This window comes from Neofelis nebulosa, chromosome 18 (assembly GCF_028018385.1).
Source record: "Neofelis nebulosa isolate mNeoNeb1 chromosome 18, mNeoNeb1.pri, whole genome shotgun sequence".
NCBI lineage: Eukaryota > Metazoa > Chordata > Mammalia > Carnivora > Felidae > Neofelis > Neofelis nebulosa.
Genome location: NC_080799.1, coordinates 1,946,225 through 2,013,405, shown reverse-complemented (window position 1 = coordinate 2,013,405; position 67,181 = coordinate 1,946,225). Strand labels below are relative to the sequence as shown.

General features: G+C 62.8%; 2 protein-coding genes and 1 long non-coding RNA gene across 12 annotated transcripts in view; 2 read left to right on the top strand and 1 right to left on the bottom strand.

The window, feature by feature from the left end:
* Positions 1 to 17,627, top strand: part of IQCE (IQ motif containing E) — a 40,755-nt gene extending 23,128 nt beyond the window's left edge. For all 8 annotated transcript variants that reach the window (XM_058711826.1, XM_058711828.1, XM_058711825.1 and 5 more), the window contains 11 exons: positions 909 to 964; positions 2,093 to 2,292; positions 4,381 to 4,485; positions 5,882 to 5,972; positions 7,306 to 7,476; positions 11,003 to 11,026; positions 13,600 to 13,701; positions 14,122 to 14,243; positions 15,155 to 15,258; positions 16,173 to 16,271; positions 17,363 to 17,627. In XM_058711826.1, the coding sequence (XP_058567809.1) occupies positions 909 to 964; positions 2,093 to 2,292; positions 4,381 to 4,485; positions 5,882 to 5,972; positions 7,306 to 7,476; positions 11,003 to 11,026; positions 13,600 to 13,701; positions 14,122 to 14,243; positions 15,155 to 15,258; positions 16,173 to 16,271; positions 17,363 to 17,475 (1,187 nt within the window). In that variant the 3' untranslated portion in view covers positions 17,476 to 17,627. The remainder of the gene's footprint in view (positions 1 to 908; positions 965 to 2,092; positions 2,293 to 4,380; positions 4,486 to 5,881; positions 5,973 to 7,305; positions 7,477 to 11,002; positions 11,027 to 13,599; positions 13,702 to 14,121; positions 14,244 to 15,154; positions 15,259 to 16,172; positions 16,272 to 17,362) is intronic.
* Positions 17,628 to 30,829: 13,202 nt separating this feature from the next.
* On the bottom strand, positions 30,830 to 36,608 carry LOC131501529 (uncharacterized). Of its 2 annotated transcripts, none has more exons than XR_009256818.1 (2): positions 33,135 to 36,608; positions 30,830 to 32,794 (listed from the first exon to the last, which is right to left on the bottom strand). It is a non-coding gene; the product is annotated as an uncharacterized LOC131501529 (long non-coding RNA). The 2 variants fall into 2 exon arrangements; XR_009256819.1 differs by having other exon boundaries at positions 30,830 to 32,789.
* A 182-nt stretch (positions 36,609 to 36,790) lies between these two features.
* Positions 36,791 to 66,961, top strand: TTYH3 (tweety family member 3). 2 transcript variants are annotated; one of them, XM_058709855.1, is made up of 15 exons: positions 36,791 to 37,137; positions 50,687 to 50,856; positions 51,018 to 51,129; positions 51,268 to 51,488; positions 51,767 to 51,862; positions 53,010 to 53,082; positions 53,364 to 53,439; positions 55,544 to 55,599; positions 56,254 to 56,346; positions 58,407 to 58,499; positions 58,962 to 59,098; positions 60,810 to 60,983; positions 61,500 to 61,575; positions 62,253 to 62,329; positions 63,762 to 66,961. In XM_058709855.1, the coding sequence occupies exons 1-15, from the start codon at positions 37,015 to 37,017 to the stop codon at positions 63,775 to 63,777; spliced, it is 1,593 nt and encodes a 530-aa protein (XP_058565838.1). In that variant the 5' UTR covers positions 36,791 to 37,014; the 3' UTR covers positions 63,778 to 66,961. The 2 variants fall into 2 exon arrangements, with proteins under 2 accessions (XP_058565838.1, XP_058565837.1); XM_058709854.1 differs by lacking the exon at positions 62,253 to 62,329 and having other exon boundaries at positions 36,797 to 37,137.
* Positions 66,962 to 67,181: the final 220 nt, after the last annotated feature.

Sequence of the window (67,181 nt, the reverse complement as noted above, 5' to 3'; positions counted from 1 at the left end):
TACGTAGGCAGTGGGAGGGTGGTGGCGATGATGGCGGAAGGAAGTCGTGGGGCCAGGCTGTGAAGGCCACATCCGGGCCCTGGGGGCTGGGGCAGAGGTGAGAAGTGCTGAATGGACCGTGTGCAGAAGAGAGGGTGGGAAGACCAGGGCTTCTGTGGCGTCCCCATGGGGGCTGCTGGCGGCCCCGGGCACGGTGGCACCACAGGGATGACAGGTGGCCAGGTTCCGGATGCCTCAGAGAAGGGAGGAGCCGGCTTCCAAAGCTCTTATCTGAGCTGCTGGAAGGACAGGGTGTCCTTGTGAGGTGGAGGTGACGGAGAGAGGAGCAGGTCTGGGAATGGGGACGTGTCAAGTCTGCGGTGTGCAAAAGGTGTCCCGAGTGGAGGTGGGTGCATCCGGAATTTCAGGGCAGAGGCCTCAGCAGGAGGTGCCCACATGGGGGGCAACAGCAGAGGGCCGGGCTGGGACTGAGCGCACCAGTGAGTGAGGAGAGCAGAGTAGGGCCTGGGGTCCAGCCCCTGGTGCGACGCAGCAGGGTGCAGAGGGTGAGCGGTGGCGGTGACGGTGACGGAGCTCAGAGCGCCGGGGAAGGAAGTGCCGGGAGGAGGGAGGAAGGCAGAGGATCCAGCGCGGACTCGTGTGTGGCCTTGAGAAGTTCTGTCTCGGACCGGCACGCACGATCAGGTGTGGATGTCACACTGAGGTCTTAGGAGGCCATCGGCATGGCCAGCTCCACAGTGTGGGCACGGACTCCCTCGTTGGGAGGCACCCTTCCTGCACGAATCTGCCAGGCACCGCGCGGCGGAAGGGGACACTCACAGGCTGTGCTAGAGGTGGGCGGTCGGGGCTGACGGGGCCATCGGGATGGCTGTGCCAAGTTCACCTCTCAAAGCCATTGCTTCCATCAGGTTACACGGAGTGGAGTAAGCCCCGGCTGCTGAGACGGATCGCCGAGCTGGAAAAAGTGAGTGGTGCGCCTCTCAGCTGCCCGTCCTTGAGGACCCGCCCGAGCGCCAGAAGCCGGCGCCCTGTAAAGTGGGGACGCAGATGAGCCCTTTGCTCACAGAATGCTCTCAGCACATGCATGGTGGCTGTCCCCCGCATGGCACGCGATGCAGACGGGAATGAGCAGACTCCGTGCAGGTCTGGACGAGACCCACGGGTCGTGTCGTTCCTGTCCCTGGTGTCACAGGTGGCAAAGCCACGGTCACACGGCCCACGGTTTTGGACTCCTTGTGTCACCCGGGATGGAGGCCGATGGTCCTAGGGCCTTCCAGAAACCCAGGCGGCCTGAATATCTGAGTCGTCCTAGGGCCTTCCAGAAACCAGGCGGCCTGAATAGTTGAGTCGGAACACTCTGTTTATCATCGGAAAGTTGGGGAGATTAATACTTCCTCATACCTGTCGTGGGTTTGCAGATTTGATTTCACTCCTGTGGTCAGTACTCAGTCCGCTTGTTTGGAGTGGGTCAGAAGGGCCCGCGTCTGCTGCCTGGTCTGCTAAAACGGTGAGAGCTGTCCCCTGGTTTGGCTGAGCGGAGTAAACCTGGAAGGAAGCATCAAGTAACTACAGATCTACACAGCAGAAAACCTGAGTTTTATGCACTGTGGGTATTTTGAGAAGAAAGCTCGTTAGGAGAGAAGGTCGCCCGGGGGTGGGGCTTTCTCGGCTGAGACACCCACCATCACCGGGGAGCTGGGGCCGCTCAGTCAGTCCCTCTCAGCTGGCAAAACCGGGCTGTCATGTGAGATGAAAAGCACAGAGGCTGGAAATGTCGGAAATCCTGAAGAAATGGTAGGGTCAATGAGCCCAAAGAAAAGCGTATGAGCTCGCCTCCCACGCGCCCTCCGTTCCGTCTTGTTAACGGTGCCTTGCCCCCACCGTGCCAGGCCGGGCTCTGCGGGCAGGGTGCTCTTCACCTCCCCACCGGGCTCCGGCGACGTGGTGCCATCCCGGCGCGTGAGGTCACACGCAGAGCTTGGCCCACACCCGCGCCTGGGACCAGTTTCCATTGGTCACGCTCTTCCTTGGGTTTCACAACCGCAAAGGGAAATGAGAAAGAAAGTCTAACAAATGCCTTTGTTGCCCCCAGAAAATAAGTGCGATGGAAAGCCCCACATCACAGGCTTCAGAAGAGGTCAAGTCAAGCGCCCCGGTGCAGTCTGCGTCCAGCTCCACCGTGCCCCGGCAGCCGAGATGTGGCCGGCACCAGGAGAGCGAGCGTCTCCGGGGGACGGTGCGGAGCCTGAGAGGCGAGCGGGACGCGCTGCAGACGCAGCTTCAGGAGAAAGAGTAGGTTGCAAGGCTCAGCCAGCACCTTCCGCCCTGGAAGGGGGTCGCGGCGGGAGTCCAGCCGTGCTGGCGCACTCGGGAGACATGCTCAGCTCCTCGTAGTAACTGCTGGCCTCGTTTCGTGTGCTTGAAAAATCCTGTATCTTGTTTGTGAGATAAGAGCCACTTCGGTGGTAAAAACAAGATAGCAATTGACCACATTACATTACTGAAAGAAGGGGAGGCGTCATTCAAATCTCTTGACTCCATTCCAGAGCCATTCCCAAATTCTTCACTAGAGAATAATCTACTTTCATTGATTTGTGAGGTAGATAGGCCATCAGTTAGATTTTCTTTAAGGTTTAGAATCAGCGGTATGTTTAAGGGATCTCGTCTAAGTACCAAATAAGACAGACATGCTGTGAAGCGTTCAGTGTGACCCTGAGAGTTTGAAAGGAAAAGCCTGCAGAGTTTGCTTATTCGCTGTTGGTTCTCTAGTGTCTTGAGTTGTAGCCTCCTAAAAATGTTCCTGTCTCCTCCGCTGTCCGCTAGTGGCTTCTCTGGTCAAAGTTGTGTTATGAGTAAGCCAAACCCGTGCATCTTCTGAGATGAGGGTTTTCTCTCAGAGTGTGGCCTGGGCAACCAGCAGCCTCAGCATCACCTGGGAGCTGGTTAGAGATGCAGAACCTTGGCCCCGCCCACCTGGGAAGCTGGTTAGAGATGCAGCACTTGGCCCCGCCTACCTGGGAGCTGGTTAGAGATGTAGAACCTTGGCCCCGCCCACCTGGGAGCTGGTTAGAGATGCAGCACTCGGCCCCACCCACCTGGGAGCTGGTTAGAGATGCAGAACCTCGGCCCCGCCCACCCGGGGGCTGGTTAGAGATGTAGAACCTTGACCCCGCCCACCTAGGAGCTGGTTAGAGATGTAGAACCTCGGCCCCGCCCACCTGGGAGCTGGTTAGAGGTGCAGAACCTCGGCCCCGCCCACCTGGGGGCTGGTTAGAGATGTAGAACCTCGACCCCGCCCACCTGGGAGCTAGTTAGAGATGCAGCACTCAGCCCCGCCCACCTGGGGGCTGGTTAGGGATGCAGAACCTCAGCCCCGCCCACCTGGGAGCTGGTTAGGGATGCGGCACTCGCCCCACCCACCTGGGGGCTGGTTGGAGACGCAGAACCTTGTCAGACCCAGATCTCCTGAATCTGACTCTGTGTCTAGCGACGCCCCCTGGTGATCGTGAGCACGTTTAGGTCTGAGAAGGCCTCCCTAAGCTGACTAAGTTCTCTGGTGCCTGTTTATGGCAGAGGAAAACCCCTTCACACTCCCCTTGTTCTCCAATCCAAGCGCATCTATGCCAATTGGCAGGTCCTTTGTAAAAATTAGTGTTTCATGAGAGGTTTCAAAAATGGGGCTAGTCATCTTGAAAGAAAAATAACATCTGCGATTTTCTCTTCAGCCGTCACACGGCACGATAATAGCTTCCGCTTGCTGAGCCCTTACTATGTGACAGAGGCTCTGCTAAACAGTCAGGGTGTCTCGGATTCCCGTGGAGATTAAACGAACCTTGGAACCAGTGGAGCTGAGGTCAGGCAAAGGTCTTGTCTTGGAGCCACGTGCCACCTGTGGGGCCCAGGAAAGCCCATCGGGCAGCGGTTTCGTTGGAGGTGACGGGGTAACCCCCCTCGTCCTCAGGGCCCCAGTTCAGGCGGCAGCCCCGTGTGGCGCGGGCAGGACCCTCAGCAGTCCTCTCAGATAGGGGTGACATACCCGATTGGGTGACTGTTGGGATAACGCCCGTCTCCATGGGACAGCGAGGCCCGCGCGAGCAGGGCCCGCGGCTCGTGTGATGGTGCTCACCTCGGTATCCCGGGCACGTAACAGCCGCTGGCACATAGCAGGCGCCCAGTAAATACCTGGATGAACCACCACCGGGCCGGCGGGCCTCCCGGGTCTGTTCCTGGCTCTGTGTAGCTATGAGCGAGTGCCCCTGCCGTCCATCCACCGTCACGGGGACGGAGGTCAGGCTGCGCGATGTTTTCTGAAAGCCCTTCCCGCTGGGTGAGAATCGGTGTTCCTGTGACGCTGAAACGTCTCTGCTTCTGTGTGTTCAGTTTGGAAGTGAGACAGCTGCTACAGACAAACGCCACCTTGCAGAAGGAGCTGGAGGGCGCGAGGGAAGGGGAGGAGGAGAGAAGAGGAAGAGAGGAGGCTCTGAGGTGAGTGCACCAGAGGCGGAGGCTGTGGAGGTCACACGACTCCCAGCGTTTCCTGCCTTTCCTCAGCGCGGCTCTCTGAGTGGCTCTTCTACAACCCCAGCCCGATCCCCACACCCCGCGCCCTGACATCTTGCAGTGGCTCTTCCTTTCCTTCGGAGTAAAAATCCTGACTCCGGGGAAGGGCTCTTCGCGATCAGGCCGGCGTTTGCCTCCCTGGCGTGACGCCCGGTCCTCGGCACGCACCTTTCACTGCGGTGCGGCCACCGTGGGGGGTCACCCCATCAGGACTCCCAGGACAGAGCCTCCTGCTCCTTCAGGGTCACTACTCACAGTCTCCAGAAAGCGGAAACAGCCCCAAAGCCCGTCTCTGAGGAATAGATAGGAAACAAGTACGTTTGTAGGAAAGAATACAAAGGAGTAGGTTCTGACACGTGTGACAGCAGGGACGAACCTCGTGGCACGTGGAGGAAGCAGACAGGAAGGCCCCCTGGTGTAGGATTCCAAAATACAGGGAGACGGGCTGGGGGACGGGGGTGCGGGAAGGGGCTGCCGACGGGCGCGGGTGGTGGGAGCATTCTTAGCCGCGGCGGCACCATGCTGCGGATGTGCTCAAACCCGCTTCATCGCAGACTTGGCCACAGTGAATTTTATGTTGTACGAAATTCACCTAAAAAAAAAATGCCCCCCCAAACGTAGGTGAGAACCCTGAGCAGAAATACCTAGCACTCAGAATAATAAGTAAGACACAGACTACTGGAATGAATGAAAATATTTTGCAGGAGAACTGACTAGGCGGGATCAAAGGAGACCGGAAAGGGCAGGTACACGGGGAAGAGTTGTTCTTGCTTGGCCTCAGACACCTGTAGTGAAGGCACACATCGTATTTTCCTCCAGTCACATTGTTAAAAGCCCCCAATAGGAGGCGCCTGGGTGGCTCAGTCGGCTGAGCATCTGACCAGCTCAGGTCACGATCTCGCGGTTTGTGAGTTTGAGCCCCGCGTCGGGCTCCGTGCTGACAGCTCAGAGCCTGCCTGGGATCCCCCACCCTAAACCCATTTAAAATAAAGAAATTAAAACAAACAAACAAACACATAATTCCTGTCCATTTGTCCCTCGTGGCCTCAGAACTCTTACCATGTTCCAGAAGTGCTGTTGGCCCCAGACGTCCTCTGTCCCCGCCCTCTCTGGGCCCCAGATCTAGGTGACCCACAGACCACAGAGCGCAGTCCTGTGCACCGGACCGGCCCAAGGTGTAGGAGGGGTGGTACCCAGAGACCCCATGTCGCCCTGGGACAGGTGGCCTTGCCAGCTCCACAGGCGGCCATCACTGCTGTCACACAGACACGTGTCACAGCACGAGGACCAGTAAGATGGCGTCTTTTCCCTCCCACGTTAGAGAGGAAATTCAAACACTTACCAAGAAGTTTCAAGAACTGGGAGAAATTAAGAGAGAAGAAAAAGACGACCCCGTGGAAATGACCCCGGAGGTATGGCTCAGCTGGGCCCAGCTTCCTGTCCGGGCATGGTGGGGCTCTGGGCGGACGCGTGACGGTTCTGCTGTCTCTGTCCCCAGGATTTTCCTGGCTCCGACGTTGGCAATCCAGTTCCCTTTTATCGTCACCACTGACTTCCATAAATTGTGTGTGTTGAGTCCAGAGTTCTGAACTAATTAACCGTCAGTTAAGTGACTTTTTGAACTAGTATCCGAGTCTTAGCTAAGCTGACGAGTGAAGTCCTTCCCAGATTTCACATACACCGAAGGGTTGTCTGTTAGCAGGTGAGGAGTATGAGGAGGCCCTACAGGGGAAGGAGGGATATCTGGTGAGGACTTCCTGTCCCCAACCTTGCGTGTTTAGTGTGAGCTTCAGGCTAAGACAGAGAGCAGGCCTGACCCAGGGCTGGCGGGGGGGGGGGGGGGGGGGGGTGCCAGGTGCCTGCCACCAAATGTCACACATGTCCAGGTGTCGAAGGTGTGTGAGGCAAACGGCAGGTTGGAGGTCAGAGGTACGTGTAAGCAGCACAGGCAGGGACAGGTCACACGACAGATGTTATCTGGCCCCAGGAGAGCAGAGATGTGGGGTGCGTTAGGACTGGGCAAGGAGACAAGCCCCCCCTGAGGTGAGGTAGCAGGAGGACCCGGGCTAGCCGGGAGGCGCTGGTGACAGTGGCCGACGGGCTCGGGGGCACTGGTGCTTGCACGGCGGGCCGGGCACCTTGGACCCAGGGCAGTTTCAGTTTTTAAGTTCCAGCCTCTGCGAGAGCATTCTCCAGCAATGGGTGTCTCCATCGGTGAGAACAGGCCAGTATGTTGATTTTTATTGCAGACCATGAATCCGGACCCTCCAGTGTGGTAGGTACCAGGTTTATTTCAATGATCAAAGCAGTAATTCTTTTCATCTCCAAAACCAAGCGAGAAATCGAGAAATCGGTTTCCTTGAATCAGAGTCCCGTTGCTGTCAGTGTCTTAGGCCAGAAAACCGAGGAAAGGAAAAGCCGGTGAACCTGGCGGTAACGACACGTGTTACTGAGCTCAGGAAGTGCGGCCTAGGTTGAAGGGGCCGCCTCCCAGGGGAGCTCCCCAGGGGAGCACTGCCCCCGCCCCAGGTTTAGGGAGGTGGATGAAGACCTACCTGAAATCTGTTTATTAGCAACACGTTTCTGCCGACATGAAAGATGTCACAAGGCTGGACGTGTGGCTACGGACTTTTCCTCTAAACTGAAAGCCCGTTCTGACGAGCTTTGCCTGTATCGTGCCGCCTTCCCTGATCCCCGTCCTCCCTGCCCGGCTTAATCATCCTTTGCACCTTGAATTTCCTGCAGACCCCGGAAGAACCCCGACCTTCCCTTCCCACCAGCAGACCCTCTCAGCAGGACTCTGAGCCAGATACAAGCGAGGAGGGCTTCTCCCGGCCCCCCTCCACCTGCTCCGAGGGGCGAAGAGACACGGCAGCCAGGATCCTGCAGAGCCGGTGGAGGGTATACAGACACCAGGTGAGAGCCCACGAAGGCCCTGCCGTGGTCTGTGCCCCTGGGGCCCCTTCGACGCGCGGGCTCTGTGCTGTGTGCAGCTGGCATGTGGCAACGTGTGGGAGGGACAGCGTGGATACAGATGAGGACGATGTCTCCGGGGGTGAGGGAGGCACCAGCACCTGGCCCCACGGTGGAGGGAGCGGGTCCTGCGGGGAAGGAAGTGACCCGGTGCACACGGCGGCCGCATTCTGGAATCACCGCCCCGTCCCTCTGAGCACGGGCCGGAGCATGGGATCCACAGTGAAGCGGATCCATCTCGGAAACAACTGGAATTGAAACCCCCGGAGGAGCCCCTTTTCTGTGGCCGCCTGGGAGGAAGCAGCTTGGGCTGTGGGCCATTTTATTGTGACTGAAAAACCCGCCTCCGAGTGCGTGCGTCTCAGCCGGAGGGAGGAGGGAGGCAGGGGCTGTGTATCTGCCGAGCGCCTTTGTGCTTGGGGAGAGTGGGGCGAGGGGCCCAGGGAGCCCCCGTCTCATGGCGCTGTCTCATGGCCGTGGGGGGGGGGGGGGACTGGGGCCCTCTCCTAAGCTCCTGGGACGAGGGGGCCGTCTCCTTGCGCCAGCCGCATGGCACGCCCCGAGAGAGCTCCCCGGTTTTTGGTTTTGTAGAACACGGCAGGGTGCTTTCTCCCGAGGGAACCAACAAACCCCAGTGAGGCCCCTCCTTGCCTGAATATCAGAAGGCTGCCAGGAGGGCTCTTTAAGTTGCTGTTTCTTCCAAACTTGCATCACGAAAACTCACAGGACATTTAGAAGGGCTGGAAGACTTTTGGGCATTCCAGGAATTCTTGTCACCAACCCGACCCGCCCGTAGTCGACACGCAGGCACGTTTCCTTTCTATTCCGACCACTCCTCCCCAGCGCCACGTGGACGTGAGGTTCAGACGTTACGAGGGTCTGGCTTGCATCGTGTAAGCATGAGGACATGTCCTAGCGGACCGCAGCACGTGCCGTCAGATGCCCCAGGGACGCAGCAGTGACTCTGACGTCACCTGGTGTGGCCTCCATATTCAGACCTCTCCAGGTGTCCCAGGATGCCCCTTCACTTGTTGTCGGTCCCCTCTATTTCCTGGAAGGGGCAGGTTAGGTCCACAGGCTTGACTCGCTTCAGGTTGAACATTTTTGGCCAGAGCACCCCCCAGGTGGTTCCGGGCGCACGGTCTCCCTTCCCACAGGTGACACCGGGCGGTCCCACCACATCTAGCCGCAGGCACTGGGCGGTGCGGCTGCCGGCGTTTGCCGCTGTAAAGTAACGCCTTTCCCCGCTGATGAACCCATGACGTGCCTTTCACCGGTGGCCCCAGCAGCCTTACGCGCCTTAGCTCAGCCCTTCGTTTCGCATGGTTGCGGGATGACTTCAGATCCCCCCCTGCTTAGTGGCCGGCACTCTTCTGTAAAGCAGTTTTCCTGATCAGCTGGTCCGCAGAGCACAGCCCCGGGGCCTTCTGGAAAGGCAGGGTCAAGGCTCTGCTGTCCTCCCTCGAGTACTAGGTAAGCACTGATGGCAGGACAGGGAACTGTGTGGTGGCGGCTCCGGCGGCCAGAATTCCTCCCCCCACGCTCTGCGGGGCGGCGGCATCACTGCGTCTAAGAGGGATTACTGTTACTCTTGGTAGCGTTCAGCCCGTCCCACATTCGGTCAGTGGGAGCGCTCCGTCTGGCTCCGTCTGGCTCCGTCCGTCCGTGCCTCTGGTCTTGCTGGTGCACCCTTGCTTTCTGGCACAAGGAGGCGTCGCAGGCTCCCGGTCCTCCTCACCCCAGACCGGATGGAGCTCACCGTTTCCGAGGCACCTGCCGTGTCCACCTCGCTCCCTGCTCCCACCCACCAGGCACTGGCTTCCTCCCCGCTGCTCGCCCCTCCAGGAGCTGGGGCACGGCAGGCTTCGAGACTCATGAGTTAAATCCTTCCTTCCTTGAGGATTCTGCTTTAAAAGAACTCAGAATAAATGGAAATGCGCGTACCGACATGTAGGAACAAAGCATTTGAAAGGCCACTCGGTCGGAAACCAGAGTCCTGGGACCTCCCTCTGGGGTCCACTTGGTCTGCACGTCTCCGGCTCACGCTGGGGTTCGAGGGTGTCTGAGGCCGTGAGCAGGAAGGCCCTGGACTCGCCTGGAGCCCTCCCAGCCAGTGTGGTTGTGCCCCACACCCAGCTAAGCTTTTTTCTCAAGTTTATCATTTTGAGAGAGAGAGTGGGGAAGGGGCAGAGACAGAGGGAGAGAGAATCCCCAGCAGGCTGCACACTGTCAGTGCAGAGCCCGACGTGGGGCTCGATCCCACGAACAGTGAGATCACGACCCGAGATCAAGAGTCGGACACTTAACCCATCGAGCCACCCAGGTGCCCCGCGAGCTTTGGGGTGAGCCGCAGGCTGCCCCGGCCAGGGCCTGCGGCCGGCCACGGACCAGCACATCTCCTGAGTCAGAGGCTGTTTCCGCGGGCAACACGATTCCATCTTCTCTGTGTGTCACGGCACATTCCCACGCCTCCACTTTGCTCTCTCCAGGCTTCACGTGAGACGTCCTCACTCCCCACCCCGTGTCCCTGCCAGTGCTTTCCCGTGCTCGTCTGCTGCTTCAGATTTTCTTTGCTGGTCTCAACCACTACTGTTATCAAACATGTTTTTTTCCTTCCTCCCTCCCCCCTTTCTTTCTCTCTCTCTCCCCACTCTGCTGGTCCTCATACTCCATTTCCCTTCATCTGTCAAGGGATAAATCCTTTTCTGTAACAGCTGTGGGCTGTGCACTCTGATTAATACTGAAAACGAGCTGGTTAATGCACGTTTTATCGACGGTGGCCACGGTCCACCACAGGCACATGTATCATCCTGGGGTTCCCACCCTGGAAGGACCTGGGCTATAAAAATACGTATTCGTGGGTCTCATCTGTGCTGACTCTGGATCAGCCTGTCTTGGGTGTAGCTGATTTTTCTCAAGTCCCTGGATGCTTCTCACGACGGATCAGATTTGGGGGCCAGTGACCCAGACCCATGGACGGGGTCCCCTTTGTAATTTCTCCAGCAGGCAGTGCCCAGCCCCTGTGTGACCACCCAGAGAGGGCACCCGTGTCAAGACAGCTCCAGCCGTGGGGAGGGGCTTCCCCACCTGGAGCCGAAGACACGCACACGTGTTGATGCTCGTGAGACACTGTCTCACGGAGCTCGCTGCCACGGGCTGGCCAAGAGTCGCAGGCGACACCAAGGTGTCTCGTCTTTAACCGTGACCCGTCCTGAGAAAGCCGGCCGTCTAGTTATGGCTGCTGGCCCCTCGGCACTGTCAACCAGGCCGAGGAGGAACAGAGATGCACGGAGCCTCCTGGGGTGTGGGTGGCAAGGAGGGGGCTCTCTGTGAGGGGCGTGCCCTGGTACCCCGACTCTGCTCTTCCACCCATGGCGACTGTGGCTGGGGCAGGGGCGGGATCAGGAAATGAATACTCCTGTAAAAAATTCATCCTTGTGTTAATTCATGATTTATCTCTTTATTTCAGAAAAAAAAGGCCGTCCTGGACGAGGTAAGCAAATTTATTTCATCCGTTTCAAAATATGTATTTCTGCACCAGAGCAAAGTCCCAGTGGGATGTCCCAGGAAGCATCACGGGCACTTGGTTTCGTGAAATCAGACCAGCCCCAAGTGATATCAACATCAAATGAATATTTGGGTAGCTTCACACCTTCAAATTCATTCATTCATTCGTTCATTCAATCATTCCTTCTTTCAACACACTTTTCTCGGTCATCAGTTCGGAGTCAGGCAACCTGGCGGGCCCTCGGGACTCAAAAAAGATGTTGACTCAAACAGCAGATGGGTCGTCGCAGGTCAAGGTGGCAGGTGTGGTTTAGGGCTCGTGTCCAGGTGTGCTGCGGGGTCTGGGGAATGGGAGGGCTCCCAGGCTGAGAGGAAGGGCTCCAGGCAGAAGACGGGTGTGCAAAGGAGCACAGCCTGCCCGGGAGGAGACCAGGTGTGTGTGAGCGGCTGGACGCGGGCTGGGAGGTGCCGGGACTGACGGAGTCTGGGACCCGCACGGCCCCTTGCTGCTGCTGTTGCCTTCCCCACGAGCCTGTTCCCCACGCAGCCTCTGGGGTGACATGTCTTACTTGTTAAATAACACCCACCACCGCATAAGACCTGCTCTAAACTTGGAGCAAACTCCAAAGCTGTTGCCTGAACACCCTCCGTGCCACATGCCCTGGCGACCCCTCCAGCCCTGCTGATTCTTCTTTAGCCAGTCTGGAGGCTTCTTTAACACTCCTCGAAAACACCAGCATATTCCTGCCACAGGGCCTTTGCACTTGCTGCCCCTCTGCCTAGAAGGCTCTTCTTCCAGATACTTGCACATTTTGCCCCCTTGCTTTACACAGGTCCGTATCGAAACATTACCTCCTCAATGACACCCTCTCTGAATACCCCGTGCCAGCCATCACTCCGGCCTCGTGTCCTGCTTTATTTCTCCTTGTGGCTTTTATCCCTGTTTGATATTTTGGTAGCTTACTTCTTTGTAAACTGCTTGTCTCACACTGCAGTGGAGGTTCCGCGGAGGCAAAGACTGACTCTGCCTTTGGGCCACTATGTCCATAGTTCCCAGGACGCAGCCTGCCATATGGTAGGCATTTGGCAAATCTGTGCAATGAGTGGGTGAATGGGTGAGCTTGGGACTCCTCCAGGGACCCTGGAGCGCGTCTACCAGCCGGCCAGCCCGTGCTGTCGTGCTCCACTGAGGTCTTCGGTGCCGCCCCAGGCCCGAGCGTCCTCGCCTCTCCAGGCAGGTGCAGTGCGGCCGAGCTGTGGTTGGTGTAAGTCAGCAGCCAGCACCCTCAGCCCGTGTCGCCCGTAAGGAGCCCTAGGTCCCTGTTGTCCGCGTGTAGCGAGCCCCCTGGGTCGGTCTACATGTGCGTTTGCCTGTTTGATTTTGCCTTGATGAAGGTCCCCTTACCGCACTTTGTTGGACCTGTTTTTTTTTTTTTAATGCTTGTTTACTTTTGAGAGAGTGTCATTGCAAGTGGGGGAGGGGCAGAGAGAGAGGGAAACACAATCCGAAGCAGGCTCCAGGCTCCCAGCTGGCAGCACAGAGCCCATTGCGGGGCTCGAACTCACGAACCTCGAGATCATGACCTGAGTCGAAGTCGGACGCTTAACCCACTGAGGCCCCCCAGGTGCCCTTTGTGGGGCCTGTTTCTTAACCCTAGTTCAGGACGTCTGCTTTACCTTGCCCTCCATAGGGACAGAGCAAAGGTGTTAGGGTTTTTTTTGTGTGTGACTGATTCTGGAAGCCTCTAGGTATCTAAACACACGATGTGTCAGGACTCAACGTACTAAGCGTGTTGTTCCCCTAAAATGCCGTGATAGCCGAAATCCTTTGTCACACTGTGACGTTTTCACCCAGGGCTGGTGGCTGCTGCCCCCGAGACCCACGACCCTGACTGCAGAACTCAGCAGAGCGTCCACATGTGCGTCTGAAGAAATTATTTAAGTTCAAAGGATAAATAATTCCTTTGCAGCAGTATGAGATCGTGCTCTACCCTGCTTGATTTTGTGTTTTCTTCATGCTTGCTTGTTTTTGAGAGAGAACGAAAACACGGGTGGGGGAGGGGTAGAGAGAAGGAGACAGAGGATCCCAAGCAGGCTCTGTGCTGACAGCAATGAGCCCGACGTGGGGCTCAAACTCACACACCGTGTCATGAGCTGAGCTGAAGTCGGACGCTCAACCGACAGAGCCACCCAGGCGCCCCTGCCCTGCCCGCTTTTGGAAGATGTGTACGGAAAGCATGTGGTGTGGCACAGACTACCCAACGTGGAAACCTAACTACTGTAAAATATGGACACACACTGGCAGCTAAGTTTATTAGCATCTGACAGATGATGTGATTTCCCGCGAGATCGGGCGACTGTGCCTCTCTCTGCCCAGACGATGGGTCTGTTTCTCCCTGGGGGAGACGCTAGGTGAGTGACGGAGAGGCCGTGGTTACGCAATAGCGAGAGAAGTCACTTCTCTGCTGCTAGGGCTTCTCCCTCTGGATCCCCCTTCCTCCGCAGCTGCCACCTCGCAGGGGAATTAACGTCTACTTCCCTCTCCCCGTTCCCTGCCAGGCGGCTATGGTGCTTCAGGCAGCGTTCAGGGGACATCTAGCGCGGGTGAAGCTGTTGTCAAGCCAGGCGTGTGCTTCAGAACCCCCCAGCCCGCCCAGACAGGTAAGCCCCGGGGCCGGACACAGCGGCCCGCTAGCCGCCCTCTCCCCGTCTCCGCGTCTGGTGCCTCACCCACCGAGGCAGCACGGCATCTTCTGGTCGCGGTGTCCTACCTTGCACCTTACTGTCCGTCGCGGGGCGCATCGGGCCAGGCAGGCTCCAGGTGGATGGAACGTCTGGTGCCTACGTACTAGGTACACGTCCGTCTCACGATTAAGGTATAATCTTAACGCAGTAAAGATAAGCGTCTTCCTACTCTATGAAAACAAAGACACCCGTTTTAAGAATCTCCAGAGTCTGAGAGTCAGGAAGTGCTAAGCACACAGCACCCAGACGAGCCACCCCGAACGGGGCCATGCTCGCACCTGGCTCTCTGAGGGCCAGGCGGGGGCCCCTGCCACGCTCGCTGTCATTTTGCCGCAGGACCCTCCGTCACCACGTGTTCCAAGCCCCACCGCCCAGGCCCAGGGCAGCCCGGGACAGGAGGAGGCCATCACCGCCATCCAGTCCGTCCTCCGGGCGCACCTGGCACGGGTCAGGCGCAGGTAAGTCCGACCGGCGGGCCCAACTCTGTTCTGTATCCCTGGGAAACGCCGGCCACAGACACGGTGCGGGGAGCTGCCCGTCCAGGTGGCCGGCCCGTGGTGCCCGGGCACGGGGTGTACGAGCTGGGACCTTGGTTTGTCACCCGAACAGAAACGCCCCGTGAGGAGTTCCTCCTGCCTGTGCAGTGGGGGTAACCCGTGAGTTCTGGCCTTCCCGGAACGGCCCCCCCGGGTGGGGGAAACCGGAAGAAGGGGCCGGACACCGTGGGGTTCTGGTACCGGCCACTGTGTAGGCTGGTCGGCTCGTCCTAACACATCGTCCTTGTTAGAAGAAAATGTGACATAACCCCAGCATTCAGGAAGGCGCGGGCGTCGTCAGAACCCTCCCAGGGCAGCGCTCCCTCTCTCCTTCTCAGTGGCACTGTGGCGCCAGACCCACGGGGGCACCGGCTGCAGAAAGTCACAGCCCCTCCTAGCTGTTGTGGGGCGAGGGGGGGGTTCTGCACCGAGGCGGGGGAGTGTCCCTCAGGAGGGGGCTGGGGCTGTCCTGCTGCAGGGCTCAGGCTCCCTGCCCCTCCTCACTCTGCCCTTCCTCTCCGGTGTCGGTTTGGGTTCCTCTCTGCCACAGGAGAGCCAGGTGGAGCCCGAATCTCATGGTTCTGGTTCCCCGTGAACGGGGACGGCCAGGGGCTCCACGCGGGTCGGGGTCCATCCCGGCACGGCCACCACGGCCGGTGACCGTGTCCGCTGGGACGGAAAGGCACGGGAGACGGTGGGAAAGGAAGGCGTCTGGCCCTGACCCTGGCCGTGCACCAGCCCTGCCGGCCTCCCGCACATCCGTGAGCCCCGCCGTGGGCCTCAGCCCACGGGGGTGTTCTGTGAAGTCCAAGCGGCTGGCCTCTCTCTTGCAGCGCCGCCAGTCAGAGAGCCGTCACCGCAGCCCCCAGAAGGAGGCAGCCCGCTCCGGCCACACACAGCCAGCTCTCCTCGCCACCCTGCCCGGCCCCTTCTCCTGGTAACGTCACTTCAGTTTCAATTTCCCCGGCCCTCTGAGCTTCCAGCAAAGAGATGCCACTGCCCGCAAGCGTGGGGTGTGTGGGCCCGTGTGGGGGCTTGTCCACTGTGACCGCCTACCAGCAGGGAGGCTGCATCGGGGAGGTCCTGGATCTGGAGGCGGCCCCGGGGTCAGTGACCGTGGCTTCCGGGCACCTGCGGGCTACAGAGTTGGAGCTTCGTGCCTCGTGTGTCTTTGGTTTTTATCCTTGGCTCTAACCGGAGCTGGTGGCTTCCCTCCTTTGGACCCATGCTTTTCCTGTTTGTTGGTTTTAAGTTAAGCTTTGCGTGTATCTGCTTTTCGGCCTCATCAAGGCCCCCAGACAGTGCAGAGATCCCTGGGACTGACAGGGGCGCCGCACCCCAGCAGTGAGGCCCGGTCAGCTCTGCCCAGCTGTGGACGTGGGGTCCCGGGCAGGGCCCGTCTCCTCGCATGTGAGGCGGACGCCCGGCGAGAGCCTGGACGTTGCTTTCAGGCCCCGCGATTCCGGCCTCCCCTCCCCCTTCCTCTGCTGTGACTTGCTCGCACTCGTACCGTGATGCTGCCGATGAGCAAGAAGGCGGTGCTGGGAGGTTTGGGACGGTCACCGGAGCAAGAAACGCAGTCTTGAGGTCCTGTTAGTGAGGGCCGAATGCAGTCACCACGTGACACTCACGTGGGAACGTTTCCAGCGACTTTTCTGTCCTGAGCTCGTAGGTCACAAAGATGGAGTCTGAGGACAGGCAGGAAGCGGGGCTTCGTGTCAGGAAACCTCAGCAAAGGAGGCCAAAACTCGGGTGTTGGGGTGCAAAGACGGGGGGGAGGGGACGAGTCCTGCCCGTGTCCCACGCCGGCCGCGTGCAGGGCCGGCACTTCTGGTCTGCGTGTCGTTTCAGGTCAAGAGGACAGTGAGGCGAGTGGCGGGGAGACCGCGGAGGGGCCGGCGGCCAAGGACGAGGCTCCGGGGAATCCAGCAGCCCTGCAGCCCCGCTGCGGTGAGTGGGGGCGACGCGGCCTTTGGGGAGCTGGGTCTCGGAGAATGTCCTGAGGAGCCAAGGGCTTGCCACCGTGTCCGCCCGGGAAGTCACCACATGGGAGAGCGGGCTGCGTCCCTTGCAGTCGCTCAGCCCGGGCTGTCGGGGCTCGCGGACGTCGAACTCTGGTGCCCCACAGGCTCCGCGTGTCAAGAGCCAAGGGCAGCAGCACCGGGATGCCCTGTAAGACGCGGAGCCGGGCGGGCCGTTGAGAACCCCCGGCCCCCTGAAGCCCCTCCTCCTGCGGACGGTGTCGTCTCCCGCCGAGGGGCGTTACCGCACACGCGGCCCTCGGTTCCCGGCAGGGCCGTGCGGCCCTGTTTGGTCCAATCGTGACCGTGTTTTTGAAGATAACCTTGGAAACGGATGTTTGAGCGTCCTGAGGCTCTCCTCTCAGATGTTCTCTGGAAAGCGCCAGAGGCCAGCTGTGCAGTCACACGCCTCGGTGCGGCCGAGCCTGGCTTCCTTCCCGCTTTCCCCCCGACCGGCCACCGGCGACCAGCGACCGGCCGTCCCCTTGCCCCTCACCCGGCAGAGTGCGGGCCTCCCTCCCATCCCTCGCCCGCATCAGGCCCCTCCTCAGGCCCCTCGGGCGCAGGCTGTCTGCACCTGGCGCCCCCTTCCAGCACAGACGGGATTCTGGAAGGCTGCTGTGAGTGAAGAGTGTGGGGGAGGGGCCACCGGGCGCCGCGTGCCCGTCTCCCCAGGTGGACGTGCCACCAGGAAGCGGGCTCTTACACACGCAGCTGCCGCCCAGGCCGCGGGCTCGGGGCGCCACGGTGGGGGCGGCCCTCAGAGACCCCCCAGTCGTGCTCCGGCTTGCTCGCTGTCGGCCAGCCTCACCTTTTGCGGGTGTTTGCCTTTTGGCAACGGCCCAGGTGTCCAGAGCTGAGCTCGGAGGCTGAGGTGGTTTGTGGCCGTGTGACGCTGACGCCGAAGGTCGTTCCCGCCCTGCAGGGAGCAGGCGCTGTGCCAAGTGTCCCAGACTGGCGGCTGGGGCGCGCCCCGGCCCTGAGCAGCTGCGGTGACAACCCCGCTCCGGTTCCTTGCAGGGCCGTCCTCTCCCTCGGGACCGGGACCCGCAGACGACGGCAGCTCTGACGACTCCGACGAGATCGTGGTGGCCCCGGCTGTGGCCCCGAGGAAGGCCGCCTCCCCGCCCTAGGCTCCGGGCCTGCCCCTCACGCGGCGACAGCCCTGCAGGGAAGCTCGGGGTTTGGAGGACGAAGCATGTCCTAGAGGACGTGGGAACTACAGTTACGACTGGAGAGTATTTTACCTTGTTAGCAAAGAGCTCCGTGCTCCACACACACCTCAGCAGCCTGGTCGGTGTTCCTCTTGCGTTGGTCTGGTCGCCTGTTGGGTTGCTTGTTCAGGGAATCCTGAATGATCTCGTCTCCGGGAAGGGCCGGCGGCGCAGTTTTCAGTGTCAGACGGACAGACGCTTCTGCCCGGGACGGGCCAGCCGGGGGCCCTGCAAAGACGCAGTCTCGGCAGCCGCTTCCTGACCTCCGGCCGTGAGCTGGGAACACCCGCCTCGTCTGGAGCCGCGCTGACGGCACCCTGTTCCTCTCCCGCCACCGCCTTCTCTGGCACCATGTGCTCTGATCTCCACCCGGCAAGTAGGTGAAGTACTTTCTGGAAGAGACAGATGTGACAGACCCCTGTGGCAGGATACGGCGTCTCCAAGTCTCGTGAGACACGAGGACGTCGGGGCCCCAAGAGGGGCTCATGTTCCTCAGGCTCCTCCTCCTGCCCCTCTCCACGCAGACCTTCCCCCACCATCGTCCCCACCGCCGGGGCCCTGTGCCCAAGAGGTGCTGTGCCCAGGAAGGAGTCTGGCGAGACCCTGTCACTGGGTAGGCCAAGCCTTAAAAGGCACCAAACCCTAACCAGGAAGTACCATCAGGTTTGCCTTTGAGAAGTGCAGCGGCACAGCTGTCCCCAGGCCCCGGGCAGGGCAGGGGTGCTGGGCTCACCTGCGGGCCGCAGGTGACGAGGGTGCCCCAGGCCCTTGCTGCGTGCAGGCCCCGGCTCCCGCCCAGCCTGTGCCACACAAACACAGAGCTCCCCCCTTTGTCTGCAAGGTCAGCCTTTGTTGATGAGAACGAGAAGAGCCTCAGGCTCGCGGTGGGGGCGGGGGACATCAAGGGCGTCTTAAGAGCCCCGTGTCCCCAGGCCAGGCGTCCAACTCTCCACAGGTCCACAGGCCACACAGCTGCGTGAGGAAGCTCACTCTTGCCTGGACTGAGTGTGCCGGCTGGAGCCCTTCTGAGGTCAAACCTTGGGGAGTAGGATGTGTTCTTCTTTGGGGAAACCCTTGGCCCTCCTCACCGTTGCCAGGAAGCTTCTGGTGCCACAACCAGCTAGAGCCCGTCCATGGTCGTCCACCCCGAGCCGCCGGGACCACCCGGTCAGGCTCCGTCCACACAACAGCTTGAGAAAAAAAAGCCCAGCCAAAAAGCTAGGCCGATTTAGTCTTTTGTTGGTTTGGTCTGTGGGCTGCGAAGTCCGTTTTCTTGTTTCTCGTCTTTCCCACTGGACCGACTGGTAACTGGACCGAATCTGTTGCCGCCCCTGGCTTGTTTCACGCGTGGGGTTTGTTCCCCAGTGACCCGACCACCCTCTCCTGGGTCCCGGGCTCAGAGCCAAGGGTCTGTAGGGGCTGGGCGAGCGCTGGGGGCCTGCCCGCTCCTGGGGCGAGGCTCCTCCCACCCGTCACTCAAACAACGGGCATTTCCACCCACTCGTCATTCGGGCCCTGGAGAACAAGGCCCCGCGTGGCGTCCGGGCTGGCCTGTGTGCCGTGACCGGAGGGGCCTGGCCAGCGGGCAGGGCCACGAAGGCAAGATCGGTCTGTGTGCTTGTGTTTTCCAAGGAGACGACCCCAAGAACCGGAAATATGAACACGCGTCCGCCTGTGTGCCTTCGGGGCAGCATTGTTGATTAAAAGCAAACATTCTCGAAGCCGCCTCGGTCGCTGATGTACCTCTAGGCCACCGTGAGTTCAGCCAGAGTCCAGTGTGCACGCCCTCTGGCGGATGGCCTGCCCTGTGGCCCTGTGGCCCTGCAGGCGCCGAGGAGAACCCCAGGCAGCAGCCTGCTTGTGGGGCCTGGCCGTGGGGCTGGGTTTCCCCGCCTGCAGAGCCAGGAGGGCCTGGAGCGCCGACTCCCGGTGCCTGCTCAGCTGGGGGCCGCTGCCCACATGGGGCCTCGGGGCCCACTCCAGGGAGGCAGGGGAGGGGAAAGGGATCCAGCAGAAAGGAGACAGGCACTGCGACCTCAGGCATCAAGCACCCCAAAGGCACAGGTCTGTGCCCTCCCGTGGGGAGTCCGGGGCATGTGCGGCTCGCCGCGCCCTGGTTGTCACCACAGCACCCGCACACCGGCTGGGGGCTGACAGAGAAATGTGCCCTGCCCCCACCCCGGCCACCCTCACAGTGCAGAAGCGGAAGCCGCATCTCCCGGCCCTGACCCAGCTGACCCGGTGCTGCCACAGCCGGGCCTCCTGACCGCGGGGAGGCGAGGCTTCCAGGCTGCCGCCACCCCTCCCCCCGGCCCCTCCCTCCCGAAGCGGCGCCGTCCCCCACCGGGACGCACGGGGGCTGACCCGGCCTGGCCACGGAGATGCTGCTCCTGCCGCCCGGGATGCCGGAGAGACCCCAGCCCGGGAGCCGGGGACAGGCTGTCCTGTGGCATTCCTGAAGGTGCCGGGTGATGACGACAGAGGAGTCCGGGCAGTGTCACGGCCCCCGGCGGCCCTCGGTTCGCACCCACCCAGCAGGCACGCTCCGGGGAGAAAGAGGGCAGGGAGGGCAGTGCTAGTGGGAACAGCACGGGGTGGGACCGGGCGGCTGCCCAGACACGAGCAAGTAGACGCGTGAGGGCTGTGCCGAGGGGCGAGCCGAGTGGCAGGCGGCTTCCAGGGAGCTCATCTGCGGGTCTCCGTGCCCAGGGACCCAGGAGGAGTGCGGGCCGGGAGGTCCCCGCCAGGGTGGACAGGCGAGGGTCCGGAGAGGGAGACCGCCAAGACCAGGAGCCCCGCAGGCCTCCCAGTGGGGAGGTCGCTGACTGGGCAGCTCAATGGCTTTTTTTAAGTTTGTTTATTTTGAGAGAGACAGAGAGGGCACAGGTGGGGGAGGAGCAGAGAGGAGTGGGGAGAGAGAATCCCAACCAGCTTCCACACCATCAGCACAGAGCCTGATGCGGGGCTCGATCCCACGAACCGGGAGATCACGACCTGAGCCGAAATCAAGAGTCGGGAGCTTCACTGTCTGAGACACCCGGGTGCCCCTCAATGGGGTTTTTAGGGGGTTTTGTTTGCTCGCTCCTCTCTGTGTGAGGGAGGGACTCTGAGAGACAGACCCATGGCCCCGACGGCACGTGCTGGCTGTGCCCTGTCCCATGAACGTCCACTGTCGTCCTGACAAGTGCTCTTGGCCCTTCAGACAGACCAGAAACCTCCGTCCTGGCAAAAATACCCACAGCATTAGGAAAAGGGAGACCGGCCTAGCTCGTCTGCCAGGGTGAGCACAGCACGCCTTTGTCTCTGATTTCGAGAAATAAATACCCTCTGCAGAAAGCCCGCTACCCTTCGAGATCCAAACACAATTTAAACTGAGCTTAAATGACAGCCCTGGGGGCGCCTGGGTGGCGCAGTCGGTTGGGCGTCCGACTTCGGCCAGGTCACGATCTCGTGGTCTGTGAGTTCGAGCCCCGCGTCGGGCTCTGGGCTGATGGCTCGGAGCCTGGAGCCTGTTTCCGATTCTGTGTGTCTCCCTCTCTCTCTGCCCCTTCCCCGTTCATGCTCTGTCTCTCTCTGTCCCAAAAATAAATAAAAAACGTTGAAAAAAAAAAAAAAAAATGACAGCCCTGCTGTGGCTCCGGCAGGAGCACCTGCTGTCACGTGGCTCAGAGATTCATTGAGGACCGGAGGTCCGGCGGGCTGCCCCTCCAGGGTCCCACCTTGCCACGTTCCCAAGGGCCCGCTAGCCCCACTTCCCTGCCGGCTAAGCGTCCTTAAAAACGAGAAGTCCCACCTGGGAGTTAAAACGTGAAACCAGCAGGTGGCTCAGGGGAGGAAGCGGTGGACCCACTGGCCTTCGGCACGTGTATTTAGATGGTTGTAACTTTATGCGTCGTTTATACAGGAGTCTTCGGAAGGGATGAGGTTTTCACCCTGCGCTGCAAAGAACAGCTGTCTCGCAGGGTATTTGCCTTGTTTCCCGAGTAAATCCTGTCACTTTGAATTGCCCCCAGGGGTGCGACGCTGTACCCCAGGCTGTGTGCTTCAGAAACCTCACTTTCCGGGGCCGCTGGGCCTCTGCTTCGCACCGGCTAGGGTGCAGAGGGCCAGCCGGAGGGAACAGGCCCTGCTGCCCGCCCGCGGCTCCCTCCTCTCCCGCCTCCCCTCCTCCCTTCTCCTTGCTGGCCCAAGAGGACTCGAGCGTCAAGAAACGAAGACGTGAGGGGCGCCTGGGTGGCTCAGTCGCTTGAGCGTCCGACTCTGGATTTTGGTGCAGGTCACGGTCCCACTGGAATCGAGGAGCCTGCTTGAGATTCTCTAGCTGCTCTTCCCCTGATCCTGTGCTTGTGCTCGCTCTCAAAAATAAAAACATTAAAAATTAAAAAAGAACTGAAAATGTGTTTTCATCTGGGGGTGTTTCCCCAAATTCTACTCGGCTTTTGCTTTAGGAGCAGGGAAGGAATCTTTGACAGGAATCCACGAATCCGGCGGCAGAAGACAGCTGATGTCTGGGGAATAAATCTTCCCCAAGATTTTGCTTGCATGCGGCTGCTTGCCAGGCCCTTAGATCCTGCTGGAATCTGCCCGGAGCCCCTCCAGGGGCTCGTTGGCCGGCTCTGGCCTTGCCAGAGCCCACCTCGCGCCCCATCACCACGTGTCTGGGCAAACGGCTTGTCTGGAAGGCTTCACGCTTTGTGCAGGAGCTGCTTGGGCCTTAAGGAGTCTGTGACGGCAGAGAGCGGAGCGCATCAGACACCTTCCCCGGCCACACGCCTGCCCCTGCGTGTCCTCGGAGAGGCTGGGGTCCACCCGCAGAGAGCGGCCTCCGGGGGAGACCCTCCCGGGGAGTTCCTTAGCTGGAGCTGGCAAGGGAACGGAGTACGGCCCGGCCTCGGGCCCTGGCCAGCAGGGGTAGACAGACATGTGAATCCGTGAGCAGGCACAGAGATACACACGTGCACACGCCCCGCTCCCTGTTCTGCCACTGGTTGGTTTGTGACCCTCGGGAATTTGAAAGTAGTGCCCAGCCTGGCCCGCAAGGAGCACGTGGGCCTCCTTATAGACTCTTAACTGAGAGTTACCCGCAGGCCCTTGCCAAGATGATTTTCTTGACGAGATTCTTCAAAAGTCACCAGGGAATATGGAAAAAAATGTCAGAATCCGAATCCCCGGTTCCTTTTAGCACCTGCTACTGGGCTGAGGGCACGAACGACGAGGAGGAACCGCTCCACGTTCCGGGCTCGGGTACCAGCCAATGGCCTTTGGCCAGCGCCTTCCACTCACATCCTGGGAACCCAGCCGGGCTGCGGACAGCGCAGAGGGGCGGCCCCATTAGCCAGAGCCTGCCTGAAGAGCCTCTGGAGTTTCCATGGAGTCCTTTCTGAATAGGGAGCGGGGTGCCCCAGAGCTCACCGTTAATTAAGCCCCAGAACAGCCTGGGATTCAAAGGAGAGGGTGCAATCTGTGCCAAGGCCCCCGGGGCTGCCATTCAGGCTCCCAGCCTGGCCGCTTGCTTCCTCAGCCCTCCCCTTCCCGGCCGGCGGCTCAGAAGGAATAAAAGCCCGGAAGGGGGGTGGCTGGGGTCGGGGCCCCGGCGAGGCCGCCCCTGCTGATGGTGGCCTCGTCCCCGCCCTCCGTCTAGGCCCAGCTCAGCGCCAAGGGCTCTCCCCCTTGGCAGCACTGGCGCGATGGCCCTACCCCCGCATCTGGTCCCTCCCTCACACGGTATTTCTCCTGCCCGCAACCCCCCCCCCCCCAGCCTGTAACCAGGCTGGGCACCACCCCTGTTTGTCTGTCTGTTAGACGCGGGCATTCCCAGGGCTCCGTCCCCAATGCCCACACTCCCCAAATACCGACACGGACGTCTGTACCTACGTGTCTCAGAGGACTCAAGCTCAGCTCGGCCCGGCTTTCAGTGACCTTTGCCCCCTAACCTGTCCCCCGTCCAGCGATCCAGCGATGCCGTCTCCATGGGCATCGTCACAAGCCACTCGGTTTTCCAAGCCAGAAGCCTGGGCCTGGGCCCGTCTCTCTTCATCATCCTCACCCCACAGTCAGCCACCAGGCCCGGGGCTACTGTGCAGAACCCCCAGCCAGCCGTCCCCCCCCCCCGGACGTGCTGTGCACCCACGGGCAGACACACACGGACAGACATGCACGTGCGTGCACACACACGCACACACAAACATGCTCTCATACGAACGCAGGCAAACGCACAAACGCACGCTCACGTGAAATACGTACTTGCACATACGAACACACACCCAAAGACACAAAAGCTCACGCACACGTACACGCACACCGTAAACTCAAGCCATGCTAAGCTATGTGGTTTCCATGGAGAAGACCCCAAAATGGAAAACGTGTGACCAATGTGAAAATAGGGACTTCTGACAGGGGTGGATGGGATCGTCCAATCTCAGCTCCTCGGTAAGTGGTTCGTTAGTGGACCATACACACGTAATTAGGGTCACGTATGCCGCTCGTGGGTTCCACGAGCTCCCACCGGCGTCTACACCACTCCGTGTGAGCCGCTTGACGCACTTCTCCAACGCACATCCTCCTCACTTGTGCCCCAGCTGTTTGAGAGTCCTTGGCCGTGTCAAGATCCGAATGGGATATGCGGTCTTTGTTCCCGAGCGCCGAGGACTCACATGAACACGCCGGTCTCCAGGGGTGCTGGCCTCTGCCCGGCCGCGGGGGTCCCTCTCCACACGGCGTGGCCACGGCTGTGTGTGCGAAGTGATTTTCTGAAGGCCGGTTCACAGGGACCCCCGGTGTTCGCGGTGGGAGGCTCTCCTCCTGCAGCGGTGCCCAAGCAGGAGTGACATCAGATAAATGGAGGGATCCTTTCACCTGGCCGGGTCCGGCAGCCTCAGCTGCTGGCGTTCAAGCTGCTTTCGCACCAGGCTGTCGTCACCGAGAGCGCAGTGGGATGGGACACCCTGTGAGCGCTGAGGTGGAGGGCAGAGTCCTCTCTCCCCTAGGGTGTGTCTGGGGGAAATCCTCCTCTTACACGGGAGCTGTCCGGCCCCCGCCGCCCCGCCCGGGTCCTGCCCACCTCTGCCTCCCGCCCGGCTCTCTGGCCACTCCCTTCACATCAAACACGACACATCACATCGTCCACAGACCTTCTCCCTAGAAACAGCTGCTGTCGGTACTCGGTAAATATCATGGGTGGGCGTCCTCGAGCTGTAGTGTAGGGTTGAGGCCGCTCTCGGGCTCATCCCGCATCTGATGCCGTTCCTCTGCCCAGAGCCACTTGGAGGTTTTCTGACTGTCCCCCAGCAGGGCACTCAGGGCTCCAGGAAAGTGCATCCTGTAGCTGTGGCGGGGGCGGGGGGGGAGGGGGGCGGGACAGGTCTCAGGGCCCCCTGGAACATTCTGGAATATTTCTCTCACTGCCCCCTCTCCATTTACCCCCATAGTGAGTTCTTTACAAATCGGGAGAGGCCCCGACAAAGTCTCGCAGAATTCTGTGGACTTCCTTCTTTGCTTCCGGAGGCCTGGGGTAGGGGTAAGCTCTGCGTGTATGCTTCCAGAATCTTCCGCGCTTTAGTTTGTGGCCAACGATTGCACCCCTGTCCTTATTTGGTTACTGCTGGTGGAATTTTGACTTCTCTGTCATGGGTCTGACCTTCCCTCCCCCTGTTGGGTACTGAGAGGAGGCTCTCTGCTCCAGCCTCAGTCCCTGTCTTCACCCCACGGGTGTTTCTACAGCAGGTGACACTGCTGACCCCCTCCCCTTCCTCGGCTGCCCCGAAACCCCACATCCCTGCTCTGCAGACCTCTGGGAAACCCTGTCCTCTGCTCCCACAAGCCCACACACACCACAGCCTTCATCTTTCCTGCTGCGTGGATGACGGCACCCGTACCTCCCCGGCCACCCAGTCACCCCATCCTTGGCGCCTTGGGGACGTCCCCGAGACATCCACTTCAGCTTGCCCAAAATGACGCTCACCAACCCCGCCCCCACTGGGATGGCCACTACAAAAAGAAATCAAAGCCACAGGTGACAGGTGAGGACGTGGAGGGACGGGAGCCCGTGTGCACGGTCGGTGGGAACGTAAGGCGGTTTCGCTGCTCTGGAGAACGGTCTGGCGGCGCCTCAAGTAGGTAAACAGAACCACCATGGGATCCAGCAAAGAATTCAACCCAGGGACACAGGGCACAAGGTGTCTGCACACTCACATCCACAGCAGCAGCGCCCGCAACGCAGAAGGCGGAAGGAGCCAGGTGTCTGTTGTCAGGTAAAGGAGTCGCGGTCTACACACACAGAGGGCTCCTCTCCAACCTGACGGAGGAGGGGAGCCCTGACACACGCTAGCACACGGGCGCCTCTGGAGGACATCGTGCTCACTGAAATGAGGCAGGGACGGGAACACAAACACAGCTGGGAGGCGGTGCCCCGGCTGGGAGGGGATGAGGGTTAGCGTGCGATGGGGAGAGAGTCTCCTGTGGGGAGATGGAATGTTCTGGAACCGGACGGCGGTGGTGGTGACCGCACAACAGGGTGAATGTGCTTGATGTCCCCGAACTGGGTGTTTGAAAATGGTTAAGATGATAAATTCTTTGTTATATATAGTCTACCCCAATTCAAAAATCTTTGTAAAAGCGGGGCACCTGGGAGGCTCCGTCAGTTCAGCGTCTGACTTCAGCTCAGGTCATGAACTTGTGGCTCATGAGGACAGATCCAGGTTCCGTGGGGCTCTGGGAGGAGCCTGAAGCCTGCTTCGGATTCTATGTCTCCCTCTCTCTCTGTTCCTCCCCCACTCGTGCTCTCTTTCAAAAATAAATCAAGGCTAAAAAAGTTTAAAAAAATCTTTGTAAAGAACACAAATCTCTCCTCCCATGCAGGCACACCCTTGGGGACCCCTCCTGCACCCCACCGTCCACACACAGGCCAGAAGCCTGGAGGGGGTGCCCTCTGAGCCTCTCCCTCTCCCCTATCACCATCTCCAAAGTGTCAACAAAACCCCCTGAGGCTTTCACCTCCTAAAGATGGCCCACGTCTGTCCTCTCCTCCCCATGTCCGTCCCTGCCCGTGACAGCTCAAGCCACCATCTCAGTCGGACCTGCGTGGCCTTGCCCCCTTGTCCTGTGGGCCCAGACTCGATTCGGCCAGGGGTACCTGCCGTCAGCCATGGCGAAGGTCAGGGGCAGCCAGGAACAAGTGGGAGATTCGCTGGGGAAGTGGCTTTGCTCCGAGAGAGCCCTTGAGACGTCTACCCCGTGGGGAGGGGTGTCACAAGGTCCTGCAGGGCCTCCTTTGGCCCCTGGCATGATACCCTCACGGCACAGGATTCACCCTGTGTGGCACTGTGGTACTCGGCCACTTCCACTGCCCTGTCACTCAACGCTGAGATCATTTGATGGCCGTGTGACTCCCCTGTCAGACTCCCTTGGTTCCAGACTGTGTTCGCAAGGCTCACTGCCGCTCCCAAGACCTAACACGGCATCTGGTGCACAGGAGGTGCTCAATAACCGTGCGGAATGAACACAAGAAGCGCTTAGCAACTCCTGGGCGAGGGGCTTCCCTTCCTCCAGCAGAGCCCTTCCGGCGCGCGTCTGTCCCGCCGGACCGTGAGCCGCCCGCACAGAGCAGGCCATTCACCTGTACATCCTCGCAGCAGACACGGAAGGGGCCTAACGCATGCAGAGTGAAGTATTCCGCCGCTTCCCACAGGACCTCGGAGGCGGCCTTGGCTCTCTCTTCTCACTGCCCTGTCCCCGCTAAGACTCAGGAGAGTCCTCAGAACCTGAGACCTCCCCTCCATCCTTCCATTCATTGGCTTTAGATCTGGCTGGAGACTGAGAACACCCAAAATATCAGTAACCCAAACACTTTCGAAGTTTCCAAAGCCCCCAGGGAAACAGGGCAGGTGAGAGATGGCGGCTGCATGATTTTCAAAGACCCACACTCTTCTCACTGCTTCACACTCCCAAACACAAGGCTTCACGGCCCAAAAAGGCTGCTCGGGCTCCGGCCGTAACACAAACTCGAGCCATGGGAAGGAAGGAGGAAGGGGGTGTCCCCTCACTTGAGGACACTTCCACTGGTATTCCATTGGTCAGAAGGTGTTCACTAGCCTACCCAGCTGCCAAGGAGCTCGGGAAACGTTAGTCTATTCTCGGTGGTCTTAGACGCAATAAAAACGGGAAGTTCCGTTGCTAAGGGGGGAAGAGAAGGACAGATCCAGGGGAGGCCAGCACTCATCCGTCCTGTTCCTCGTCTCCATCCCGGCTCTATGAATCCAACGTCAGGCACCGTGGCCCATCCTCCCCATGCTGCCCTGTGATCCTCGGTTAAAAGCCAGTGTAAACACACACCTTCTCTCCCCAAGAGACTCACTTGGATTCCCTCCATGCCCCAGCTTGGCACACCCCGCCCCCCCGCCTCTGGCCCTGACCCCTGCCCTCCCCTCTAGACGCACGCGCACAGCCTGCCCAGAGCATGCCCTTCCCCCCATCCAGCTGACCGCCTTACACAAGCTGTTTCCCGCCAGCAGTGTCCCGTCCCCCAGGCCTGCCCGCCTGGCCCTGCTGAGACGCTCCCTGGGGTCAGCCCCTCCTTTCTCTGCGCTCTCACGAACTGAGTTCATCCCGCCTGCTTTAGTATTTGCTGCACGTCTGCTGTGTGCCAGGCACTGAGAGAGGAAGGCACCGTGGACCTGCAAGGATCAAGGTTTATTTGATCTGTTTGCAAGTCTGTCGGCTAGGCCGGGCGCCACGCAGACTGGAGTAAACTCCTTCACCCACCAAACACCCACCCGCCAGGGTGCCAGGACCCAGGCGGGCAGACCTCCCTACCAGGCTGGTGAGGGTCCAGGCGAGAGGCCCAGCAGCACAAAGTGCAGACCAGGCAGTGGGCGGGGTCGGGGGGGGGGGGGGGGAGCAGGAACACGCGGCCCTCGCCTCCGGAGGAGGGAATGGGGGTCTTCCTGCCTAGGGAACCCTTGGCCCTCCCCCTGGAGCCAGAAGTGGTCCAGCATGGCTGGGGCCGGCAGGTTGGGGCGGAAGCAGGGGCTGTGGCTGGGGCAGGGGGCAGGGAGGGGGGAACTGCACGTTCTTCGGAGGAGTTTGGCCCTCACCCCGGGAACCCTGGGAACCGTGGGAGCAGGGAAGGGCTGCTGGCAGCAGGATGCCAGGTCCAATTTGCCTTTCAGAAGGTGAAGGATCCCTGGCAGCTGGGAGGGCTGCCGATGATTCAGGGGCTGGTGAGGAACTCTGTGAAGGCTGTCCCCCTCAGTGCCCACCAGATAAAGCCAGTCCCTCTTAGCCACCCCCAAAGACAGGAGAGGGCTGGGCATCCCACGTGTGCCAGGCGGGGAGCGGCCTCAGACTGGGACACATTTCCAGCACATTCCCTCCTCACTGATCTCGGTGCATCCCCAGGGCCCTAACAGAGCAGAAAGTGAGGCCAGGCAGGGAGGCGAGCCCAGTGGGGCCGCCCACTCACCCACCGCCCCCTGTCCGTGCTGCTGAGCAGCTGGGATATCTGGGGAGGAAAGGGTTCCTGGGCCCGCAGGCAACAAAATCCAGGCCGAGGGATCTAGCCAGACCATCCTGGCCGGTGACCCGGGGTGAACTGACCCTCAGTTTGGGAGTGACCGGAGCCATGTCTCTGGGTGACTGTGAGCACGTGGCCGGAGCAGGCCTGTGCCAGCCTGGGCAGCTCCTGGAGAGCATGATGACGTCTGTCCCAGAAACATGCACGGAGCACCCGTCAAGGGCCCAGCCCTGATAATGCCATCATCTTGGCCACAGTTCCAGAAGCCTCCACCTTGCTCCTGCCCCGACCCCTGCCTCCCTGAGCCTCCGGGAGAGATGAGGAGGACAGGGACAGTGGGGGGTTGGCACGGTCAGCGTCCTTCACACAGACGGGGGCGGGGAGGAGAAGCTCAGGCCATGAGCACAGCCCTCCCTGTCTGCCCCACGTTCCTGGCAGCCTGCTGGAGACATTTCCTTCCACCAGCCCTGTGGGGCTAACATTTCCTTCCAGGGCTTCCCAGAAGAGGCGGCCCACCCTGGGGAGGGAGACCCTGACTCCCTGGGCCCCACCCCGGCCAGGGAAACAGTGTGTGAGGGAATGAGAACTGTCTGACCCCAGTTTGAACCTGGGCCCCTAGGACCCCCACGTGGGGATGCAGTGGCTGGCCTCTACTCAGGCAAAGCACAGTCGGAGTGGCTGGGGGGTGAGTGACAGGCCCCCAAAGGCACTTGGGCACATCGCATGGGGAAACAGCTTACAGTGAGGGAAGGAAGCTGGGTTTCAGCTGTGAACATCCCCTTTCTAGCGTAACCCTGGCACCCGCCCAGGGAGGGAAGCAAGATCGTCCTCTGTTTGCAGACGGGGAGACTGAGGCTTGGAAGGCTGCCCGGCTGAAGGGTCTCAGCTCTTGGAAGGGGAACGGTGTCACCAGACAGCCCGAGCCTGGGAGCAGCTGGCAGGGCTCAGGAGGGGGCAGGGAGAGCCTGCCTCTCCCACGGCCCCCGGCGAGAGGCCGTGATCCCTCCCCACACTTGCTGGCCTGCTTCCGGAGGTCCAAGGTCCGAGAAAGGAGCCTTCTCTCCCCAAGCACAGGGACAGTGTGATTGACAGTCCATCCTTCCAACAGCTGCCCGGCCAGCCCTCGTCACCAGCTTGAAGCCAGACACCAAGCCAGAGTCCCTTCCCGCTGCTCCTGGAGACAGAGGCGAGGTTCCCGAGCTGTGGGGAGGAACCCTCTCAGACCCTCCCATCCCAGCTGCTCACATCCATTTCCTCCTCTGCGCCTGCCAGGGAGGAAGGGACTGCACAGGGCTTTAAGAATCTCTTCCCCTTTTGGAAGTCCGCTCAATCTTGACTGACGTAGCCCCAGCCCGTGTCCACGCTCCCCTGTGTCCGTGCCTTGTTCAGGCCTGCCCATTGTCTCTGTGCTTGGCCATGACTGGCTTTGGCCAATGGGACCCATTATTAAATGGGACACGAGCAGGCAAGTGTTCACGCTTCAGGGCTTAAAAGCTCTCCTTCCCACCGGGGAAGAAGCCGACCCAACTCAGCTGAGTGTGGCCCCGGCTCAGCACCAAGCACCAGCCATCTGAGACCGTCCAGATGGCCCAGTGGGTCTGCCATGTGACCGCAGGTACATGTACAACCCTGCCAGCCACCAAAGGACCACCCGGCTGAGCCCACGCTGCTCAGCCCCAGAGCCACGAACAAATACGGCACAGGTGGTCTTAAGCCACTGAGTTTTGGGGGAGGTTAACTATTCAGCAACAAATGCATCACCCGTTGGTCTTTTAAAAATACGTTATTTGGGGGGTTGCACGGCAGAGAGAATCAAACCAGAAATTTTGAGAGACAGGGGTTTACACATTGCGTCTATACCTAACCCTCTGAGCCTTTTTCCCTCCTGACGTGGGGATGGTGGTCATCTGTCTCGTGTGGGGATTAGCAAGACCCAAGTGTGAAAGGGGAGTCAGCATCGGCCCCGAGACGGTCTCACGCCTCACTTCACCAGTTGCAAGGTGGGAGAGTTCCGCAAACCACGCGCAGATTCCAAAACCGGCTAGGAGAACTCACGGAAGTCACGAAAGCAGATACGTCACAGGAGACGGCGGCCGGGGTGGGGATGGGGGTGGTCCACGGGGAAAGTTTCTGTTGCGCTCAGGACGCGTGGCCCTCCGGCACTGACGTGTGACAAAATGCACAGACTGTTGCCAAGCAGGGGTGCCCACCCCAGCCCCGGTGCCCAGTTTTTTGGGGTTCCACGACGTAGGCTTGATTGGTCGGTCCATTGCCGACATGGTTACCAGGTGGACTGATGCGGCGTGGTCCAAAGCCCCCAACCTAAATCACGTGGCTGGACTTTCTGATGTGACTGGTCCCCGCACTAAACAAAGACACGTCTATCGGACATGATGCAGATCTCCCAGAAGCCGAAGGCAAAGGCTGGACCTCAATTTCGGCCAGGATGACTTGTTCACCACACAGTGGCCCCGTGGTGCCTGCCACGAGGGCGACACTGTCTCCAGCTCCCTGGCTCGGGACTCAGGGCAAGCGGTTTCATTTTCTGGGTTTTAGATTCCTTGTCTGTGAAATGAAGGAGCCACAGTTCTCTCGTGAGCTGCGAAGATCGGCCGTCTGGCTCAGGTTGGGTGTGTTCGTGCTAACACTTGTGCTTGTGCACAGTCTCTTCCCTGCCACGAGGAGAGCTACCGGACACAGCTTCCCGCTTTCTGATGTGCCGGGGTTGTGGCACGGAGCCTCAGTTTTCCCAGCTGTAAAATGGGGAAGCAGGGCTTGGCGGGCATAAAGCCCCTGTAGGTGACACGACTTTCCCAAGGGCTCGTAGTTGGCGGGAGAAGCCTGGCATGAGCCCTGGGTCCCGCGACACTCTCTGCACAACGCTCGCCAGGTGACACATCGCTGGGCAGACGGGCAGGGCTGAGGGGCCCCGCCCGGGGAGGAGAGTGTCCGTGATTGCTTTCCAGGCTCCTCTCATATGAGCCCTGGGGCCCGGACACCAGCCCTGTCAGTGCCGCGTGTCAGGCAAGGAGTAAGGAGGCTCTGAGCGAGACGAGGCTTGCAGGCTGGGACTTGGAGCGGGATCCCCGGCTGCCACGGCCCATCCCTGCTGACTTATTGGTTCCAGGGGCTCTCTGGACACGCAAGGCTGCCAGCGAGGTGGTTCCAGACAAGCGAGGGGTGCTCACGTCGTCAGTCTGGCTGGGTCAGTTTTTGGCTCGCCCTGTGGACCTCTCGGGGAGCACGCTGGATGGCATCTCTCCCAGCCTCCAAGCCACATAGCCAACGCCACCGGGCCAACCTGAAAGCAGGGCTCCTGAGGCTTTCCCGTGGCCAGGACCCACGAGCCAGGTGTCTGTGGGGGAGCAGGCGGTGGGCTGGTGGCACAGCACACATCACAGCTGGGAAACGCGGCCTCTGGCTTTCTCTTCTCCCTTCCAGTTGTCGTGAGTGCTCTCTCCGTGGAAAACGTGAACCTCTTTGGAAGGGGTCCAAACGCAGGGGATGCCATTGTTCTGGCTTCCGCCCCAGCATCTGGGAGGCTGGCCTTGCCTGGTCTTTCTCCTGGCGCCCACAGGTCTTGGGATGGCCTTTCAGGAGCCTCAACCCAGCCACCTTCCTGGCCTGGAACACAGATCCTGGGGAGTTCCTGGCCTGGCTTGCCCTCCCACTCAGTTCCAGATGCTTCCAAGCAGGTTTCTTGTCCTTGTCCTCCACTCACAAACTGTACTTCACCGGAAGGAAGGAAAGAAGGAAGGAAGGGAGGGAGGGTGGAGGGAGGGTGGAGGGAGGATTGTAATTCTATTTTGTGTGTGTGCGCGTGTGTTTGTGTGTGTGGTAAGATACACGTAACTATTCTGACCGTTTTTAAGCGAACGATTCAGAGGCATTTGGTACATTCACGATGTTGTGCGACCATCACCTCTATCATTTCCGAAATATTTCCACCACCCTGATCAGAAACCCCAGACCCATTCATCAGTCACTCCCCATTCTTCCTCCTACCCCGCCCCCAACCCCAGCCCCTGGCAACCACTAATCCACTTTCTGTTCCGATGGGTTTACTTACTGTGGGTCTAATAAACGGTAGCACATGAGATGTGGCCCTTTGTGTCTGGCTTCCGTCACTCGGTGTCACGTTTTCGACGTCCATCCACGTGGCAGCGTGAGCCGGGGCTGCGTTCCTTTCCGCGGCTGGCTAACGCCCCTGGCGTGGCCGTACCACCTGTCGTTCAGCCACTGAAGGACCCTCGGGCGGTTCCCACCTCCTGGCTGTCGGTGCGACTGCGTCCCGTCATTTCATAGACTTCTCACCGTGAGAGGCTGAGGCTCACAGAGCATCGGAGACCGCGTGCAAAACCTGACTCAGAAACACAGGATAGAAAAAAATTCGGCCTTCGAGGCGGAGCAGTCGCGGGTAAGCCCGACAATGGCTTCCACGCACACAGCGTGAACGAGCACGCCCGGCGCGGGGGGCGGAGCGTGGAGCGGGGGCGGAGCGTGAACGGAGCGCGCCCGGAAGGTGGACTCACGCTGCGCTTTCCACGCGTGGCCTCCACCACGCAACCTCCCCAGGTCGTGGGGCTGGTTTTAGCCCCATTTCACATACAGGAAACCGAGGCCCGTATGTCTGCCGTCTGACTGTGTGGATTAGGAACAAGTGTCCTCATTTCTGAGCCTCGAAGCACCCCCTCCCACCCCCTCTGTGATGTGGGCACCTGGTGGGGCGGGTTGCTCCGGGGGCTCGTGGCTCAGGGTTGCCCAGCTGGGGACCGCCAGGCTGTCCTTCCTGCCTTCACAGAACGGCTGTGCGGAGGCCTTCTGGGTTCCCGGCTCTGGGTCCTCCCGGATAGAGGGGCTCGGATGCCCCAGCTGCTTATCACCACCCGGGGCTGCTTCCCTAGCTGGCAGAGGACTAGCGGTTTCCGCATCTGCTGCCTCCTCCTGAGTCACCGCTGAGTCACTGGAGTGTGTTCCTGGGCGCCCTGGTCAGGGGCCAGCACGGCCGACTGAGTCCTCTTTGACTTCTTGGACCACTAGTGCCCTATTTCAGGCCATTCGGTCGGTGGCCAACAGTACAAGGCTGAATCTTGGTTCCCTGGTTCTGTGGTGATTCCCATGCCTCCAGAGCAATGGTGAGAGCTGGGCCTCAGTTTCTGCATCTGTAGAGTGGGGCCAGAGTCTGGCCACAGTCATTCAGGACAGGAAAAACCACCATAGATCCAGCCAGTGCCACCAGTCACCCGGAGGGTGGGGTGGGGACAGGGCTTCCTTGTGCCCCTCCCCCTCTACCCAGTGTTCTCCCTTTACCCCTTGCCTTTCTAGGGACTGGGCAGCAGGAACCCCAGTTTACATATCAGGGACAGGAGCAAGTGTCAGACTCCAGAGCCCCTGGATCCTTCCTGTGCACCCTCCCCGCCCAGGCCACAAGAAAGTGTTGTTTCCTGGATGCCCTTCAGTACCAGGGGGATTTTCTCTCCAATACCCAGGCCCCCAGGAGCAGTAAGTTTCGGGCTCTGGCAGTGCTTTTCCAGGACCGTATGTTATGGGTCCCTCCTTTTCTCCACCCTGGACCCCTTTAGTATTCTTTCTCCAGGGACCGCCCCCCACCACCTTAGGAAAAGGTTTCACAGATCACACTGTGTTGCAAGCATTAATCAGTGATGACCTTCCTTGCCGTTGCGTGCCAATCAGAGGCAGAGAACGCCTGCCCACCAGAAGCTCTGAACGGCCTGATGTATGGGTTTCTTGCGGCTGCTGTAACACAGCACCACAAACCAGGCAGCCTGAACAACAGGCAGTTACCATCTCTCAGTTCTGGAAATCCAAGTCTCAGCTCAAGCGGTCAGCAGGGTCGATCCCTTCTGAGGCTCTGAGGGAGACTCTAATCCACCTCTCTCTCCCGGCTGCTGGTGGCTCTGGTGACCCTCAGGTTCCTTGGCTGTAGACACATCACCTCCATCTCTGCATCCGTCTTCATATGTTGTTTTCCCCTGTGTCTGTCTCCTAGTCGACGTATCCAAATTCTCTCTTCTTATGAAGATACACTGTCATTGGATTGGGGCCCCTCCATAATCTAGGATGACTTCCTCTTCACCTGATCACATTTGCAATGACCCTGTTTCCCGATAAAATCATACAAGCACCAGGAGTTAGAACACGGACATATCTTTTGAGGGGGACACAAGTCAACTCAGTACAGCTGAGTTGTCATTTTATGTTTGAGTCAGGCTTTCTGGCCTTATTGGAGGAAAATGCACAATATTTCGAGGCTTCTGGAAACCTGGAAAAGAGCTGATAGTCCCCATGCATCCACATGGGACCCTGGTGGGCCTGCCACCCCGGTGCCGGGGCATGGGAGTCGGGGGGAAGCAGGGCATCTGTGACTGTGTGTCCCACTGCCAGTGACAGGAACCAGAAAACTATGCCCTTTAGGGATGGAGAATGTGACCTCTCTCTTCCTGCCCCACCATTATTCTCCAACTGGGTGGTATGTAAATTATCCCAAGGGTGGAAACCAGTTTCCAAAAGGCCTCTCCTGTGCCCACAGGCCTTTGCAGGAGGCTGAGTGAGCCACCCAGCCTTATTACAAGAAAACAGACGAGTCAGGGCAATCAGGTGAACAGATGGACAGGCCTCTTGGGAAGCCACTGCCCAGAGCTGTCCCTGTCCACAAAAGCCCAGCCCAGCCTGCCAGAAGGGGCCTGTCTGCCCACAGAGCGTAGCAGAGGGCAGAATCCCAGGCGTAGGAACCTCTCTCTCAGAACGCAAGGAGTCCAGAAATAACGCCCCAGGGTGCTGACAAGCCGGAGCCAAGAGGATGCACCTTGTGCCCTAGGGTGCAGAGAGGGGCGAGTCTGCCATGCACTTACAGCATTTCCAGCCTCCTCTGTTCTTGGGGTTCCCACCTCCACTTTAATACAGCATGATGATGCCTATTAGGAAATGTGGCTAGGAGACTCCAAAGTCCACGCTGGGCCCTCCGTGGCAGTTGCCTTAATTTCCAGGCTCAAGGAGGCCAGGACGGAGCACTGTCTTTGTCATAAAAGACACAAGCTTCCCCAAAGGAGTGGCCAGGCAGGGACGGGATCTACCTGCCCATCCCCTCACAAGCACATACTGGGTTGCACTTTGCTGTCCTGAGCACTTTACATTCACTGTACTTCCCTTTCACGGACGAGGACACTGATGAACAGAAAGGGTGAGTAACTTGTCCAAGATCACACAGCTGTGGGTGACCACGCCAGGCTCTGAGTCCACATCATCTTCATTTGACAGACTCGGGCTGCGTGCAGGGGAGGCCAGCCCAGCTCCTCCAGGCCGACCGCCACAGAAGCTCAAGGAACGTGCAACGGTCGAGCCCACGAGCGAGCGCCCGGGGGAAGGGCGGCCAGACGTGTGGACGTGAGGACAGGGTTTTGGCCCCCGCCACGACCCGCTGGTGGAGACACCACCGCCCGGCGCCCTTCGGCGCGGGAAGGGGGCCCTGCTGGGCGGAGCCTCGTCCCGCGTGCCAATGGCGGCGCGGGGGCGGGGCCGGCGGGCGGGAGCGCGCGGATGGGCGGGGCCAGAGGGCCAAGGACGGCGGATGGGCGGGTGGGGGCGGGGCCGGCGAGCTACGGACCAATGGCGGCAGGGGGCGGGGCCGGCTACCGGGGCGGGGGCGGCGGGCTGTGGGCCAATGGCGGCGCGGGGGCGGGGCGTCGGGCCGCGGGCGGGGGGCGCGCGGAGGCGGCGGCGGCAGCGGCGGCGGCGAACAAAGAGGCGGCGGGCGCGGGCGGCCGAGCAGAGCCGAGCGCAGCCGAGCCGGGCCGAGCCGGGCCGGGCCGGGCCCAGGAGCGAGCGGGCGATGCGGGCGGCCGGGCGGGGGTTGGCCGGCCCCTGAACCCCGCGCCCCACGGGCCAACGAGGGAGCCCCGCGGCGGCGCGCCCGAGGCAGCCGGCCCGCCATGGCCGGGGTCAGCTACGCGGCGCCCTGGTGGGTGAACCTCCTGCACCGGCTGCCCCACTTCGACCTGAGCTGGGAGACCACCAGCAGCCAGTTCCGGCCCGAGGATACCGACTACCAGCAGGTGAGGTGGCCCCCCTGGGTCGAGGGTCAGGGCCCTGGGTCACGGCCCCTCCATGCCGAGGGTCAGGGTCCCGTCCTTTCGAAGATCTGAAGATTCCCGAACCGCCCATCGAGGGTCTGGCGAGGGGGGGGGGGGGGGATGTCGCCCTCCCCGAGGGTCGCTGCCCCCGTCCTCCTCGAGGGTCACGGCCTCCACCTTTTCGTGAGTCACAGCCCCTTTCTTCTCTAGGGTCTCCCCTCTGCGTCCTGGGGGCTCCCCTCCTTGAGCGTCTAAAGACCCCCATCCTGCATGGAGGGTCCGTGGCCCTCCTGCAGATTCTAGCTTTTTCCCCTGGTGTCGCTTAGGCCCACCTTTTTAGGGTCATGTGGAGCCTTCACGCGTTTCTCCCTGGAGCCCCCTCTGCCAGCTGTCAGCTCCAACCCAGGCCCTTGTCCATCTCCTGGGGCAGCCCTGAACTGTGGCCCTGCAGAGCCCCCTACCCAGAGGATCCCAAGCCCATACCTGAGAGCACTGGGTCCAGCCAGGAGGGGGGATTCCTCGCCCCCTCACCCCCAGCTGGGGAATCCCACTCACTGCCAAGATTTTGGTAGGTGAGTGAGCTGGGCAGATGCCAGCCCTCTCTGGCCGGCAGTGACTCCCTGTCGGGTGGCCAGGCTGTGGGATGCACACAGTGCGGTGTGTGCTGTGGTGACACCTGGACTGCCTGGAGACCCGGCTGCCCCTGAGGGAGGGAGGCCTGGCCACAGACACTCAAGGTGGGCCTCAGTCTGGGAGGCTGGAAAGGGGCTGAGCCTGGGCAGAATGGGGGGCAGTGGAGGTCTGCAGCCTTCTCCCCAAGGGATCAGCCTCTCCCGGTAGAACCCTAGTCCTCGGGTCATGCCAGGCCCAAGCACCACCCCCAGCACTGATCCACTGTCATTTGAGTGCAGGGCAGGGGACTGGGCCGTGGGCATTTCCTTCCTGCTTGGGGATCCGGATTCCAGAAGCCCCATGACCCGGATGCCTGGTCACCCGGAACTCCTCTGGGGTTCTCTCCAGTGGTCATTGCAGAGCCCCGGGTGGAGTGGAACAGCGTTCCTTGTCAAGATGGCCTGGGAGTCCGGTATTCCGTGGACGTTATCACACCTGGCCTGTGTAGAACTGTCTCCTGTGGGCACCCTCAGCTAGAGGATGAGACCGGAAGACGCGGGCCTCTCAGCTCTGCGGGGCAGCCCACCACTCCCGGCCTCAGTGGTCACCTTGGGCCTGCTGATCTGCTTCTAAGCAGATTAGAAAGGGGGCCGGGGATTGGTCCAGGCATGCCCAGAGACAGCAAGGTTTTTATAAAACTCAACGCCCACGTTTCAGAAGCCCAGCCGTGGGGTGCCGACCGGTGTGGGAGCAGCACCCTTCTCGGCTCCCCAGGGGCTTCCACGTGTCACGGCTCCGTCACATCAGGCCCCTGGCTGTCCCCGGTCAGGAACCGTGCTTTACTTTAGGAAGTTCTCTGCCAGTTATCGGTTCGGAAGCTCCTGGACTGCCCCTGGGGCGCCTGGGGCAGCTGGACCCGCGCACAGCTTGCCTGCAGGCTGCACCTGCCATCCCACCACCCTCGGTTGGACTGGCTGTGGCCCCTCGCCCCCTGGGGCTCTCGGGACACATCGTGGGGTGTGAGTGAGGGCCCGACGTCTGCAGCCTGTGGAGGTCTCCAGAGCGGGGACCGGCCCCCCTGGCTCAGCCCGACCTCCTGCGGGGCCCTGTGCCCCTGCGGGTGTGTGCCCCCAGCTTCTGTGAGCACTGCCCCCTCCTCCGCTGTGGGAGGGCTCTGACTCACTCTCCTGCCTCCTCTCTGCGGAGCAGAATTAGCCACTGAATAATTCACGGCGTGGAAACCAGCCTGTCTCCATCCCCTGCCACCTCCGCTCCTGGCTGGGGGCTAGTAGAATGAGCCAGACCCGGACATGCGTCCTGCCCCTGCCCTCCCGGGGTTGCTGCTTTTGGGTGAACACTGGACCTCTCTGATCCTTCAGTGCCACATCCTGAAATCCGGGCTGGCGCACTTCTGCGGGGCCACAGTGGGGGATGCAGAGGCCCCGTGCTTTTGCTTCGTGCTCGGTGGCAGCAGACAGAGCTCCCTTCCTGGGTGGCTGGACAGTGGGTCAGCGTGGACCCCGTGGCCTAGGGCCCCTTCCTGCCTCCCCTGGTTTAGTATTCCTGGCTGTGGAGGGGGCAGCTAGCGGGCGGGGGTCCCCTCGTCCTCTTGCCCCAGGCGCCCCCTCTTGGCCGGCTTCTGCCTGAGCTGCAGGGTCTGGCGATGCCCCCACCCCCATGTGGCCTGGGCCCAGCGTGGGAGGAGGGCTTCTGCCTCCTGGACTGTCCAGGGGACGAGTGGGGCCTGGGTCGGGGGAGTAGGGGACGTGTATGGTGTGAGGAGACCAGGCTTTGTCCTTTGCCGTTTCCGGCCCCCGCCTTCCACTGCCGGGTGCCCTGGTGAAACCCGCTGGAAACCCCCATGGCCCGGCCCTGTTTTGGGGCACTGTGCAGGGCTGTCCGTCACTGGTCCTTTCTCTCACAGACCGGGAAATGAGGATGATTGCCTCCCTTGTACAGATTAGCAAACCGAGGCTCAGAGAGGGAAGTGGCTCAGAGTCACATGATGACGAGGTGGTGGGAGCCAGAGTCAGCCTCCTGGGCCCCCCTCTGCTGGCCCCCTGCAGGGGTCAGGAGCAGATGCGGGGCTCTTCCGAGGGCTCCCGGAGCCCTGGCCGGCCCTACTTGGGGCTTTGGAGCCCCTGCAGGAGCAGGGCTGGCATTTCTCTTGGGGCGGAAGGTCTCGGGTTTCCATGTTCCCGAGGCCTCCATTCTGAGGGGAGGGGCTCCCTGGCCATTGATGCATCTCTTGGGGGCCCGGGCTGTTTGCCGGATGGACAGATCATAGGGAGGGTGCCAGTGGGGTCTGTGGGGACGGATGGGGTCTGTGGGTGGACGGGGACTGGAAGGAGGCAGAGAAGCTTCTGGAGTTTGCTCTGTGCTACTCCACCCCACACCTGCCTGCCAGGAGGGGCTGCTGGTCTGACTCCCCTGGGGCTGGGCCCAGAGTTCCCCACACAAGGGGCAGCTGGATGGGTGGGGACTGTCATTTTAGGGGAGCTGCCCGGAGGATCGCAGGCCCAGAGAAAGGAGGAGACTCTGGGGGTCGCACTGCTGAGCTGGCGGGCTGGGCCCAATGTCTGGGGGCCTGACGTGCTCTGGGGTGATGGTAGGGCCTGCCCTGGCTTCGGGCAGGGGTCCCACAGCCTTTTCAGGCTGGAGAATAGGGGCCTGGGCCCCAGCTCTGTTGCTTCCTATCTGTGTGACCTTGGGGGGGGGATCATCTCCCTCTCTGGGCTGCCCCTTGGGGAGTGTGCCCCATCCATCCCTACCCACCCTAATGACTCCCCTGCCAAGCCTTTTCACACCGCCGTGCCTGGAGGCCGAGGCCAAATTCACTCTCTTTGTTCATTATCTCTGCTAGTTCAGGGCGGGCGGGAAGCTGTGAGGTGTCAGGACAGGGCCTGTAGGAGCGCAGTGGTCAGGGAAGTCTTCCTGGAAGAGGTGCTTCCTGGCCTGCCACGAAGGGCGCCAGCCAGGCTACAACATAGGTTGTATGACTGTCAGGGCCCAGGCGTCTCCTAGCTAAGACCGCAGAGCCTCGGCTAAAAGCTATGACTCAAGAAAGGTCTGCCGAGTACCTGACTTCAGGCTGGTGTTGGCCGAGCCCCCGGGTCTTGTGGGCCCCCGGCCGAGCCCCCGGGCCCCGTTGTCATCTTCCTTCCATCACTGATCGGCAGGTTAAAACCTGGGGTGATCGCCTGGCTTCTCATCTACAAAAATAATAGATGTTGGCGGAACATTTGGAAAATAGGAAAAAGCATGAAGAAAAAACCAAAAAGCGCCTCTGGCTGGATTTCATCCCCGCACGCAGACCCGTGGGGTGCGCGTCACTCGGAACCAGAATCATGCCGCACGCCCTTATTGTCACCGACTTCTGGACAATGTTGTTGGCCCTGGGTTCTTGATGTGTGGCCAGCGTCCCATGGTAACAGTCGGGATGCTGGGGTGCAAGTGACAGAAACGTACCGAACGTGACAAAGCTCACTGAGGAGTGGGCGGGAGCTTCTAGAGTACCCCCTGCACGGACAGAGCCGACGAGCTGGATTTGGGGGACATAGTGGTGGGTGAACAGGGAAGTGTCTGCTGGGACGGATCGACCGGCTCTTTCCTTTCCGACGGGGGGCAGGGTGAAGCCTCTGGTTGCCTCGGCCACGAGGTCTACACTGCGGCGGTCATGGGGGTGGTTAATGGGAAACCTGGTACATCCCCTGCTTGGCATTGGTGTGGGGTCTCTGTCACCAGGCCCCATTGTTCTGCCTTTCGGCGGCCCCTGGTTTTCAAGGGTCTGTGGATGTGGTGACGAGCCGTGTCCCCGACACTCTACTCCTCTGCCCAGAGGATATGCAGGAAGGGACATCGGCCTTTCCGGCCCTGGCCAGGGGGTCTTGGTCAGGCTCTGGGCAGGGTGTGCTGTGGCTCTCACCCCAGGCCACAGCCGCTGTACCAGAGAGGCTCATAAACATTTCCCTGGGCAGCCACACAGTGACCCTCGGGGGTGAGTGTTGTCACTGCTCTAGAAGCAGAATTGAGGCCACTGGCCGGCCAGCATCGGTGGGCTGGAAATGTGGGCAGGCTCCTGCTCCAGCGCGGTACTCCCCTTCGGTGGACACAGTCCCCGTGCAGAGGCTCCCTGGTCCCCTAGCGGGGCCTGGTTCAGGGAAGCTCAGCGGGTGTGGGGACCGGGTCCTCTCCCCGCCACGGGCAGTTCTGCTTTGGCTGCACGGGAGGAACGGAATCTGCAGCCCAGGGACCGGGTCACAGATATGGGAAGTGGCCCCCTGTGGCCCCACAGGAATTGGGGCATGTGACAGGGCTGGTGGTGGGTGTGGCAGGACCTGGCTGTGCCCGTGCCTGCCTCCTGGGGTCTGCCCTCAGCTTGGCGCTGGGCCAGGACACGCACATGGCTCTCCCATGGCTCTGAGGCGCTCCTCGTGCTCTTGGGGAGGGTCTGATGGGCACACACTGGGCACCGTTGCCCAGAACAGGGGGCTGCTTTCCAGAGGGTACCCCTGAGCTGGGGTCCCTGCCTGAGGTGGGACGGCACGTGCCCAGAATGGGGTCTGCTGCCTGTCCAGCAGGACCCCTGGGGGCCACACAGCAGACGTGCTGAGGCAGCGAGGATGCTTCGGGCCGTGGAGGGGGCTGTGAGGGCTCTGGCGGGCCTTGGTCAAGGCCAGGCCTCCAGGCCAATAGCAGGAGCAGGATGGGGGCTGCAGAGGAGGGGCCTGGGTGTGGGGTGTGCCCGCAGAACCGGGCGGAGGACCCAGGCTGTGGCCGGGTGGGCTGTGGGAGGGGGGATGTGCGGGGCCCCTCCGGAGCCTCCCTGTCCCCTGCCCCCTGCCCGAGACCGGGGTCGGGCTCACGCACACCCACCGGCCTGCACGTGTGGCCCTCCTGCGGGCCTCAGTCGGCGTGCTGCTTCTGCTCCCCAGAGGAGCCTGGCTGAGGCCTGGGTCCCCACAGGAGGGGCGGGTGGGCTACGAGACGCAGGGGTCTCAGAGAGGGCTCTGTTTTGTACCACAGGCACCCACTGTGGTCGGGCCTCTCCTGTATTGGCTGAGGGCGTGGGGCGAGGCCGGCCTGCCCAAAACCTGAGCGACCGCTTCCTTCTCGCTCTGAGGAGGGTCCCGGCCTGGGGTGCCGCCCGCTCCGGCCGCGTGCACTCCAGCTGGGCTCCCGACTGTCGTGAGGGTCACCGCAGAAGTTGTGGTGTCTCGTCCAGCCCGGTCCTGGAGGCTGGTTAGGCTGCCCTTCCCGGGCCACATCCCCCCTTGAGTCCTGGGACAGGGCTCCGGCTGGCCCGATGATGTGACCGGGCCCGTCGGCTGGCTCCTGGCTGCATCCGAGGCCTGTGGCCTGGGTCCCTAGGGGTGGCCAGTGGAGAGGTGTGTGCGGTCAAGCCTGGGGAAGAGCGGAGGGCTGTTCTGGGCGCCGTGCTGGGAAATGCGTTAGGGCACTGGGGCCGGATAGACACCCTCGCCGCGGGGAGGGCAGCTCCTGTGCCGTGTCCTCCGGGGTCCGTTCCCTCTGCGAGCGGGTGTGGCGTGGGCAGCAGGACAGCGGGCTGGCCCCCAGACCCGGAGGGCGGCGGGGTGGGGGCTGCCTTGGGGGGTGAGCCACCAGAGCTCGTCCCGGGGCCTTGAGCCCAAGTCCAGCCTCGCCGGGCCTCCATCCAGCTGGTTCCTGGAGGGCAAGGGCGAGTAGGGTGCACACGCCGTGAGGGCATCAGCCTGTAGCTGGTGTGTGTCCATGTGCGGCCTGGTGCTCTGGGTCTCAGACCTCCGGTGGGAGGACTTGGACTGACAGCCGGGCCCCTCCTGGGCTCCTGCTCGGCCGGCCGCTGGCTGTGCTTTCTCCAGGATGGCCACGAGCTCACCGTCATGGAATTCGTGAAACCCAAGCCCAGCTCAGTGGAAAATCTGTTTTTAATTTCTGGTCGGCATGTGGGAGCCGCAGCCAAGTGTGTTAGAGGGGTGGGGGGCTGTGGGCCGAACAGCCAGCCAGGCGCCCAACTCTGCTCCACGGCCAGGGCCCTCGGCACCCGCTCAGCCTGGTCCGGGGGGTGAGGGGGCCTTTTCCGGAGCTTTCCTCAGGAGGCCTGTGTGGGCTCAGACCCCCGCTTCCTCTGTACTTAAGTGTGTGGGGCTCCAGCGTCCCTTCTGGCCTCGGGCCCCCGGCCTGGAAGGTGGGTGCCACCCCTTTCCCAGGTGGTCTGGGGACCCGCGAAGCCCAGTGTGAGGCTGGGTGGGTGCCGAGGCCAAGAGCCAGCCCCAGGGGAGCGGGCAGCGCCGTGCGGCGTGAGCCCTTCCCAGTGGGGGCCCTGGGCACAGGAGCTACGACAGCGGCCCAGCCCTCAGTCCAGGCCCAGGGCTCCGGCCAAGACGCATGTGGGTTCCCAGATGGTGCTTTGGGGGTTGGGATCCCGCCAGCCTCCTGGAGGACCCGACCTGGTCTCTTCCTGTGGAGAAAGACCCTCGGCAGTTCTGGGGCTGGGGTGGGACTTCCCCATTGGGAAGCGGTGGAGGGTCCTGCCTGCCCCCACCCCACCCTCCAGAGCCCCTCGGGACACGGGTGTGCACCCTGGACCTCGTGCCGGGCCTTCGCCCGGGCCATCCCTCTCTGGGAACGTGCCCTCCTCTCACGGTGCCCTGCTGGTGCCCTCTGACACCTGTCGTCACGCCCCCCAGTCTTCCGAGGCTCCGGGTGTGCGCTGCTGGGGTCCCGGAGATGCGTGCCCCGTGGCCCCCGTGTCAGGCCTGGTGCTGATGTGCCTCCGTCTCGTGCTGGCCCTGGGCCGAGGGGCCCTTTGTGTAGTGACTCGGGGCTCCCCGCTCCAGTGAGGCAGGTGTGACCACCTCAAGGATGGTGGGGTGCAGGGCAGGGAGGGCCCAGGCCCCTGGAGGAATTTGGACTCGCCTTCTGTTTGGAGCCTCGCCCTTGGAAGCTGGTGGAGCTGCCTCGAAGGGACGGCTGGTGCAGGGAGGGGTGAGGACGAGCCGAAGGGACAGGCCTGCCAGGGATGGGATGGCCTTCTCCAGGGACGCCCACCTCTGCAGGCCGTGGGCCTCACGCCACGGGCAGTGGCAGGACCTCAGTTACGGCAGCTGGGCCTGGGGGCCTGGCCCCACACCTCCTGCCATGTGACCGGGCGGAAGTCCCCGATGCCCCGAGAATAGCGGCGTCGGCCCTGGACGTCTGGCCCCCACGTCCTCCTCGCCCGTGAGCGCCGGGGCCTGGGTGTCCGTGACTTCTGCCAGGAGGCTGGCCCAGGGGGTGTGCCGCTGTGGCCTTTGGGGCTGGGGTTGGGGTGGGCAGCTTCGGAGCCCCCGTGAGGGACTCCAGCGGGGCAGGGGCTCCCCAGCCTGGCTGAAGGCTGTGGTGGCCCACAGAGGGGTTGAGCGTGTGGGCGGCGCTCAGGGGCAGTTGCTGAGGGCACGGAGGCCCCCCTGTGGGGCCGCGTCTCCGAGGAGACGGTCCGTCGGGGGTTCTGACCTGTGCTGCACGTGCAGTGTGCTCCTGGGTGCAGCGGGTGCACGGATGGGCCGTCCCAGGGTCCCGTGTAGCCACCCTGGCCGGGTGGCCTCGGACGCATCAGCGTGGCCTGTGCTGAAACTGAGCCCGGCGTCGCGCACGGGTGGGGTGCACGTGCCCGTGCGCTGACTGGCCGTGGTGGGACGCTGGAGCCTCGAGCCCTCACACCGTGGTCTCTGTCTCTGGACGGGACCAAGCCTCCTGCTGCAAAGCTCTTCCGTAAGGCTTTGTGGCACGCTGTGGGCCCTCCCCTTACGGGGCTGGCTTGGGGCCCCCTGTACTCTGACTGCCGGCAAGCCTGGGGCTGAGCCAGGGACCCCCGCCCCCGCCCCGCCCTGTGCAGGGAGCTTGGGCTCACATGGAGGACGGCTGGGGTCCTGGGTCCCTCAGCAGGCCTCCTGCCTGGGCCGGGGCCTGAACGGGGACAGGGAAAAGCTTTAGACTCCAAGCTCTGGCTCATCGGGTATTTCCAGAGCGGATAGGGGCTTTGGGGGACCATGAGGCGTGGAAGAGAGTGTGTGGGCACAGGCCAGGGCTGCAGGGGCCTCGAGAAGGAGGGGGTGGTCCGGGGCCGAGAGATGAGGTGAGCCGTGGGGCCAGGAGCGGGGGGTGGGCCCCGCCGAGGCCTCACTGCGGGCGCCCGCACGGAGCCCGGTGCGTTCTTAGCGCCTCAGGTGGCTGGCAGCCAGCACTGTGGCCAACGGTCAGGACACGGGCCCAAGCATCTCGCCTCGCCTGACCGACTGCTGACATCACTTCCATCACAGACGGAAAATTCCATTTGGTCGGAGCCCAGATGCTGATCAGGCATTTCCCATTCTCTTTCTGAATGGAGAATGGACCCCGGGGCGGTGAAGGGGACGGCAGCCCACGTAGCCGCGGGCACGGGGGGGGGGGGGGGGGGGAGAGGGGGGCGGGGCTGTCCCCTGGAATCTGGCATCGGGAGGTGGGGGCAGAGGGCACGCCAGGCACCCCCATGCCTGGCTCGTGCACCCAGATGGCGACGGGCTCTGCATGTTCACCGTGATGGGCTGCACCCTGCCCAGCTCCGGTGCCCTCCTGTGTGAACCGGGAGGGTGCTGGCACCTTCCATGGGGGCTGTGGGAAGCTGCTGTGGTACAGGCCCCGTAGCCTGATGTCCTGCCAGAGAGAGAGCTCCCCAGCTTCTCAGACCTTGGGGTGGGGAGCCGGGGGGCCATGTTTCTGCACACCCACTGTGTGCCAGGCCTCAGTGCCAGAGGGGGCACTGCCCCAGCTAAATCGATGAGCTCAGCAAGGCCTTGCCTTCCTGGGGGAGGTCTGGGCAGACAGACCCAGCACAGAGATGGTAGAAATAGGGTCCCTTCCTCATAGGAAGGAGGCTTCCTGGAGCCGGGCAGACAGACCAGGAGGGGATGAGGTGGAACCTTGGATGCCTGGCTCCCAGCATGTAGGGTTACAGGGGTGAGGTGGGAGTGAGGTGGGCACCCGTGCTTCTGTCTGCCATTGCCTCCAGAGAAGCTTCTGGAAAGTAACTCACCCCTTTGGTACCCAGGACACACGATCACCATCAAGCCTGGCCCTGGGGTTCCTGGGGCAGTGAGTGGTCCTCCCCTAGCCCCTGCCCTGCGAGAGGCAGGGATGGGACGGGAGCATCCTCCGCCCCCAGGCAGGCGGCCCTACCTGTGTGCGAGGCTGCCCCTGGCTGGCTGGCTGCCTTCCCCGCTTCCCAGTCTGCTCCAGCAGCCAGGTGCTTGGGACGCCCTCCCCTGCCCACGGCCCCTGGGAGCTTCCAGCCACGGGCTGCTGTGATCACAGGGTGACACCTTCATGTGCACGTGGGCGAGCATGTGTGTGAATATACGGGTGTAGGCGTGTGTGTGCACGAGGACGTGCTTGTGCGTGTGCGCGTAGGGGCACAGACGTGTACGTGCTCACCTTGTGCGTGAGCAGCCCTGGAACACCGCCCCCCCCCCCCCCAGCAGCCAAGGTGCCCACTCTCTGCCCCCAGCCCACCAGGCTGTGTGGTGACAGAGAGAGCCCTGGGGGTAGCAACCCCTGGGGACCCTCACCTTTCCTGGGGGACCCCCACGGGGATGCTCTTCTGAGCGTTTACAGGGATTCGCTTGTGTAGTCCTCAGTCACCCGGTCAGGACAGTGACGCACCCATCTCCACTTTATAGGTGGGGAAACTGAGGCATGGGGGTGCGGTCCCTGACTCAAGGTCACATCTCTGAGCCAGGCTGGGCAGCATTTGAACCTTGCTGCTTTGGCTCCCTGGGCTGTCCCGCTTGGGCAGCGGTTTCAGGGTGGCTGTGGGGGAAGGGCAGAACACGCCTCCCTCGCACCTCGGTCCAGGTTCTCGGCCTCCCGGGGCCCATGTGACCCAGTCATCAACTGAGAGGGGTCTGGCACGGCTGCCGGGGACCCCGCTCCCACAGGGGGGCTGGGGAAGGCTCACACACTGCACAAAGGCAGAAATGGGGTGCGGAGAGCAGCAGGGCCTGACCGGAGACCGCACGGGGCCTCTTACGTGGTGGCAGAGCCGGGCTCAGACCAGGGGCCTCCCACGCTCAGCTGAAAGGAGCTACTAACAGGATTCTGGTTCTGTTTTAATTACAACGTTGGTACAACTTGGTGGTTTTAAAAAAAAAAAAAGAAAAAACCCGAAAAAGACACACAACAACAAACAAAACAAACCAAATCAAAGCCGTAGGAGGACACCCAAGAAAGGTACAGCGTGACTCCCGCCCACAGGGGCACAGCACCTTCCAGACTCAGCCTGTGGTGGCCTCTGCCCATGCTGCTCTTCCCTGACCTTCTGGACAAGGACGGCCCCCGCCAGGGAGGCGGCCCGGGTGCTCCCACCTGTCCGGCTCTTTCTGGCCTCCATGGCCCAGCTGGGGTCCAGCAGCTCCAGGCACCCCGGGGCCCTGGCATGCCTCCCCCCGCCCCCAGGCTCCCCCCAGGCGCTAGGGCCCCCCTCCCCCCTCCCCGATTGGCCGGCAGTGCGGATCTTACCTTGGGTTTCTCATCTGGCAAACGGGAGTGGGTGGTCCCGGCACCACTGAGGCAGCGATCTGGGCCTGTGAGCACTTTGATGAGTCGTGATGTCCCCTTGGCCAGGCTGGGTGGGCTCAGGGCCCCCAGCTGGGGGCCTGTTTGGGTTCCGCCTGCCCTGGTCCCAACTGCCCTGCCTCGGGGCAGGGGTTCCTCAAGAGAATGTGTGTTGGTGCATGTATTTAAACACCAGCACCGAGCCATCCGTGTCCTGGGCTTTCCTGGATTGTGTCCAATTGGGGGAGGGGGGAATCAGGCAGGAGAGGAGGTGGCACCGTGGGAGGGGTGGGGCTACTCCAGCCAAGGCCAAGGGAGGTCAGTCAGAGCAGAGGGTGGCCTCCAGGGGGACCATCTGCACAGGATGGGGATGGGCAGGGGCTCATTCTGGGTGAAGGCTTCCAGGTGGGGGTGTGGTGGGCCTCTGGGGGCTTGGGGGAGGGGAGGAACCTGCAGGCAGGACCGGTGACAGGGGCTGGAGGGTGGCCTTTGTTATGGAAGCACAGAGGTCCCAGGGGTGGTGCTGTGTTCTGCCCTTTGCCTGTGAGGAGGGGATGGGCAGGGCCTGTGGCACCCGGGCCAATGTCCGGCCTGTGCCTGTGAGGGCAGACCCGGGGAGCCCGGAAGAGAGTGCTGTTGCAAGCACTGGGATGTGTATTGACACGCAGGGCGGGGTGGGGTGGGTCAAGGGCGGTGCCGGGTTCCAGGACCCTTAAGGTGAGCCCCCTCCGTGGCGGCCCCCGGCCTGCGACATGCCCTGATTCCTGCCCGGACGCCCCTGGCTGCGGCCCGGGTCTTGGGAATACCCTCTGTGACTTGAGCGCGGCTGACGAGGTGGCCCTGGTACCGGCCCCCCGGGGGCCTGCTTCCCTCCCACCCGCAGCTTGTGAGCAGGAGCGGTTGGGACCCAACGGGCCGTCCTGCCAGGGCAGAGATGGTAGGCACCCTCAGCCTGGAGGAGCACCGGAGGGTGCCAGCCCCCAACGCTCGTTGCGCCCCGGCAGGGCAAGGCCGCGGCCTGTGACTCCGGCTTCATGGCGTCACCCCGGTCTGCCCCTGGATGGTTCCTCCCTCCTGTGCCTCGTGGGGGAGGCCCGAGGCCCAGCCTCCAAACAGCTCCTGGCTCCCTGGGCCCCGGTGTTGCTCTGAAGCGTGGCTGCTCGGTGCCTCCCTGGTCAGGTGGGAGGGGCCCTCCCCAGGTGTGGGGGTGGCCAGGGATGGTGAGCCTAGTGGGAGACCTTCGGGGCCAGCGGGCTCCTGCGAGGGCAGGGAGACAGCTGCTGGGCGCCAGGGCGTCTGCGGCTCAGCCTCTCTTCCCAAGGGGGCCCTGAAGGGGGCAGGTGGGCATTCTCCCCCAGCAGCACCCCAGTGTTCAGGCCTGGGGAGGGAGGGTGTTTCCAGGCCCCCCGGGGCCCAGCGTCTCTATGGCACTTCCAGTGTGGACTGAGAGCCAGTGTGCAGTGGTGAACCTTCTGTGTGGGACTTACTTGTCCCCCCCGCCCCCATGAGGTGCACGTGGTCAGGCCCGGCCTACAGCGCTAACAGGCCACGACTCCCACCCCAACAAGGGACGTGTGCTGAGGCCCCAGAGGTGCCATGACGCCGGTCCTTCCTCCGAATCTTCTCTGAAGCCGGTTTCTTTACCAGTAAAATGGGGAGGGGGGGCGCTGGGCCAGGTAGAATGACGAGTGTGGCACCCAGGGGAGACAGCGCTGGGCCTACGGCATGTGTCCCTGCTTCCCATGGGGGATGCTGACCTCGGTGCCGGGAGAGGGCCCAAGGGGGCTCTTCCTCCTCCCCTGGTGACTCCCGGACATGGCTGGATAATTCTGGGCCCCTCAGGCTGCCCCGGCCCCAGGGGCTTGCAAAGGTGGCCAGGTCCAACTCAGTCTCTTGCGGGCCTTCACCGAGACCCTCCGCCAGCCTCTTCTGGGGAGAGCACTGCCCCCTTTTACGAAAGAGAAGACCGAGGCTCTGGGAGATGAGGGGCCTTCCTCGGCGACATGGCCATCAGCAGCTGTGCTGGCCCTTCCCAGGGGCCCCTGCCCACCCAGCACCTCCTTACTGGACTTGGTCAGGGACCCCTGTTTGGACCTGTCCTATGTCCTGCCTTGGGCCCTGGGGCCCAGGAGGTGAGGGGCCCCCGCAGGGAGGGGCACAGGGCCCGGGAGGACTCCATGGCCGTGCCCGTCTGGCTTCTCCGAATGTGGCTTGGGTCCCGGACAGGGCTAAGGACGGGGGTCACTCGAGTGTTGGGAGCCTCTGTCCCCCGAGCTGGAGGACGGGCGGGTGGGAGCGAGCCCGGGTGCCGGCGTCCGCACCTCCAGCGCCGCCTCCCGGCCTCCCACAGGCGCTGCTGCTGCTGGGGGCCGCCGCGCTGGCCTGCCTCGCCCTGGACCTCCTCTTCCTGCTCTTCTACTCTTTCTGGCTGTGCTGCCGGCGGCGCAAGAGCGAGGAGCACCTGGACGCCGACTGCTGCTGCACCGCCTGGTGCGTCATCATCGCCACGCTGGTCTGCAGGTGAGCGCGGGGCGGGGCCGGGCTGGGGGGGGGGGGCGGGCCTGGTGGCGGGGGAGGGGGGGGGCGGCCCGATGGAGGCGGGGCCTGACCGGGAGGGGCGGGGCCGGGGCGGGGCCAGCGAGGGGCCCGGCCGCGCCCTCAAGAGCCCCGCCCCGTCCCAGCGCCGGCATCGCCGTGGGGTTCTACGGCAACGGGGAGACCAGCGACGGCATCCATCGGGCCACCTACTCGCTCCGCCACGCCAACCGCACGGTGGCAGGGGTCCAGGACCGCGTGAGTGGCCGTCCGACGGGGAGGGGGGCTCTGTGCCTGCATCCCGTGTCTGCGTGCGTGCCCGAGGGGTGGGCGTGTGCGCGGAGCGTGCCGGGAGCGGGTCTGCGCCCGGGCTCACCGGCCCCCGGCCCGGCGCAGGTGTGGGACACCGCGGCCGCGTTGAACCGCACGGCAGAGCCCAGCCTGCAGAGCCTGGAGCGGCAGCTGGCCGCGCGCCCAGAGCCCCTGCGCGCAGTCCAGCGGCTGCAGGGCCTTCTCGAGACGCTGCTGGGCCACACCGCGGCCATCCCCTTCTGGAGGAACCCGGCCGTGTCCCTGGAGGTGCTGGCCGAGCAGGTGGATCTCTACGACTGGTACAGGTGCGGCTGGCCCTCTTTTCTGTCCGCCCCGCCTGGCCCCTAGTGCCTGGGTGCTAGTCACCCTCCACAGGCCCGGTGTCTGAGTTGTTATGGGTGGGGCCGCCGTGTTCCCCGGGACTTCTTTTACCAGAACTGATGGCAGCCCCATATCCCGGAGCTGCCTGCGGATGCCCCTCTGGGCCCCAGGCCGTTCCCTCAGCTCTGCCAGGCCCCCCGAGCAACGCCCCCGTCCCTGCGCCCCACGCACACCCACCCCCACCCCCACCGTGTACCCACAGGTGGCTGGGCTACTTGGGTTTACTGCTGCTCGACGTGGCCATCTGCCTGCTGGCGCTGGTCGGCCTCATCCGCAGCTCCAAGGGCATTCTCGTCGGGTGAGTCTGTGGGGTGGAGGGGCGGAGGGCAGGGGTGAGGCGCCCGCAGCACCTTCTTCCCTGAGGCGGCCCTTCCCTCCCCACCCTCATCTGTGGGTCTGGCCACAGGTTTCCCACCACGGAAGCCCGCTCCGGCAGTTCTCCTGGGGCCCTTGACCCGTGCCCCTGTGGTGGGCACATCCGCCCTGTCCGTCCTTGGTTCCTGCTGGGCTCCCTCCCCACTGAGCCTGCGTATTGTAACCCAGACACCTGAACACCTGTCCAGGTCACCAAGTCATGGGGACACCGGAAAGTCAAGCTGGCCACGTCCCCGGCCTGGAGGCAGTCTGGGCTCGTCGCCCTGCTGTGCCGCCCACTCACCTGGCCACCTTGGGCCGGTGGCTTTTTGGCACTGATAACTCTGTCTCGTCCTCCGAGACGCGACAGTGCTAGCTGTCTGCGGGTAGCAGCTGTCGCTTCCTCACTGAACAGTTGAACAGCCGTGTCCTGTGCCCTCCCCGGGCCGGGCACGGGAAGAGACCAGTGAACAGGCGGGCCCCTGTAGCGCCTTGTGTCCGGGGCGGCAGGGGGGGGGGGGGGGGGCGCTGCTGTGGAGGAAAGGAGAGCAGGTGGGGGTGGGGGGACGTGCAGGCGGGCAGGCCAGTCTGTGGCACGCGTGCTCCGCAAGGAGCCCTGGCAGGGAGGGGACTGGACGTCTGACCACCAGCACGTGGGCCTGCAGCGAGGGATGTGAGTGGCAGCAGGGAGGCCTGAGTGCATGGACAGCAGGGACCGGGGAGGCAGGTGAGGCTGGGCCTTGGGCGAGGCAGGTGTGAGCCCCATGGGTCTGGCCCAGGCTAACGGGCCCCTCCGGCCACGCTGTGGAGAGCAGGGTGAGGGCTGAGACGCGTCACCTGCTGGCGGGAGGGGAAGCAGGGAGACCTTCCTTCCTGGCCCTCCCCTGAGCCCCACCCAGCCCGCCCCAGGTGGGAGGGAGACGCATCTGTGCCCAGTCTTCAGGTGGCTCTGGCTAAGGCCAGACCACGGAGGAGCCACAGCCCCCGTGAGGGCAGACCCCCCCCCCCAGATGTTCCTTGGGGACCCGGCCCTCTGGCCTGCAGCCACCCCAGCAGCCTGGGGGTCACTGATTGGCGTCCTTTGCCCCAAGGGTCTGCCTGCTGGGGGTCCTGGCCCTGGTCATCAGCTGGGGTGCACTGGGTTTGGAGCTGGCCGTGTCCGTGGTGAGTGGCGGAGGGGAAGCGTGATCCCTCTGTGCTGGGCCTCAGCATGAGGGGGGGGCTGGGGAAAGTCCTACTCTTCTCCCTTCCCGCCCTACCCTGGGGTATCGAGGTTCCGCGAGGAGTGGGGACCTTCCCATGGGCACACAGCAAGTCAGTGCCTCCCCACATCCCTGTTTTACCTTCTGGAGCTAAAAGTGAACCTGGGAGTCAGGCTGTATCTCTGAGAGCTAAAGGCTGGCTTAGCCTGGTCACCCCATCTGCCTTGCCTGCACCCGTCCCAGGGCTCCAGCGACTTCTGTGTGGACCCCGACACCTACGTGACCAGGATGGTGGAGGAACACTCCGTGCTGAGTGGGGGTGAGTCTGAAGCTGGCACCCCAGAGGCCAGGCTGGGGAGACCCAACTGAGCGAGGACAAAGCATCCTCTCCCTCATGGGTCCTTGGTCTAGGGGAGGCAGGACCCACACACAGCAGGAAGCTAGTGAGTGAACAGGAACACCTGTGAGTGGCGGGGGGTGGGGGGCTCTGAGAATGAGGACAGGTGCTGTGTGAGGCCAGATGACAGGGGAGGGGTGACGGTGGAGCTGGGTGACAAGGGTGCAGCAAGTGACGACAGGCTACTTCAGAGCAGACAGTGTGGCCTACCAAAGAGGTAGCATTTAAATTGAGCCAGGGAAGGCTGTGTGTCTTGTGCAAAGGCACCGGGGCAGAGACAAACCCAATGTGTTTGTAAGGCAGAAAATAGATCCTCTGTGAGAGGAGAGGGTGGGGAGGCCAGCAGGGACAGGTCGAGGAAAGGAACTTGGACTTAATTCTAGGGAGTCCGTTGGAAGTGGGAAGCCTGGGAAAGACATGGCCCATGATTCAGTTTCTTTTTCAAAGTTTCTTTGGGCTGTGGGAGCAACACGGAGGTCAAGCGGGAAGGCAGGGAGGTTGTTGAAGTTCTCCAGGCAGGGGGCAGGTGCCTTGAGCCAGCGGGGCGAGAGGTGAATGGGGACGTGCCGTGAGGGAGCGTGATGGGGCTTCTGAAGAAGCAGGATGTAGGGAGGGAGGAACTGATGCCCTGTTCTCTGCCTGAGCAGCTGTCCTCACAGGAGCCATGGACTGAGCTGGGGGCAGAGAGCGTGTCTGGGGCTGGGTGCGTGTTGACCATCTCAGGAGGCAGGTGCATGTGGGACTGGGCTCGGGCACGGCCAGAGCTGGATGGCGCTAAGCTCATCGTTTGCCCTTGCTGTGAATGCCGTGTGCTCCTTGGGAGAAGAGTCGAGGGACCGTCCCCCCAGGGATAGGAGTTCTGCGTGGCCTTGAAAGACTGGCCCTCACGGGACCGTCTTCTTCTCTTTGCCCGAGAAAGCCACAGAGAGGAGCCTGTGGTCAGGTTTTTAGCTTATTTGGTTGAAGGAACCGTTTCCACCTAAGCCAGAGGAGCCCCCGCAGTGGGGTAGGGTGGATGTGCCCAGCTGAGACCTGGCAGGACTGGTGACAGCTGTTACCACCGCTGTCGCTGGCCCCGGTGCCATCAGCCTTTCGGGTCCTCGCTGCTCAGGGCTCTGGGGCCATTGGCAAGTGCGAGCAGCCCCCGGCCTCACATGAGTACAGGCTCCTGCCTGCGAGCCACAGGCCGCCCCTCGCGGGCCAGGCAGAGCCAGGTGGCCCACGTGAAGTGGGTTTTCACTTAAGCTTGGTGGGAGCCCAGGCCCGAGGAGTCAAGCGTAGGAGCCCCGTGGGAAGCTGCCCCAGACTGCGGCCAGCCCTGCGCCTAAGCCCTTGCTCCTGGTCCCTCCCCATCTTGCACTGGGCCCCGGAGGGACCCCAGAAGGGAGGCACCTGGAACTCCAAAGCCAGTGTCCACTGCTTCAGGGAAGGGTCCTGAGGGGCCAGAGAGCGTTGTGGGGGGCACTGGGGCAGGCAGAGTCCAGGGCTCCTCCCTCAGCCGCAGCCAGGCTCAGGTCTCCTAGGGTTTTTTGAATCCGAACCGTAAGTGAATCCCCACCTTCGGATATCGGACGCTGAACCGACACCTGTTTGAAGGGCGATGAGACAGGCAGGCCCCCCGAGTCCTGGGTGCTCCAGGCTGCAACGTATGGGCTGTGTCACCTCCTCTTTCGGGCGATGCTCTGGCCTAAGAACTATTATTCTGCCCAAGTGACCCCCGAGCAGATGCATCCCCGGGCGTCTTCTGACCCCTTGCCTACCTCCGGTGCCCTGTCTGCTGCTCCAGAGGGAGGGGAGGGACAAGGGCTGCACCCAAGAGACCGCTGTGTGTGCTGCAGGGACACTGCCCGGGGCGGAGGGTCTGGGCGCCGGCCCCGGGCTCTTGGAGGCCACATCCCCTCTCACGTGTGCTCGAACGCACCCAGGCACCCCATGCAGACACACGCACGCACGGGCGCGCACACGTAGGCACACAAGGCACACGCAGGCGGCCGGCCTCACTCGGCCACCCGACCTCTCTCCGCAGACATCTTGCAATACTACTTGGCCTGCTCGCCCCGTGCCTCCAACCCCTTCCAGCAGGTGAGTGCCGGGGGTGCTCCTGCCCCGGTGCGGGCGGGAGGGGGCCACACGGGCCCTGAGCCCCACGGCCCCCAACCCCTCCCAGACATGAGTGGGCCCTGGGACCCGAGGAGCAGCCGGATGAAGGCCATGCTGACATCACTAACTGCCCCTGGGGTCAGCGCCCTGATGCCCTCGGCACAAGCCTTTTGGGGTGGACGGCCTACCGCCCTGAAATACCTGGGATTCCTTTCGTTTCTTGGGTTCCCCTGGGTGGCCCTGCAGAGCGAAGGCAAGCGTCGCCCTGCGGGAGGGGTCCCGTGCCCACCTCTGGAATGACAGGACAGGTGTCGTCAGGGTGGAGTTTGGAGGGAAACCCTTCAGCCCCCTGCCTGGCACTCCACGTGACTGCATGGCCCTCTGGGGTCCCGAAAACCACCTGTTTCAGAGACACCATGTTTTTGGTGATCTGTCTCATCTCTGCGTACGTGGGCAGGCTCGTGGGGAGCCAGGGAGGGGTGTCCCGCGGGCCCACGGAGCAGAGTGCCTACGGGCTGGCGCAGGCCCGGGGCAGCGGGCCTGGCAGACCCGTGTCGGGGGGTGGGGGGGCAGCCCTGGGGTGGGAGAGACGGGCTGCCCCTGCCCCTGCCCGTCAGCTGCCTGTCTGTGGAGCAGAAGCTGTCTGGCAGCCACAAGGCGCTGGTGGAGATGCAGGGCGTCGTGGCCGAGCTGCTGAAGACCGTCCCCCGGGAGTACCCGGCCACCAAGGTGAGTGGGTGGGCGGCGGGCCAGCTGGCCAGCTAGAGGGCTAGATGCTGCGAGGGGCAGTGCCCCCTGCCGGGCTCCTGCAGAGGTCCCTGCCTCTTCCACACCCTTCCCGGCGGTGCCCTCCCTTCTCCCTTGTGTCCACCCTTCATCTCCCTGGACAATTGCGGGAGGCTTTTAAAAACAGGTTTGTTTCTTACTTCTTTTTAACGTATGTACGTGTATACGTATTTCTCGACGTTTGTTTATTTTTGAGAGAGAGAGAGAGAAAGAGCGCGCGCGCGCAGGGGAGGGGCAGAGAGAGAGAGGGAGTCACAGAATCCGAGGCGGGCTCCAGGCTCCGAGCCGTCAGCACAGAGCCCGACGCGGGGCTCCAACCCACGAGCCGTGAGATCATGACCTGAGCCGAAGTCGGACACTCGACCGACTGAGCCCCCCAGGCGCCCCTCTGGTTTTTATTTTTAAAGTAATGCATGCTGTTTGAGTTAAAAGAAATAAGGAATAATAAGGAAAATAGGGACAGATGTGGGAACAAAGGAAGGTCCACCCCCCAGCCCGTAGGGGTGTTCCGGGACTTGGAGGGCTGATGTTCTGGGGTCTGAGCACTTCACCCCACACCTTTGCTTCCATGCTCCTGGCAAATCCCAGGCTCCCCGAAGGTGCCGGTCAGCCCGTGGGAACCCTGCCCGGCCCGTGCGCACCACTGCAGAGTGGGCACGGCTCGGCTCTCAGCCTTTTTTCTGTGACCAGCTGGATCTTCTGTAGTAAACTCACGAAATTTAAGTTAAAAGAGCGCACGCATGTTAAAGTTACTTCCTATTTCTGGTATAGCCAGGGCGTCCCCTGGGTGTTTGGCAATTGAGCCGATAGGTAGGTACATCCTTGTGCCGGGGCCGCCAGAACAGACCGCACGCCGGGGGCTTAGGCAGCAGAGACGGATTTCCCGACATTTCTGGAGGCTGGAGGTCAGGGGCACGGGCCAGGGCACGGGCAGGGCCGCGACCTCCTGAGGCCTCTCTCCATGGCGTATCGACACCACATTCTCATGTCCTCACGCCCGCGTCCCTCTGCGCGTGTCTGTGCCCCGACCTCTTACAAAGACGTCAGTCTTAGTGGATTGGGGCCCACCCTCGTGACCTCTGCTTACCCTAACTACCTCCTTAAAGACTCCGTCTCCAAATACGCGTTTTGAGGTATTGAGGGTTAGTAACGCATATGCAACGTGAATTTGGGGAGCGGGGACACAATTCAGCCCCTAATAAATAGTGAGTTTTGTCATCCTGAAATCCGTTTCCGACTCACAGAGCGTTCCTCGCATGTGTTATAAAAGGCAGTGCTGGGGGGCGCCGGGGTGGCTGTCGGTTGAGCGTCTGACTTTGGCTCAGGTCATGATCTCGCAGATTGTGAGTTCAAGCCCCGCGTCGGGCTCTGTGCTGACAGCTGGGAGCCCGGAGCCTGTTTCAGATTCTATGTCCCTCTCTCTGCCCCTCCCCTGCTCGCGCTCTGTCTCTGGCTCAAAAATAAATAAACATTAAAAAAGAAAAAGGCAATGCCAGGTCCAGTGGTCGATCTAGAGGAGTTGCTGTCGACCCTGAAATGTGTCTGTGAGGTCATCTCTCCACGGAGATGTGGCTGGAGGTGCCCGCGTACACACAGACACACGCGTGCACGCACAGACATGCACACACATGCTACAGGATCCGGCTCGGTCTGTACAGAGGGTTCGGATGATGTTTTGTCATTTAAAATGCCATGAACGCTTTCCCTTTCGCCGTTCTGTAAACTGAGATTTGTAAAAGAACCAGACCCCCGTCAGAAGACATGTGGGTGTTTGCCGCCTCTCCTGTTTTGACAGGCATCGGTGGGTCCTACTTTCTCCACTCCACTCGAATCCTCAACAGTCCCCCTGAGGCCAGGGCACAGACTCGGGTCATCGTTTCTAGAAGCCCGGGGTCCTCAGCGCCTGTTCCAAGACCACGGGTGTGGGTGGACAGATACATGGGGGCTCCCAAGGGCCTGTCCTCCTGACTGGTGCTGACCTTGTGTGGCACGTATCCCCCCAGGACCCCCTGCTCCGTGTCCAGGAGGTGCTGAACGGCACAGAGGTGAATCTGCAGCACCTCACCGCCCTGGTGGACTGTCGCAGCCTGCACCTGGTGAGGGCCGGCCTGGGGGGGAGGCCCCCCGGGGGCCACAAGGGGGGGGGGATGGGGGGATAGGAGGGAGCAGCTGGGGATATGGAGCAGGAAGGAGCAGCTGGGGGCAGGAGGGAGCAGCTGGGGGGCAGGAGGGAGCAGCTGGGGGCAGGAGGGAGCAGCTGGGGGTATGAAGCAGGAAGGAGCAGCTGGGGGCAGGAGGGAGCAGCTGGGGGCAGGAGGGAGCACCTGGAAGGGCAGCGGGAACAGCGGGTAGTAGCTTGCGGGTCAGGGGAACAGATGGGAGCAGCCGGGGGTGTGGGGCCTCAGGAGAACGGGAGCTCACCGGAGGGTGGTGAAGTCCAGGGTGGTCCGGGCTGCCGCGTGCCGGGCCGAGGCTCTGGCGCGTCCCATCTCAGCCCGCCCTCCCTGTCTCCCTCCCGGTCCGTGTGGCCTTGCTGTTGCCGGGCCGTCTGGCCTCAGGACTACGTGCAGGCCCTGACGGGCTTCTGCTATGACGGCGTCGAGGGCCTCATCTACCTGGCCCTCTTCTCCTTCGTCACAGCCCTCATGTTCAGCTCCGTTGTCTGCAGTGTGCCACACACCTGGCAGCAGAAAAGGTGAGGGGCCCAGAGCTGGCCTCAGGCCATCCCGCGTGCAGGGTGTTTTAGGGACGCGCCTCTGGACACCCGTGTTCTGGCGCCCGGAGACAGGAGCAGACGCCCCCTCTGCTCCGGACACTCTGCAAGCCTCCGCAGTGCTCTGAGAGTAGAGAGGAGCTCCCGGCCCAGGTGACGTGCGAGTCCAGAGCCGGTGGGGAGAGCCGGGGCGTCCTTGCTGCCGCTGCTGGCTCCGTGCCCCACACCCTTCCCCGCCTCTGACCGGCTGGCCTCGGGGTGTCTTGTCCGTCTTCCCCACCCCGGGGCGTAGATGTGCGGGGCTCGCGTGTGGAAAGAGCAGCTGGTTGGCCGTGGGGACTCGGAGCTTCTACGAGGGAAGGCCCCGGGTGGCCACGGCCTCCGTGGCCCGTTTAGCCGGGTGACCGGGATGGCCGCTACTACCCACGGGGCCTTGACGCTCTTGTCTTTGAAGTGGGGTTCCCGGGAGCCCCTGCCTTAGTCTCCCTGATCAGTACTAGCTTGAGTGGTCTCCGGAGGAACCGGGCCCATCGCCTTGCCTGGGCCCCACACTTCGTCGCCCAGACTCCCCGCCTCCCTTCCCACTTACTTGGGCCGTGGCTGCTTCTTGGTGGCCTGGCTCGGAGGACAGGCAGCTTAGCTCAGATCTCTTCCCTCTGTCTGCATTTCTACTCTGTTGTTTTCTGTGGTGATCCTGCCAGTAGTGGTGTTGGTGACGATGGTGGTGGTGGGGACAACGGGGGTGGTGATGATGGTGGCGGTGGTAACAAAGGTGGCAGCTGTAGGGAAGTGGCTGAGGGACAGACCTGGAATCACATTCCGTGGATCCAGATCCCGGTTCTGCCATTGCTTATAGGATGACCCCGGGCAAGTCACTTGAGCACTCTGGGCCTCCAGCGCCCTAACTGTAAACGCGGGTTGTAAAGAGCCCGCCTCTCGGGGTCGGGTAGGCACCAGAGGAACCGCTACGTGTGAGGGCTTAGCCCCGGGCACGGCTGGGAGTGGACACATTGGCCAGCTGCTACCACTGTCCTGCTCCTCTGGCTGCAAGGGGTCAGAGAGGGCACTGTACGCTCGCGGTCACCCGGCTGGTGGGCAGGAGGCGGGACAGGAGCGCAGGCCTGGCTGGCCTCGGCCGACACCACCAGGCAGCCCCGCCTCGAGTCCAGTCTGGGAGCGTACAGGACGCGCTGGGCCTGCGGGTGCGCCAGAGGCCTGGCCCCGGCCGCCCGCCTTGCCTCACCTCGCCCCGCCTCGCCCCACCTCGCCCTACAGCTCCCTGGGCACAGTGGGTAGGAAACACGCAGCAGAGCAAGAGGGCTGGGCTCAGGCCTCCCGGGGACGCACAGTCCCCGTGGGCTCAGGCCACCCAGAGATGCAGGCAGAGACCTGCAGGGCCAAGAGAGGCCACCCCCACTTCCGGGCACCCCACTCTCTGCCCCGCGGGAGGGACCGTGGCCCCTCGTGCTCATAGGCAGACCGCATCCGGGTGTACGGGCTGAGGCACGGGGCCCTCGGCGCCCCCGTCTCAGAGGATGAAGCCAGGGTGACCTGCCCACAGTCCCGTAGTCCATACCTGACCAAGCCGGGGTCGGAACGAGGTGTGTCTGCATCCGAGCCGACCCCACACGGGCCTGGCGGCTGGCCACCTCGGGTCCGGGTCTGAACCCGCGCCGGGTGTCCTTCCCTGCAGAGGCCCCGACGAGGATGGGGAGGAGGAGGCGGCCCCGGGGCCCAGGCAGGCACACGACAGCCTCTACCGGGTGCACATGCCCAGCCTGTACAGCTGCGGGAGCAGCTACGGCAGCGAGACCAGCATCCCAGCTGCGGCCCACACCGTCAGCAACGCCCCGGTCACCGAGTACATGTGAGTTGCGCCGGGAGCCGGAGGGGGGTGGGTAGGCGGGGACGGGGGCGCAGGCCGTGCGGAGCTCCGTGTGCCCCGCTGCGGGACAAGCTGGGAGGGCCAGAGCAGGGGCCAGTCGGGCAGTCGGAAGGGGCCTCCGTGGGCGCTGCCCAGGCTCTGGGCGGGGTCGCCCAGGCACACCAGGCTCGCGGCCACGATGAGGCTACTCGGTTAGGTGGAGGCTGTGTGCGAAGGGTGCGGGGATGCCGTGGCCGACAGCCCGGGGCCGGCCGCATGGTGGGCGGGCATCCGGGTGGGCTCTGGCTGGGCCGAGGCAGCCTTGGGTCGAGCCCTGGGTTACTGTGCCGGGGTCACGGGCGCCTCAGGCCCTTGCCAGGGGCCGCATGCAGGGTGGCGAGAACGCACAGGGCTGGAGAGGGCCGGGCACAGGTAGGTGGGCACAGAGTCTGCCTGGCTCTAGAAGGGTCTCTGCTCGGCCGGCGGCCGCTCACAGCCCCTCTCCCCTCACCACCGCAGGAGCCAGAATGCCAACTTCCAGAACCCCCGCTGTGAGAACACGCCCCTCATCGGACGCGAGTCCCCGCCGCCCTCAGTAAGTCTCAGGCCGGGGCGGGGGTGCTGCGCGGCTGCCTTGGCGGTCATGTCGCTCTCGCGGGCAGTGCGGGCCCGGCGGGGTGGCGAGGAGCCTCCAGTGCTGGGGCTGGAGGAGGCGGGCCGGGTGGGCCGGGTGGGCCCACAAGCTGGCCTTGAAGGTACCCTGAGCCCCAGCCACCTGGCGGGCCAGCTCGACCCTGAGGGGCCCTAGCTTCTCCTTTGTCACGCGGGCCCGCTTCCTTTCATTTCCTCCGTTGACTCCCTGAGCTCGGCCCGACACTCAGCCTCTGGCACTTCCAGCCGCTGTCCCCTCTGGCCTCGCTGAGACAGAAAAGAGGGGACAGGGTGGTTTGGCACCCAAGAGAAGGAAGTTGCAGACTGACGGGCCCCGGTGGCCTTGCTGGACGAGGTGGGCTGCAGAGGACAGGGCCAGAGAGGCTGAAGGCCACCCGCCTTCAGAGGGGCATGTGTGCGGTGGCCCCGTCCTGCCCTGCAGCCGCCGGGGCGCCCTCGACCCGGACCGGGGCCGTGTGGGCTCGCGGGCCAGGTAGCCCTCGTCATCGGCACCGTGCTCTGGCCCCCCACAGCCTGCTGCGGGCGGGGCCTACACCCCGGCGTTGAGGCCGCCCTCTCTCTCTCTCTCTCCTGCACCCCTCCCGCCCCGGGCCCTCCTAGCGCTATCTGGCAGGCTGGCAGTTTAAGCCCATGGATAGTGCCCGAACGCTGTGGTGGCCGTGCCCTCAGAGTGACAGGTACTGACCCGCCCCAGGTGCCCTGCCCTGCACCGCCTGCCCACTGCGCCTCTCTCCGCCTCATGCTGTCAGCTCACTGCTACCCCCTCACCAGCGCGGACCCTGGGCCCACGTGACGTGCCCCAGGGCCGTCGCAGCTCAGCAGCTGCCGGGCCAGCTCCGGGTCCTTACAAGCCTGTGAGCTCATGAGCCCCCAGCCCAACCAGAGACCTCGTGCCGGCCTCCGGCCCGTGACCCTCACCTCAGGGGCAGTGAGCCCCCTCCCTGCCCCCGGCCCAGCTGCAGATGGCCCCGGCCCCTCTTGTCGCCTCCCAGCAAGGAGACCATCTACCAGGCACCTGGGCGTGCCTGCGCCCAGGCGCCTGGGCTCAGGGAGGCAGAACACGGGTGAGGTGGCACCCCGGGGTGCCCTTGGGGTGCCACTGCGCATGTTCAGAAGTGCACACAGGCGCACGCAGGCAAGCACGCGAGCTGTCCCCGGCCGTGCCCACACGTCTGCGCGGGCCTGCTTGGGCACCTTCAGGGCTCTGGGGTGCCGTCCCCCTCCCCTGCCGCTTGCCCGCGGGATGACACGGCTCCCTGGTGCCCACTGCTCCTCCCCCTGATGCTGTGTCCTGGCCAGCCGCCCGGCACTCTCGCCTTCTTCCCCACCTGGAGTGCCAGGAGGGCTCTAGGGACCAGGGAGCATCGTCCCTCCCCATCTGGGGACTCGGGAGGGGTCAGCGCAGGGCTGTGGGGTCAGCCTGCGCAGGCTCCCTGACCCCGGCAACCCTTGGCACTTGGCCTGGCCTTCGTCCGCGTCCCCTTGGGCTTGTGGCCCTTTGCACCCTGCCTGGCCGCAGTACATGCCTCCTGTGTGTGTGCTCATCGTGAGCGACCCCCGCGCACGCGCACGCACATACACACACACACACACACACACACACACGCTTCAGGTTGGACGAGCGGCGGCCAAGACACCCCGTCCGTGCCCTCCCTCCAGGCGCCTCTGTCCCTGCGTCTAGGAGCTGGGAGGAGCCTGCAGCCCCACAGCCCATGTGACATTCGGGGCCTCCTTTCCTGGGGCGATGGGGCAGAGTGGCCGTGGGGCCTCCTCCTTCCCAGGGCCTGACCTGCTCTCAAAGCCTGACTCCACCCTTGCATGATGGTCTCCCGCTGGGGCAGGAGTCTCCACGTGTCCCCTCAGCCCAGCCCTGGAAGGCAACCTCGACTGAGTGCGCTCCTGTGCCCGGGAGGGGAGCCTGGGGCGTGGGGGCTGGCCTCCGCTCGTGGAGCCCGCCGGCCACTCCCGAGCCCCTCCACCGGGGCTCCGTCAGCCGGGCCACCGCCCTCCTGTCCCGCCCTCGGGTTGCTACTGGCTCACCTCGCCAAGGCCCTCGCGTGGCTGCGTCCGCTGCCCTGCTGACCCCCTCTTCCCCTTGTCTCCCTCCAGTACACCTCCAGCATGAGAGCCAAATACCTCGCCACCAGCCAGCCTCGCCCCGACTCCAGCGGCAGCGGCCACTAGACCGCCCGGCCGGCCACCCGCCCGCCCACCCGCGTGCCAATCGCCCCGCCCTCCCCGTGCCAGCACTGCCGCTTCCACCCGCGACCACTCGCCGGACCCTCCGCACGCACGCCAGGCCCGCTGCCGGCCCCTTTGCGGCCCCCCTTCCCTCCCCTCCCCTCCCCTCTCCTCCTCTCCCCTCCCCTCCCCTCCCCTCCCCTCCCCTCCTCGCAGGGGCATGGAGATGAGGAACTCCGGGCCCGCGCCCTCTCCTCGGGCCACGCGCCTGGATGCCTGTGAGCGATGCCACCAACGCGGGGCCCTCGCCCCCCACGCCTGTCCGCCTCTGAGGACCTGCGTTTGCAGAGCCCTTCCCTGGGCCGGCCCCGGTGCTGTGTCCCTGCCACCTGCCCTGCAGCACGCCGACCCTGTGGACGCCCGCGTTCTCCGGCTCACACCCCAGCCTGCCCCTCCCCTCCTGCAGCTCTGTGCTCCCGAGGCTTCTGTCCACAGGCTGCGCGGCGCCTCCACCGTGCCTGGCACCTGGAGGGGCCTAGGCTCGCACCTGCCCGCCGGGCTCCTGTGCGGAGAGCCCCCGGGGCGCCTCCGTGGCTCTTCCTTTTCTCTCCACCTGAACACAGGCCCCTCTCGTCGCTGCCAGAAGCCTCCTCTGCCTCCGGCCCAGCATTGCTCTTTCCCACAGCGCCCACCCTGCCCGCAGGGCCCAGCCCCCCACAGCGGCGGGAGGACGGCAGGTGCCGCGCTGAGCCCCGGCCGCACACTCAGTGCTGGCCACCTTCTTGGTGCCAAACCCCCTCCCCCACCCCAAGACTTGGCAGCTTGTCTGGTTCGTTTTTGCACTAACCACCTTTGTCACCCTAGGGCAGGCGGACTGCGGGCCGGGCAGCCCTCCCTTCTCGGTTCCCTCTCTGTCTAGGACAGGCGCGGTGTCCCGTGCCGGGCCGTGGGGCTGGACCCGAGCTGGCTGTGAACGTGCCCTCGGCCCCTGCTGCCCCTCTTGGGACTAACCACTAACCTCACCCAGCCTCCGCGGGCACCCCTGGCCGATCCAGAGCCAGCAAGTGTCACCCTGAGTCCGGGCCAGAGATGAGGCCTAAGCCGGCCGGCTGGGAGTCAAGCTGGAGTAGCCGTTTCTTCTCGGGGTGCTGCTGGGGAAAGGGCTGTAGACTGACAGGCAGCCCAGGAGCCTCGAGAGCCGTCCCTGGGCAGGTGCTGCCCCAGGATGACTGTGTCCTAGGGAACGAATGTCCCTTAGGCTGTAGGACCGAGGTCCCTGCGGCCTCAGTCTCCCTACCTGTGAAGTGGGAACAAGGCTTCCCTAAGGTGCTTTGGCTTTAGTGTACAATGTTTGCTGTGTTTCCTGCCGTGGAGGGTAGGCCACCCCCAAATCAGGATGGGAAGTCCCCCGCCAGTCCCAGTCTTGGCCTAGCCAGCCTGAAACGGAGAGGCTCTGGCCTGTGTGTCAAGCCAGGGGCAGCAGAGTACCACCGACAGGCACATGTGAGGGGCCCGGGCCAGGGTCCTGCGGTGGGAGGTGGGCAGCTGGCCAAGCAGCTTACAGACATGTGGGCTCTTCCTTCCATTGCGGGGGCGATGCCCTGCCCCGGGACAGGCCCGGGGACAGGCTGCCTGCCCTTCCTCCACGATCCTCTCTCTGTGCTGGTGTCTGGGACCAAAAGGGCAGGTGGGCTGGAGGCCAGGCCACATCTGCCCCGCCCCTGGGGCAAACCCCTGACCCGGGGAGGGAGGGAAGTGAGCAGGCAAACACTGGGGTGCCCCAGGTGGTCCCGGCGTCTGAGCCCGTGGGCATGGGCAAACCTCACCGCAGGGCATTGTGTGCCCCGGGCCCGGCCCAGCCGTTGTTCTGGGCACCTGCGGCACACCTGCCCAGCTTTTCCTCCGGGCTCCACCGGTGCCGAGAGCGTTCTGGGCCCAGGGTCGGGAGGAGTCCCCGGCAGCCCCACCCGGGTGCCGCCGCTCTCCACCGCTGCTCAGAAGCACAGTCGGCTGACCGCGGCCCTGGGAGGCCGCCCGCAATGTGAATGTACATAGCATGAGAGGCGGGCGCTGCCCGGACAGGCTGTGGACCGCGGCTGTCCTGGGAGTACCCTCCGTGCGTCGTGTGCGTGAGTGCCTGCCCCGTCTGTGACGTCCTCACGTTCTTCTACTCACCGAGGTTGGAGAAAGGAAAAGGAGTGATCCCGAGGGGCTCACACCCAAGCCTCAGTCTCTGGAGGGGAGCAAGTCCTACCATTGGTTTCCTTTCGTTCCAAGTGTTCAGGGTCCCCTTCCTAACCCCCATCCCAGTGACTTCTCCACATCCCTTCCCAACCCTGCACCACTGGGCCTCGCTTCCCCCAGGCCCTTGACAAAGTGGGTAGCAGGTGGGAGGGAGGGTTCCCCCCGGGCCTTGAAGCGCCCCTTCCCACCCCACCCCCCCACCCCCCCACCCCAGCAGGGTCCAGCTGGCTCCCAGGCCCCGGACAGGCTGGGCAGGTGGGAGGCAGGGTCCGACCGGGACACCTGGCTGATGGGACTCCCCATGCCAGCATCCACTGCCCCTGGGTCCCCTGCCACGTCACCCACCCCATCTCACTATGCAATTCCAGCCCAGGTACCATCCCCTCCCTACCCGGGACCCCTGCCCAGCCCCAGACGGGTGGGGGGCCTCCCTGGGGCGCAGCTGGGGGGCAGGCAGAGGGTGGGCAGGGACGTTCTATTTAGCTGTGATGGTTGCGTCTGTGCCACTTTGTTACACATAACCTGTCATTCAATACGATTTTGTTAAGACTCCGGCCCTCCCGGCCCCTCTCCTGGCCCTGCACCCTCTCCCCAGTGTGATTAGTGCTCTGAGCGGGAAGGAGGAACTGAGGCCTGAACCATTCGGCATCTTCCTCCAGAATCTTCCTCCGACCTCCATAGGGCCAAGGCTGTATGTGCTGTCGCTGTGTTTTTTATTTTTATTTTTGGTTTTGGTTTTTTTAACTGGGTTTGGGGTTTGATTTTTATTTCTTTGGGGGCTTTATTTTTCTTGGCAAATAACTAAAAATCTCGTCAATGTAATTTCTGTGGTTTCTATTCAGCTTGGGTTTCATGTTTTAAAATAAACACATTTTAAAAAACAAGCCTCTCTTCCTGAGTTGATTGGGCTCCTGCCGGAGTTTGTGGGCAGTGTGGTCACATGCTGGGAGCCAAAAGACCCCCAGGGGGTGGGGGAGGCCCAGTCGTGGCCGGGGAGCCCACCCAGGTGGGGCTTCATGAGATGGGCACAAACGGTGGTCTTGACACCTTAAAAGCCTCACCCTGCAGTCTGGACGTGCACTGGAGCAGCCCAGGGGGACGGGA

Coding starts and splice junctions, on each gene's coding strand:
- TTYH3 (XM_058709855.1), top strand. CDS start 37,015: ATGGCCGGGGTCAGCTACGCGGCGCCCTGGTGGGTGAACCTCCTGCAC. Junction 37,138..50,686: donor AGGATACCGACTACCAGCAG/GTGAGGTGGCCC, acceptor GGCCTCCCACAG/GCGCTGCTGCTGCTGGGGGC. Junction 51,863..53,009: donor TCCAAGGGCATTCTCGTCGG/GTGAGTCTGTGG, acceptor CTTTGCCCCAAG/GGTCTGCCTGCTGGGGGTCC.